This window comes from Schistocerca nitens, chromosome 8 (genome assembly GCF_023898315.1).
Source record: "Schistocerca nitens isolate TAMUIC-IGC-003100 chromosome 8, iqSchNite1.1, whole genome shotgun sequence".
NCBI lineage: Eukaryota > Metazoa > Arthropoda > Insecta > Orthoptera > Acrididae > Schistocerca > Schistocerca nitens.
Window position 1 is genome coordinate 398,772,730 of NC_064621.1, and position 72,089 is coordinate 398,844,818.

The window sequence follows — 72,089 nt, forward strand, 5'->3', positions numbered from 1 at the left end:
CATTCCTAGACCGGCAAGGGAACTTGCTGTTCCAACAGGACAATGCACGTCCGCATGTATCCCGTGCCACCCAACGTGCTCTAGAAGGTGTAAGTCAACTACCCTGGCCAGCAAGATCTCCGGATCTGTCCCCCATTGAGCATGTTTGAGACTGGATGAAGCGTCGTCTCACGCGGTCTGCATGTCCAGCACGAACGCTGGTCCAACTGAGGCGCCAGGTGGAAATGGCATGGCAAGCCGTTCCACAGGACTACATCCAGCATCTCTACGATCGTCTCCATGGGAGAATAGCAGCCTGCATTGCTGCGAAAGGTGGATATACACTGTACTAGTGCCGACATTGTGCATGCTCTGTTGCCTGTGTCTATGTGCCTGTGGTTCTGTCAGTGTGATCATGTGATGTATCTGACCCCAGGAATGTGTCAATAAAGTTTCCCCTTCCTGGGACAATGAATTCACAGTGTTCTTATTTCAATTTCCAGGAGTGTAGTTACAGTTCTTTCTGCATTTATGATAAGACTGTGTCTGGAGAACCATTCAGTTATGTGTAATGTGCGAACTTTGATTTCCTTCACCATTTCACCTGTCAATTTCGTCTGCAAATTTTGTACATGTCTGGGAAGGGTTTGCTGACTCTGTCATTTATTAACAGCAGGAACAAGATCGGACCTAGAGTGGAATCTTGGGGCACACTGTATTTAACATTTTGTTTCCCTGACTGGTACATATGTATGTCGTTTCCTTGCTGATATTTAAGTTCCTATATTTGTTGTCTGTTGTTCTGGTACGATTGTATCCACTTGTGTCCCAGTCCTCTGACACCTACATGTTCCAGTTTTGAGAGTAGTAGTTTATGGTTAATGACATCAAAAGCTTTGGCAGGGTCCAAAAATGTAACAGATTAATGTTGTTTATGGTCTACTGAGGTCAGGGCTTCATGTATAAAATCATGACAAGATTCCATTTTGATTAATCAGGCAGAGATTGTGAAACAAGATACAGATTTGTAAGGCTAACTAGGAGCACATATAGACTCAGATCACACTTCAGTAATGATGAAGACTAGTCTGAAGAAGTTTAAGAGAGTTACCCTGAACAATCAATGTGGAAAGAAGTGTTATGCTGATGCTGTGTGTTTGAATTTCTTTAAAGCTGTAGATACCATGATAATGAATTACAGTAGGCAAGTCAACTGAGGAGGAATGGGTATGTCTAAAAAGACAGTCGCAGAAATGGGACAAATACAGGTACAAGGAAAATAACTGTGATGAAACATTGGGTCACAGTAGAAATACAGTAGAAGCCCAATATAATAGAGTAGCTGAGGGACAATATTTACGACTATGTTATAGTGTGTATAACTACAACTTAATGATAATGAGCTGTGGAATGACAATCAATGCAAGTAAAGTTCGGAGGAGCTTATAATGCAATCTTATACTCTACTGTATATTGTACAGTACTTCAATTGAAATAAAACTAGAATAAAACATATAAAACATTGTCACATATAACAATTAGATAAACTACAAAAACTACAGGGGAATCTCCCTGCTCCCAGTGGCATACAAAATCCTGTCCAAAGCACTTCTAAACAGAATATAACCCCAGGCAAATCCACTACTTGGTGAATATGAGGCCAGATTCAGAAATGGGTGATCATGTGCAGAACAGGTCTGGAGCCTAAAGGCAATACTACAAATGAGAAAATGCAGGAATACAGTCATTATATTCATCGATTGCAGGAAAGCTTCTAACTAAATAGACTGTGAAACCCTCCTTAAACCCATGGAAGAATTCAGGATTGACTGAAGGACCTGGAAAATCATAGAACAGGCACTTACAAGAACAACTTACAAAGTGAAATTCATGGGTGAGATATCAGAACCCTTTGAAATTAGAATGGAAATATGGCAGGGGGACGGACTATCCCCAATTCTTTTCAATATGATTCTAGAAAAGATCATCAGAGAATAGCAATCTCATGTAAAAGGTGTCCAAATTGGTATCAGAAAAGAAAATCATACTAAAGTAAAATGCCTTGCTTTCGCGGTTGATATTGTGATCATCACAAACAACAGGACAGAAGCGTTTCAAGCAGTTGAAAAACTACAAGAAATTGCACAGAAAACTGGATTGCAAATTTTGTGCAAAGAAACCCAGTATATGGAAAGATGGCCAGAAAATGAGTCCCCCCCATAAACACAAAACATGGTAACATCACACAAGTCAGTCACTTTTAATAACTTGGCAAAACTATACAGTCATCAGGAGTAAACAGAAACGCCAATGAACAAAGGAGCAGCAAGCTGCAAAAGGCATATAAATTAACATGGACCTACTACAACAAGAAATGCATTTTGGCAGACACAAAATTGAGACATCACAAAACTGTGATTCTTCCAGAAAGAACATCCACAGGTGAAACAATGGTAATTGGCAGTCATTCCAAAATTAGGGAGATAGAAAAACAGGAACAAAAAATCCTTAGGAAGATTTATGGAGCAATCAACAAAAATGGCATTTGGGTGAAGAGACCTCAGAATGAACTCTATCAAAAGACCAACACAAGAAATCAGGAAACACCGAGCAAAGTTCTACACACAAATATACGAAATGGAGAAAACCAGATCAGCTAAGAAGCTACTCGACATCATAACGAAGAGTAAATGCAGCACCAAATGGCTGAAGGAGTCCAAAGGGAAATGCTACAGATGAACATAGAAAATCTCAAAAACTGCAACGAGTGCTGGAGTAAACTCATGAATGTGAAGCTCGGGCAAAGAACAACACAACAACCTGGTAAAAACTGGTCAGACAAATGGAAGAGAGAACATTCTGAGAGGATGAAGAGTTCCTGGAAGAGGAAGAGGGAAAACATCCAAAAAGAAAATCATGAATTAAAGTTCAATAGCTCTCCTAAAGGTAAATAATTGATTAAATAAATAATTAGATAAACTTCACTCAGAAAATAAAATACTGTACTGTAGTACCTTATATAAAATATACCACAAAATACTTCACTATTTACTATCTGCAAGTTGTTGTTCATTCATTTTTCATCAAGTGAGATGGCGCAGTGGTTAGCACACTGGACGTGCATTTGGCAGGATGACAATTCAAATCGACGTTTGGCCATCCTGATTTAGGTTTTCTGTGATTTCTCTGGACCATTCCAGGCAAATGTCTGGATGCTTCCTTTGAAAGGACATAGCTGATATCCTTCCACATCCTTGAAAAATTCCAAGTGAGTGCTCTGCCTCTAATGATCTCGATGTTGATGTGCCGTTAAACCCTAATCTTCGTTCTTTTTTCAGTTCATTTTTCTACTACTTTAAAGAAGCATGTTAGTCTTTTTGGTGGATAATTTCATGCATTATCCTTTTTGCTTTTTGTGTTGGTTGTTCGGGTGCAATAACTGCATTTCGTTTGGTCTACATTGTCCCCTTGATCCACGTAATCACTTAGGTTATATTCTCGAATTTTCAAGTGTACTGTGAACATCTCTTATTCTTTCTTCTTCTTCTTCTTCTTCTTCTTCTTCTTCTTCTTCTTATTATTATTATTATTAATCATCTTCATATTCATCTTTGACTGTTTTACCACTTTCATTTTGCACGGCATCAAAAATGTCTTTAGCATCTATGTTGTCTGAGATTGGTTCCTCACTTTTGATGACTACCTAACAGTTGAAGCCTCCAATGTTATTACTGCACTGCAGAACATCACTTACTGACTGGATGCCATTGCTGCTGAACTTGTGCCACACACTTTTTGTGACATACTGTGACAGATTTGTTCAGAGGAATTCGGAATGGTGCACTGATCAAGTTTCAAACCTGTCATGGTATCTTGCAGAGGGTCGATTTGTGCATCATGTTGTTGTGCCTTGGTAATCTCATAATTGACATGAGCTGAAAGTGTGTTCTCATGAGAGGTAGTTGCTCACAATGATGTTCACCACCTTGAGATTTGTATGTCAGTTGTAAAATGTGTGATGTATTCAAATTGTGATAAGCAGTATGGGGAGCAGTCTTTTGCTGGGTTATGTATAGAATTCAGCAGTGGCTGGTGGCCACTGTAAATAGTAAGTGGTTTGTCCTCAATGTCATTGCTACATCACTTTGTATAAAATGAGCAGTTCTCTACCATAAACTGACCACTTACAATGGGAGCCAGTTAGCTTCTGGGGGAGGAAATTTAATGGTTGTTGTTCACCTTTTACTGTCTGCTGAAGCACCAGTCTGATCACAGTATTGCTCATGTCAGAAGTGATTGACAAGGGAACTGTTTTAAGTGGAGGAGCTAACATCGTAACATGCAATAAAGTGAGTTTAATTTCATCGAATGCTCGTCACATTTGAAGGTTCAAGAAAGTTCATGCTTGCCACATGTATGTTTGACATCCAGTGCATTTGTCAGCAGTGCCTATATGGCTGCCACCTGGGATGACTGACATCTATAAAAATTGGTCATGCTGACAAATCTGTGCAATTCACGATGATTCCTAGTCGATGGAAGCTGACGAATGAGTTCAGTGTGCTGGGTTGTAGGGAAAGTCTCGTTAAGTTTAACAGAGTGGCCCAGAATTGTTACTTCAGATTTCATAAGTTGACATGTGGTATTGTTTATTATCATGTTAAAATGTTCAAGAGTCTTAATAGTGAGGATGAGATGTTAATCATGTTCTTGTGGAGAGGACGAAAAGACTGTAATATCGCCCAGGTAAGCATAACGGAAAGGAAACTTGAAAAAGGTATTATCAATGAAGCGTTGCTATGTTCGAGCTGTATTTTTCAAACTGCAAGTCATAAACAAAAATTCACAGAGTACGAACATTGTTATGATTGCTATTTGTCTATGCCCTCAGTAGCCACAGGAATTTGCAGGTAAGGTTTTCGACAAACTTGAAAACTAAACACAGAAGTGCCTGCTAAGATGTGAGTAAAATCTTGAATGTTCAGTACTGAATAGCTGCTGAGGACTGTGTGAGCACTGAGAGCCCAATAATCACCACATATTCTATATATTCTGTCTTTTGGGGACAAGACATATGGGTGCAGCCCAAGGACTGTCAGACTGGTGAACAATGCCAGTTTGCAGTAGTCGGGTGCGTCTGCCAGTGGATGTAGGACCAATTTTATGCACAGTTTCATGGTGAATACCTCTTTGTAGAAATGTCACATGAGTCCTGGGGACTGCACTACAAGAAAGATTCATCATACTGACCTGAGTGTTCGGTGGCTCATCCATTGCAATCAACCACAGCTGTGTGTGTGTGTGTGTGTGTGTGTGTGTGTGTGTGTGTTCAATGCTGCCACTGTGACTGTTGCAGTCTGTTCATGTTGGTTGTGCAGGAATGGTGATACTGCTCCTGTTTGAATTGCTGCAAATAGGAATGTGTGGCATCTCGCTCAGTTCCTAGAGAAAGAATTGTGGTATGCAATTTTTGATTTTCAATGTGCAATCAGTGTTTTTCCTTCCTCAGTTTCTCATAACATGTTTTGACCATCTGTATCCCTGATTCTAACATCTGACATTCACTGAGTAGTTGTATATAGTAGTCTTGTATGGAGCATGTTGAAGGTGCTTTCAGACTGGTGTCCTCTGAAGCTGGCTGTGCATACTGTGGAAGACGTGGGTCTACGGTGCATGTGACAGTTCTGTAAAGGTTGACTGGAGAGTATTTCGCAATGTGTAGTTGGATGGCTGGTGTAGGAAGCTCTATGGGTAGTATCTTCCTGGGGTGTGCTCGCTTCTGAGCTGGATCACGCAAAAAATATTGATTAGTTAAATGGTCTAGTACAAAGAGGGTGCAGCTGTGTTATTGTCATCGGTAAAACTGGTTTGGTCCATGCATTTCAGTTGTAGGTGACTTGAACTGCTGCAGCAATTTGGGCACCTGCTGTGGACTGCACTATGTGTTTGGGTGTTTAGGTAATTGCATGGTGTAGAACAGGTACAAGCTTCGTCGCTGAAGCAAGTGTGGAACCAACACAACCAGAATCATAGTGGTCCATTTCCCAGTGGAATGTTGTTTCTGACGGGGGGAGTATTTGTTGTGGCTGGCTGATAGTCACTGCCCTTGCATTTGAGGCTGGTGAAGTCACACTCAAAAGTGTACAGAACCACTTGGGTCATGTCAGCTGTCTGCGGCTGCGGCCAATTTTGTGCTTCAGGCATATACTGATGATGACCATTGTTGTCCAGTACACTTAAGTGTTGTTGCTGTTGACAAACAGCAATAGTCTGTCAGCAAAAATTAATTTGCACTCTATCATTTCACTTTCACACAAAATCATTGCCATTTGTGTCTGTAGCGGTGTGCTGTCCAGTGTTACAAAATAAAAACTTGGAAGTGTCTTGAAAGATGCAATGCCTCTGTAGTATGTATTTGATGATAGTAAACCATGTTGCTGACTGTTGGTTGGAAGGGCAACAGTTTAGGGTGAAATTTTGGCTACACATATACTCCACAAAACTCTATCGTAAAGGCTGTACTAAATGTGGTTGGAGGGCAACAGCAGATGAGCCCCTCGAACAGCATGTGATGCAGATAGTGAAATGACAGTTTTCTCACATAACCAAGTTGGCAAGGGTTTACAAGTAGATTTGGATGAATTGTGCCCAGTGTGAACGGCTAGTAAAATAAAATGATTCATAGCTGCATAATGCAGAAACAGTTTGCGGAACACTGTATTGTTGTTGGGAAGACAGATGAAACTCATTACTAATCTCATTGAGGGAATGAATAGTTGTTTGTGCACATGTGGATCAATGGTGCAATAAATAGCTTGATACAGGAGATCATCACTTTCACGTTTCACAAATAATCTCGAGTGATCTGGTTGATGGAAAACATACAAAGTTCACTTTCTCATTCCTGTTTTCTGCACAAGCAACAATCATGAGATGGCTCCATTATCATACGAATACAATCAGATGAAATACACTTATTAAGTTTTAGTAGTGGCTGCTGTTCATTGCAGCATCAGCACCAGAGATATTGTGGGTTGAGTACTTGCAATGAATCATAGGAGGAATAATACTGATATAAACATTTTATTACAACAAAGAAATGCAACTCGAATACATGTGCACTAGACAACTGTCCACAGCAAAAAAAAAAAAAAAAAAAAAAAAAAAAAAAAAAAAAAAAAAAAAAAAAATCAAACTCCTTGCAGGTCCTGAACCATTGACCAAAGAGTCTTATTATCTTGCTATGAATAGTGAGGTCCCCACATCTAGAATGCAGGCAGAATTCCATACAGATACATTCCAAGTCTGCTTTTGTGTCAGCAGGTTTGTTTCTGATTGCTCACTTATATGCCTCTTTTAACTGATGTAATAGGTTTAGATATAGAATATAGCACTGATAAACTTTTCTTTGTTTTAGCAGAGATATAGTAGTATGTTAATATGGGGTTACTTTTTACTGTCTCTATGGTGGAGCCTGTGTGCCTAGTACTGTGTTCTACTCTGACATTTGTTTTTGGTGTAATCATTATTTCTTCTGATTAATGTCTGTTTGTTGTTGCTGAAGTGAGTACTGTTGAGGAATTTCACAAATATTTTCAGTATTTATCTAATCTTTTCATTTGAGGGTTGTAGAACATTAATGAGTGTTTTCATGCTAACATTGTCTTCATATATTTGAAGTCGTCTTTTATTTCATCATTCCATCGTGGAACACGCTCATCGTGGAACACGCTCTTCGCAGAAATGAGTTTCAATGCAATGATTTGTTTTCTACTTCATTACCATGATGCATTTTGCTCTAGCTTTTGAAAGCAGTGAAATCCATTTGTAATCAGTCGCTTAAGCAAATTGAGAACAACTGATTTACTTGAAGTTCCCCATGTGCATTGTTAGTGAGAGAGTAATTTTTATTCCGAGAACCAATGGCTGAAGTTGACTTGTGATATGTTTAAACATGCTGAAATACACTTTTTTATGTAAATTTGGAGATGATACAGTGGCTAAGAAATATCATAGGATTTATTGTCACATGGGACAAAAGCACCATTGTCTTTGTGTGTGATCTGTTCTGGTTCTACACAGTTAGTATGTTTTTCCCATCTCTCCCTTGCTATTGCAAGAAAATATGGTGCCTGAAATCCTCTGTAATGCTACAAGATAAGCAAGCTAAGTTGAGCCATGGTAGGGAAAATAAATATCCTTCTGTACCTGTACATGCCCCCCCATGAACCATGGACCTTGCCGTTGGTGGGGAGGCTTGCGTGCCTCAGCGATACAGATGGCCGTACCGTAGGTGCAACCACAATGGAGGGGTATCTGTTGAGAGGCCAGACAAACATGTGGTTCCTGAAGAGGGGCAGCAGCCTTTTCAGTAGTTGCAGGGGCAACAGTCTGGATGATTGACTGATCTGGCCTTGTAACATTAACCAAAACGGCCTTGCTGTGCTGGTACTGCGAATGGCTGAAAGCAAGGGGAAACTACAGCCATAATTTTTCCCGAGGACATGCAGCTTTACTGTATGATTAAATGATGATGGCGTCCTCTTGGGTAAAATATTCCGGAGGTAAAATAGTCCCCCATTCGGATCTCCGGGAGGGGACTACTTAACAGGATGTCATTATCAAGAGAAAGAAAACTGGCGTTCTACAGATCAGAGCGTGGAATGTCAGATCCCTTAATCGGGCAGGTAGGTTAGAAAATTTAAAAAGGGAAATGGATAGGTTAAAGTTAGATATAGTGGGAATTAGTGAAGTTCGGTGGCAGGAGGAACAAGACTTTTGGTCAGGTGATTACAGGGTTATAAATACAAAATCAAATAGAGGTAATGCAGGAGTAGGTTTAATAATGAATAAAGAAATAGGAGTGCGGGTTAGCTACTACAAACAGCATAGTGAACGCATTATTGTGGCCAAGATAGACACAAATCCCATGCCTACTACAGTAGTACAAGTTTATATGCCAACTAGCTCTGCAGATGATGAAGAAATTGATGAAATGTATGACGAGATAAAAGAAATTATTCAGGTAGTGAAGGGAGACGAAAATTTAATAGTCATGGGTGACTGGAATTCGTCAGTAGGAAAAGGGAGAGAAGGAAACATAGTAGGTGAATATGGATTGGGGCTAAGAAATGAAAGAGGAAGCCGCCTGGTAGAATTTTGCACAGAGCACAACTTAATCATAGCTAACACTTGGTTCAAGAATAAAAAAGAAGGTTGTATACCTGGAAGAATCCTGGAGCTACTAAAAGGTATCAGATGGATTATATAATGGTAAGACAGAGATTTAGGAACAACGTTTTAAATTGTAAGACATTTCCAGGGGCAGATATGGATTCTGACCACAATCTCTCGGTTATGAACTGCAGATTGAAACTGAAGAAACTGCAAAAAGGTGGGAATTTAAGGAGATGGGACCTGGATAAACTGAAAGAACGAGAGGTTGTAGAGTGTTTCAGGGAGAGCATAAGGGAACAATTGACAGGAATGGGGGAAAGAAATACAGTAGAAGAAGAATGGGTAGCTCTGAGGGATGAAGTAGTGAAAGCAGCAGACGATCAAGTAGGTAAAAGGACGAGGGCTAATAGAAATCCTTGGGTAACAGAAGAAATATTGAATTTAATTGATGAAAGGAGAAAATATAAAAATGCAGTAAATGAAGCAGGCAAAAAGGAATACAAACGTCTCAAAAATGAGATCGACAGGAAGTGCAAAATGGCTAAGCAGGGATGGCTAGAGGACAAATGTAAGGATGTAGAGGCTTGTCTCACTAGGGGTTAGATAGATACTGCCTACAGGAAAATTAGAGAGACCTTTGGAGAACAGAGAACCACTTGTATGAATATCAAGAGCTCAGATGGCAACCCAGTTCTAAGCAAAGAAGGGAAGACAGAAAGGTGGAAGGAGTATATAGAGGGTTTATACAAGGGCGATGTACTTGAGGACAATATTATGGAAATGGAAGAGGATGTAGATGTAGATGAAGATGAAATGGGAGATATGATACAGCGTAAAGAGTTTGACAGAGCACTGAAAGACCTGAGTCGAAACAAGACCCCCGGAGTAGACAACATTCCATTAGAACTACTGACGGCCTTGGGAGAGCCAGTCCTGAGAAAACTCTACCATCTGGTGAGCAAGATGTATGAGACAGGTGAAATACCCTCAGACTTAAAGAAGAATATAATAATTCCAATCCCAAAGAAAGCAGGTGTTGACAGATGTGAAAATTACCGAACTATCAGTTTAATAAGTCACAGCTGCAAAATACTAACGCGAATTCATTACAGATGAATGGAAAAACTGGTAGAAGCGGACCTCGGGGAAGATCAGTTTGGATTCCGTAGAAATATTGGAACACGTGAGGCAATACTAACCTTACGACTTATCTTAGAAGAAAGATTAAGGAAAGGCAAACCTACGTTCCTAGTATTTGTAGACTCAGAGAAAGCTATTGACAATGTTGACTGGAATACTCTCAAATTCTAAAGTTGGCAGGGGTAAAGTACAGGGAGCGAAAGGCTATTTACAATTTGTACAGAAACCAGATAGCAGTTATAAGAGTCGAGGGACATGAAAGGGACGCAGTGGTTGGGAAGGGAGTGAGACAGGGTTGTAGCCTCTCCCCGATGTTATTCAATCTGTATACTGAGCAAGCAGTAAAGGAAACAAAAGAAAAATTTGGAGTAGGTATTAAAATCCATGGAGAAGAAGTAAAAATTTCGAGGTTCGCCGATGACATTGTAATTCTGTCAGAGACAGCAAAGGACTTGGAAGAGCAGTTGAACGGAATGGACAGTGTCTTGAAAGGAGGATCTAAGATGAACATCAACAAAAGCAAAACGAGGATAATGGAATGTAGTCTAATTAAGTCGGGTGATGCTGAGGGAATTAGATTAGGAAATGAGACACTTAAAGTAGTAAAGGAGTTTTGCTATTTAGGGAGTAAAATAACTGATGATGGTCGAAGTAGAGAGGATATAAAATGTAGACTGGCAATGGCAAGGAAATCGTTTCTGAAGAAGAGAAATTTGTTAACATCGAGTATAGATTTAAGTGTCAGGAAGTCATTTCTGAAAGTATTTGCATGGAGTGTAGCCATGTATGGAAGTGAAACATGGACGAAAACTAGTATGATCAAGAAGAGAATAGAAGCTTTTGAAATGTGGTGCTACAGAAGAATCCTGAAGATAAGGTGGGTAGATCACGTAACTAATGAGTAGGTATTGAATAGGATTGGGGAGAAGAGAAGTTTGTGGCACAACTTGACTAGAAGAAGGGATCGGTTGGTAGGACATGTTTTGAGGCATCAAGGGATCACAAATTTAGCATTGGAGGGCAGCGCGGAGGGTAATGAATACACTAAGCAGATTCAGAAGGATGTAGGTTGCAGTAAGTACTGGGAGATGAAGAAGCTTGCACAGGATAGAGTAGCATGGAGAGCTGCATCAAACCAGTCTCAGGACTGAAGACCACAGCAGTAGCAGCACCTGTACATGCCCTTATCACTCTTATATTAGTTTCAGGCTCCCTATGTAACTTACACCTATGATGGTGGTAGCAGAATAATAGCACAGCTTTCGTAGAATACAGATTTTTTAAATTTACGTAACAAGCTTTTGCAAGAACTACACCATCTGTCTTCCAAGGATTTTTATTTAAGTTCCCTGAGCATCTCTATTTTGCTTTTATTTATATTTTATTTATTTATTGTTCCGTGGGACCAAATTAAGGAGAAGTCTCCATGGTCATGGAACGAGTCATTACATGAAATTATAACACGATAGTAGAAACAGATAAAATGAAATATAAAAAACATATTCAGGCGACAATTCATAAGTTTAAATAAAGAAAATCAACAATGTAACACTAGAATTTGCTTAATTTTTTAGCTCTTCCAGGAGCTCCTCGACAGAATAGATGGAGTGAGCCATGAGGAAACTCTTCAGTTTAGACTGCTAAGATTTTTGAGTTCTTGTGGTAGCTTATTGAAAATGGATGCAGCAGAATAATGCAGTCCTTTCTGCACAAGAGTCAAGGAAGTGCATTCCACATGCAGATTTGATTTCTGCCTAGTATTAACTGAGTGAAAGCTGCTAACACTTGGGAATAGACTAATATTGCTAACAACAAACGACATTTAAGAAAATATATACTGTGAGGGCAATGTCAGAATTCCCAGGCTATTGAATAGGGGTCGACAAGAGGTTCTCGAACTTACACCACATATAGCTCGAACAGCCCATTTTTGAGCCAAAAATACCCTTTTTGAATCAGAAGTATTACCCCAAAAAATAATACCATACGACATAAGCGTATGAAAATATGCGAAGTGGACTACTTTTCGTGTTGAACTGTCACTTATTTCAGATACTGTTCTAATGGTAAATAAAGCTGCATTTAGTTTCTGAACAAGATCCTGGACATGGGCTTTCCACAACAGCTTACTATCTATCCAAACGCCTAGGAACTTGAACTGTTCCGTCTTGCTTATAATATGCCCATTCTGTCTGATCAAAACATTGGTTCTTGTTGAATTGTGAGTTAGAAACTGTAAAAACTAAGTCTTACTGTGATTTAGCATCAAATTATATTCCACAAGCCATGAACTTATTTCATGAACTACATTATTTGATACTGTTTCAATATCACACACAAGATCCTTCACTACCAAGCTGGTGTCATCAGCAAACAGAAATATTTTTGAATCACCTGTAATACTAGAAGGCATATCATTTATATAAATAAGAAACAGCAATGACCCCAGCACCGACCCTTGGGGAACGCCCCACTTAACAGTGCCCCATTGGGACTGAACATCACTACCACTCTCAGTATTGCGGAGAATTACCTTCTGCTTTCTCTTCTTAAAGTAAGAGGCGAACTAATTGTAAGCTACTCCCCTTACTCTATAATGGTCCAACTTCTGCAGTAATATTTTGTGATCAACACAGTCAAAAGCCTTCGTTAAATCAAAGAAAACACCTACAATTCGCAACCTTTTATTTAATCCATCCAAAACCTCTCAGAGAGAGGAGAATATAGCATTTTCAGTTGTTAAACCATTTCTAAAACCAAACTGTACATTTGACAGCAAATTATGTGAATTTAAATGCTCCAGTAACCTTGTATATACAACCTTCTCGATAACTTTAGCAAACACCAATGGCATAGAAATAGGCCTAAAATTGTCAACATTATCCCTGTCTCCCTTTTTATAAAGTGGCTTCACTACTGAGTACTTTAATCGGTCAGGGAACCGACCACTCCTAAAGGAAAAGTTACAGATACGGCTAAGTACTGGGCTAACATGTTGTTGTTGTTGTTGTTGTTGTTGTTGTTGTTGCTGTTGTCGTCTTCAGTCCTGAGACTGGTTTGATGCAGCTCCCCATGCTACTCTATCCTGTGCAAGCTGCTTCATCTCCCAGTACTTACTGCAACCTACATCCTTCTGAATCAGCTTAGTGTATTCATCTCTTGGTCTCCCTCTACGATTTTTACCCTCCACGCTGCCCTCCAATACTAAATTGGTGATTCCTCGATGTCTCAGAACATGTCCTACCAACCAGTCCCTTCTTCTTGTCAAGTTGTTCCACAAACTCCTCTTCTCCCCAATTCTATTCAATACCTCCTCATTAGTTATGTGATCTACCCATCTAATCTTCAGCATTCTTCTGTAGCACCACATTTCGAAAGCTTCTATTCTTTTCTTGTCCAAACTACTTATCGTCCACGTTTCACTTCCATACATGGCTACACTCCATGCAAATACGTTTTGTTGATGTTCATCTTATATCCTCCTTTCAAGACACTATCCATTCCGTTCAACTGCTCTTCCAAGTCCTTTGCTGTCTCTGACAGAATTACAATGTCATCGGCGAACCTCAACTTTTTTATTTCTTCTCCATGGACTTTAATACCTACTCCAAATTTTTATTTTGTTTCCTTTACTGCTTGCTCAATATACTGATTGAATAACATCGGGGAGAGGCTACAACCCTGTCTCACTCCTTTCCCAACCACTGCTTCCCTTTCATGCCCCTCGACTCTTATAACTGCCATCTGGTTTCTGTACAAATTGTAAATAGCCTTTTGCTCCCTGTATTTTACCCCTGCCACCTTCAGAATTTGAAAGAGAGTATTCCAGTCAACATTGTCAAAAGCTTTCTCTAAGTCTACAAATGCTAGAAATGTAGGTTTGCCTTTCCTTAATCTATTTTCTAAGATAAGTCATAGGGTCAGTATTCTGCTAGATACCCCGTCATATCCATGAGAGTTCTTGGTCTTTAGTGGTGTAATTATTAACCCAATCTCCCTCGTGTCAGTATCATGGAGGAGCATTTCAGGTAACAGTCTTAGAACACTTTTTTCTAAGAGCACTATATGATTCCCTGTTGGGACTAGGTTTCTATTTAGTTCACCTGCTATATTCAGAAAGTGATTATTAAATACTGTACATATATGCGACTTATCAGTAACACGAACATTCCCACTATGCACTGATTCTATATCCTCGACCAGCCACTTCCTTTACGACTGACCATATGGTTTTAATTTTATCCTGAGACGTAGCTATTCTATCTGCATACCACATACTTTTTGCATTTCTAATAACATTTTTAAGCACTGTACCAAGCTGTTACAAGCATATAGCACATCTCTGTATTCATTTGATGTCCGTTGTCATGCTTACTCAACGAGAACTCCAATACTTGATCAGCACTCTGTAACTTGTTGCCTTTTACAGATGTGCTGCACTTCCCCAACATAATTCCAAAAAACATAAATTACATGCCTGCTATAAGACTAATTTTTAGTGATTAAGCCATTTTGTATTGCTCCTTAGGATTACCTCTAAATACTCATACAATGTGGCATGCTCAAGATAATCACTACTAATCTCGTATTTGGATACTATCAGGTTTGTTCTTTTTTTATAAGCATTGTCTTGCATTCGTCCACATTTTAAAGAGAGCTGCCAGCCATTACATCAAGGGAAAATATTGTACAAGTCTTTCCGCAGTTCCTTATGAGTTATGGTTGTCCAACAAGGATCCTTTCCTGTACACAGCAGCATTATCTACATCTACATCTATATCTGCATCTACATGTACGTACATACTACACAAGCCACCATTAGACCTGTAGTTTCTGGTATTTTGTCTTCATGGTCCTTGCATGAAATGTACGTTGTTAGCAGTAGGGTTGCACTACAGTTAGCTTCAAATGCTAGTTCTCTAAATTTTCTCAATAGTGTTCCTCAAAAAGAACATCACCTTCCCTCCAGGGATTCCCATTTGAATTCGTGAAGCATCTCCATAACACTTACATGTTGTTCGAATCTACTGCTAAAAAAATCTAGCCTTCTTCTGAATTGCTTCAGTTTTCCTTTAATTGGACCTGGTGAAGGTCCCAAACATGTGAGCAGTGCTCAGGTCATACTAGCAGTGCTCAGGTCGCACCAGCATCCGTGGTCTCCTTTACAGGTGAACCACACTTTCTCAAAATACTCCCAATGAACAGAAGTTGAGCATTTGCCTTCCATACCAAAATAACCACATGCTTGTTCCAATTCATACTACTTTGCAGCTTTACAGGCAGATATTAAAATGACATGACTGTGTCAAATGGGACACTACTACTGCCATAGCTGAACATTACAGATTTGTTTTCCTGCTCATCTTCATTAACTTATATTTTTCTACATTTGGAACCACCTGCCATTCATAGACCAACAAGAAATTTCATCTAAGTCATCTTGTATCATCTTTGATGCTTTCCCATACAGCACATCATCATCATCAAACAACCTTAGATTGCTACTCACCTTGTCCAATGGATCATTTATGTATGTGGAAAATAATAGTGATCCTATCACAATTCCCTGTGCCACTCCTGATGATACTCTTGTCTCTGATGAACACTTGCTGTCAAGGACAACTTACTGGGTTCTATTTCTTAAGAAGTCTTCTAGCCACTCACATATCTGGGAACCTATTCTGTATGCTTAATTAGCAGTTTGCAGTGGGGGATCTTTTCAGTTGCTTTTTGGAAATCTAGGAATATGGAAACTTCCTGTTTCCCTGCGTTCATAGTTTGCAGCACACTAAGTGAGAAAAGGGCAAGCTGAGTTTCACATGAGTGATGCTTTCTAAAACTGTGCTGATTCATGGACATAAGCTGTTTGGTCTCTATCAAATTTATGATATTCAAACACAGAATACATTCTAGAATTCTAAAGCAAACTAATGTTAAGGATATTGGTTTGTAATTTTGTGGGTCATCTGTTCTTTTACCCTTCCTATATATACATTAATCACCTATACTTAATTCCAGTCATTTGGGCTTTGCATTGAGCAAGATAAATGCAAGTTAAGCAAGGGACCAATGCCATAGAGTGCCCTTTGTAAAATCAAATTGGGTTTCCACCTGTGCCTTGCAACTTATTTGTGTTAAACTCATTCAGTTGTTTCTCTACACCATTATCAGTGAACATCTCATAGCCCTGCTCATCCTGTCTGATAAATCATTGATGTTTATTGAGAGTGTAAGTGGTGCTACTATGATTGCTTGGGGCACACCAGATGTTACTTTTATTTCTTTTTCTATTGAACACTCACTCGCTAACGTAATACATTAGGTTCTATTAGTCAAATATTCATCAAGCTAGTAACATGTATGTGAAGATGATTGTATCTTGGTTGCTAATTGATGATGTGGTACAGTGTCTAACACATTTCTAGGAAGATGTCATTTACATATTTGCTTCCATCTATCATTTGCTTGATATCATGTATTAATAAAATGCAAGCTGTGTTCTACATGGGTGTTTTTTTTTCTTTTTCTTTTTTTTTTCTTTCAGAATCCTTGTGGATTACACAAGCCAACGAAAAAATTTTTTTTGGAAAACTTATTTTACTTTGATAGCTGATCTTTATAGATTTTTATGAGCTGAATCAAAATCTAGCCTTAGTTTTTTTGTATCACCAATAGTTTTTGAGCAATATGCTTTTTATTATATAGTATAAAAAAGCTATTCTATACTGTAAATGGGGAAATTAATGAAATGCTTTGTCACAACATAAGCATGGTTTGTATTTACAGTAAGCTACTTAAAACAATGATATGTGTTAATAGAGGTTTCAATTGTCAGCTGGAATTGGTTTGTATTTTCTTTCTCTTTTTCTTTGAAGCTTTTTCTATGACTGGTCACTTGCTGAACTTCTCGGTGAAGTGACCAACATGTTGGTGTTCCAGTGGCCTAGGTAGCGTTTTTCCATCACTTTAATTTCCTGGTGAAAATGCTCTCCTTGCTCCTCACTAACATCTCCCATATTGTCCGGGAAGTAATCAAGGAGACTGTTCAAAAAGTGAACTCTCAGGCTCATTGAACATTCCCAAGTTTTAAACATCTTTAACATTGTAGCTATAATAGAGACATATTCTGGGTCTTTCTCAGGTCCTAAGAACTTTGTAACGACTTGGTTGATTGATACCCATGCTTCTTTCTCATTTACTGCCCCATTCACTCAAGAAACATGGAAATTTGGAAAACCACCTTGATGACCAAGGAGCATGTATGTTACATTTAGATCGCCACATTTCATCTAACCATGAGCAGAATAGCCTATTTTATTTAGCACTATTTCTAGGTTTTCATTGATTTATTTCATATGTACAGAATGTCCAACAGGTATAGAAGCTTACATGTTACCATTACGTAATAAAACAGCCTTTAAACTAGTTTTGGATGAGTCTATAAACAGCCTCCAGTCTTCCTTTTTGTATTCAATACCAAACACTTTCATCACACCAAGAATGTTTGAGCAGTACACTAAATCACCTTGTTGTTGAAAAAGCTTGAAACATAGCTGCTCTCTCTTTCTATACATGTATATGCTAGTTCCAGCTGCCAATAAGTTCTTTTCTTTTAATATAGAGGCAAGCAGGTCAGCTTTTTTTCTGCCGTGACTTTGATGCCTGTGTCACATTCTAAATTCCCGGCGGGGTCAGGGATTTTCTCTGCCTCGTGATGGCTGGGTGTTGTGTGATGTCCTTAGGTTAGTTAGGTTTAAGTAGTTCTAAGTTCTAGGGGACTGATGACCATAGATGTTAAGTCCCATAGTGCTCAGAGCCATTTGAACCACATTCTAATCTGACATTAAGACGCCATGATCAGCTGCCTCTCACAGGAAACTAGACATCGCTCAGTGTAAATAATTTTGTTACTGTAACTACGATAATACGCAACACACGGTGGATGATTTTAAAAAAAGACATTTACATCATAAGGAAAGTAGAATATTTTGGCTGCATTGTGGAGAGTTTCCAAACTGGTGTCCGAAAGCTATTGACGACCACCACATTTAAACTCATTTATCACAATGACGGAATAGATGATGGCTCTGCATTCCATTTCGAGTGATTCCTCATTTTGCACTCACGTACGCAATCACTGTTTCGCTGCTAGCAACACCCAGAAGCTGTCACCCATCCACAAAATTCATTCCCCGGCTCAAACAAGACTTGTCAGTCAATCATTATGTGGTAACCAAGAGCGTACCATAAAATGAACTACTTCTGTAAAACGCTAGCTCTGCGTGATACGAGCTCAGTATAGCACCCACTGTTCACATCTGATTAGGGGTCAGAAATTATACGATTCCTCCATAAGGTCTATATAAAATGATCGTTAGCAGTGGTGGATACATCCCACGTGGAAAGAGATAAACATGTAGCAGCAGTGTCCTACATGTGAAAGTTACAAGTCATTCTGTCACTAATTCCGAAAGCACCAATTGTGTAAACGAGGATTGCAACGCCTCACAAGCTCCTATCGCTATCTTAGTTATGACGCTTAAGTCTCGATTTTACACCCAAGACGCGACAGGCGGGATCGTATAAATGAAAGTTCGTTTAGAGGACTGTGTCAAGTTTCATCACACATGAGATGGAAGTCCTCTGATGACTGACAGGTTCAAAGTTAACGATCGCAAGTAGACAACGCTTTAAACCACATACAGAACACGTGGCTGAACACGAGTAAAACGTGGGCTATGTCACGTGACTGATGCATCAGGACAGCGCACTGCAAAAAGAAATAATAATAATAATAATAATAATAATAATAATTGACCTCCATCAACTTCTCCTTCTCTAGAATCGATCAGGGAACCATTAAATCGTACCTCTTTACAGCTCTGTCTCAATCAATCAACCCATCCACTCTCGGTTATGCTTTAGTGCAGATGCAAGTAAGTGTAGAGGTGAATAGTTCTCGGTCCCCCTGAAAAGCACCAAATACAGTAGTCAACTCGCGCGCGTCACTGATACATCAATAGACATACAGTATAATACTGCCTCAATGGAAAAAATTGACTGCCCCCGCCCCCGTTTCCCTTCCCTTCGTTGTCAAGTGTTTTCCGGATTGCTTTTGTTGCCTCATATTTGCTCCCATATAAAATTGTTCAGCCCGAAACAGAAGATACGCAAGTACTTCCTCTATTTCCCCACATTTCGGTGTATACTTGGTCAATTTATACCTATTTCCTCGTCATTTTTCGCAATTCTATCGATTTTAGGTCAGATCTATCCTTGCGATCATGACATAACATCTCGTTCTGTGTTCTAAAATTGACTGTAAATGTAGCACAGCTGCCAACACCTAGCCCAAATGCACTAAGCAGGAGCTGTAATATAGCACTGCACTCGACTGTTTCCAGTCAAGTCTACATTTGGAGAGCGTTTGCTCTGCTTTCTGTATGATTGTGAATATGCACGCCTCGTGGACTGCCCCCAGGACCCGCAGTAGACCTGAGTTAGTGTTCAAATGTGGATCCGCCACACATTATATCTGGAGCGGTGTTGAGATGCGGATCCACAATATGCCGCGCATAGGATAGGGTTTGAAGGTGGATCCGCCACGTGCAATGTACGAAGCGGTGTTGGGATGTAGATCCAGAATATACCACATCCGAGTTAGTGTTTGGCTGTGGATCTACAGCGGACTATATATCCCGAGCTATGTTCGAAGGCGGATCCACCACACACCACATCTGCGATAGGGTTTGCGGGTGGACCAACACTGCGTTACATCTGGACACATATTCTATGTTCGAAGTTTGGTTCATCAGCGGAGGCGGCGGCTAGGTCCTGGGAGCCGTCCACGAGGCGTGCGTGTTCACAGACATACAGAAAGCAGAGCAAATGCTCTCCGAATATGGAGGTGACTGGATACAGTCGGTGCAGTGCTATATTACACCTCCCGATCAGTGCAAGGGCTAGTTGTTGGCAGCTGTGCTACATTTTACAAGGATAGATCTGACCTAAAATCGATAGAATTGCGAAAAATGACGAGGAAATAAGTATAAATTGACCAAATTTACACCGAAATGCGGCGAAACTGAGGAAGTACTTCCGTATCTTCTGTTTTAGGCTGAACAATTCGTATATAGGAGCAAGTATGAGGCAACAAGAGCAGTCTGGGAGAGGAGGACAGAGAACTATTCAACTCTACACTTATTTGCATTTGCGCTAAAGGATAACCGAGAGTGGATGGGTTGATTGATTGAGATAGAGCTGTAAAGAGGTATGATTTAATGGTTGACTGACTGATTCTAAGTGAGGAGAAGTTGAGGGAGGTCAATTATTATTATTTTGTTTTTCTTTTTTTTGCAGTGTGCTGTCCTGATGTATCAGTCACGTGACATAGCCCACGTTCTACTCGTGTACAGCCACGTGTTCTGTATGTGGTTTAAAGCGTTGTCTACTTGCGATCGTTAACCTTAAACATGTCAGTCATCAGAGGACTTCCATCTCATGTGTGATGAAACTTGGCACAGTCTTCTAAACGAACTTTCATTTATACGATCCCACCTGTCGCATCTTGGATGATAAATCGAGACTTAAGCGTCATAACTAAGTTAGCGATAGGAGCTTGTGAGGCGTTGCAATCCTCGTTTACACAATTGGTGCTTTCGGAATTAGTGACGGAATGATTTGTAACTTTCACATGTAGGACACTGCTGCTACGTGTTTATCTCTTTCCACGTAGGATGTATCCACCATTGCTAACGATCATTTTATATAGACGTTATGGAGGAATCGTATAATTTCTGACCCCTGATCAGATGTGAACAGTGGGTGCTATACATATGCGCAAAGCTATACTGAGCTCGTATCACGCAGAGCTAGCGTTTTACAGTAGTTCATTTTATGGTTGGATAAGGTAGTTCATAGTAGAGAAACCGGGAAGAAGGATGTATGCCGTGGGCTTGAAATCTATTTCTCACAATGCAAAATTAACAACCCTACATTCCATACAACTGATAGGTTGGAAACGTAGGCGATCTAACATTATTGGCCCATTTTAAGTGCAGAACGTTGTAGTCTTAGGTGTGTGTGTGTTTATGTTCTCTCTCTTACAAATACCTTCCAGGTACACATCCTAGACTCTAGAACAATAGTTTATAGTTTGGATGATTTACGTAAAAATGTGTCCAACTCCATCCATCTGGAAATACATCGTGTATAAAAATGAATCCTTTCTTGTTTTTCTTCTTAACTGTCTGCTATTAGATAATGGCACTTTGAAATCTGTCACTATACATAGATAAAGAGTGCTAAGCTCCTCGTCATGGTCCCATCTCAAGAAAACTGGTGCACTTGGACGGGTTAGGACTCGGAAAGCTCTATTCATTCACGAGACGTGGAATGTAGCGGTCTTCTTCTTCTGATCGGTTGCAGATTAATTCGGTAATGGTGATGCATGGCAGGTGGGTCAATGACAGTGTGAGGATGGTCTTTCACTCTCTAATTTTACCCTAAGACAGCGTGAATGCTATGTGAGTCCCATACGCAGACATGGATCGCAAATTACGTACTATGCTCGAGGTCTTAGAAATATGTAAGAGTGCTGTCTGGTATACTCTGATGATTTGTGTGTTCCAGAATTAACAGTGAATGGGTGTACTGAGCAGTGATCTATCCATGTTCGCAATTATACTCGCAAAATAGAGAAGGGTTGGTTTAGCTATGATAATAAAATTGGGGAAACATGCTGTCACATGATTGGCCAGTGTTGGAATTAGTGTAAAATTGCTAAAATTGTTTGAGCTATCCATTGCGTTGCTTAATATTACAGTGTCTGTCCATCCCATCCGTGCATTGGTACGCTCTTGGTTACCACATAATGATTGACTGACAAGTCTTGTTTGAGCCGGGGAATGAGTTTTGTGGATGGGTGACAGCTTCTGGGTGTTGCTAGCAGCGAAACAGTGATTGCGTACGTGAGTGCAAAATGAGGAATCACTCGAAATGGAACGCAGAGCCATAATCTATTCCGTCATTGTGACAGATGAGTTTAAATGTGGTGGTCGTCAATAGCTTTCGGACACCAGTTTGGAAACTCTCCACAACGCAGCCAAAATATTCTTCTACTTTCTTTATGGTGTAAATGTCTTTTTTTAAAATCATCCACCGTGTGTTGCGTATTATCGTAGTTACAGTAACAAAATTATTTACACTGTGCGATGTCTAGTTTCCTGTGAGAGGAAGTTGATCATGGCGCCTTAATGTCAGTTTAGAATGTGACCCAGGCATCGAAGTCGCAGCAGAAAAAAGGAAACGTTTGGTGTTGTACAAAAGCTTGTTAGATAACAGTGTTTGAAACAGCTAAACAGGACCAGAGAGAGCGTCTCATACGATCCTTCATGTAGGAATAGGTGAACAAAATTTAAAGTGGTCTCTGGGATGATTTATATTTAATACGATCGTGTTATACAGATAGCAGCAGTAACTGTAGCGGTTCGATATGAGTATCTGGGTACACCGTTAGGAATGTTTGGATGACTGCACGCTATGCTATTCTGGGGAAGTATTGTGAAATTTCTTTCTCTGCACTGGAGGCCCGCCGTAGCTATACGTAATTGCATCCGCATTGGTGCCTAGGTGACTTGTAAATAGGATGAGCTTTTATAGTTGGTAATTTTTCTATGTTGGAGGGGTAGAGGATAATGATGATATCATGTCTGGCTGATTGATTTGAATGGACGCGTGTGTGTAGTACTTGTATCCCATTTGGGGACGTAGGACATTGTATGCATTTCTGTCAAATGGTCAAAACACGCTCCTGTTGTAGTAACCCTGGTCGTTCTGTTTCTACATGGACTGCGGAATGTGTTGGTTGTGTGTTTCTCCGACTTCTGCTCAGTTCAGACTTAAACTGGAACAAACACTTGTGGAAAGCTGTAGAAATGGGTGCGACTGCAAGATGTGTAGGGTGTGACTAAAAGGAGGTTGTAATTTTACTGTAGCAGACAGGTTCGAGGAAGTTGACTCGTTTAGAGATATGAGAGTGCCTGAAATATGATTCATATGTGGGTGTGAGGCTATGCAAGTATGTGCTTGAATGGAAAGACCCCATTCCAAATGATGGACATAATTTCTAACGTAGAGCGTAACACTAGAGATCTGAGAAGCTAGTGTACATTTTTCTCCTTAGGGCCTCAATCGGGGCAAATCACCTGCTACTACTGTTTGAGATCCTTGTCAATCAGTCATCGCCTATAACTCAGTGGATATATTATGGAACCTCTGATATTGTCTCGAGACAGAAAGCGATGGAAATAGTATAGAATTATACGTTTGAGGGAGTCGCAAATACCTCTTACATACCACGTTCCTTAGCTGAATCACTTCCAAAGTTCATTTTCATTGATTTTATCATGTGGTTGCTTCATTGGCTGATAATACGTATTCGTACGATCACTGTCATGGTATTTGCGCAGAACACCACCTCATTCCGCTTGTGACAGTAACATGCAGTAGCTGTTGGGATAGAGTTTTTCTCTTTAACATCTGGTTGATTACGTGTATGACATGGTGGTAGGACTCGCAAGAAAAATGTAGGACACATGCTCACGAATCGTTGATTGTGGGTCAGTATTATTTCTTATCCAGGCAAACACTTATTCACGAAATATATAATTTTTTCGGGTGTTACACAGATATAAAAGATAACTGCACTGTTTCTGTAAAATGTGTATATATTGTATTGTAAAGTTAGTGTGGCTTGCATTGTTTAAAATGTGTATATATTGCATTGTAAAGTTAATATGCTTTGTTATGGCGTGACTAGAGAGGATGACTGTGTGTCCTAACATGAGGGACGTATACATTCAGCACATTGATAACGGCTAGGGTATGAAAGAGAGTTTTTATGTGGAAAATTATTTGCGCTGTAGATACTGAAGCACAGCTATCACGAGGAGACATTATGTGTACAATGATTGGTGTCAGACTGTAGCAGCAATGGTAATATTTAATTGTAGTTCCATTGGTAAATATATTCCGGGCTTCGAATATTCTTGTCAGTCTGGTATGTATTTGACAATGTGGAGACAATTTTGCAGGTTTAACTGTCAATGCAATTTAGCGACCTGTGTAAAATTACTGCTGGAAGTCCGAGAAGCCGGCCGAAGTGGCCGTGCGGTTCTAGGCACTGCAGTCTGGAACCGCGAGACCGCTACGGTCGCAGGTTCGAATCCTGCCTCGGGCATGGATGTGTGTGATGTCCTTAGGTTAGTTAGGTTTATCTAGTTCTAAGTTCTAGGGGACTAATGACCTCAGAAGTTGAGTCCCATAGTGCTCAGAGCCATTTTTTGAAGTCCGAGAAACAGTAGGTGGATGGTGCTTCGATACCGGCGGCATGAGTAGTTAGGCGTGTAAACTCGGTAAGAGCGAATGAAAATGCTAGATTGATTGTGGTGGGATATAGGAACGGTGAGAGCATTTGCGTATGTTGAGAGTAGGAAGGATATCGTGTTATGTCCGGGAGGAAGACTGGATTCGGCGATATTTTGGTAAACAGGTTCTGTTAGGGTAAGAATTTCCGTGCGTACAAGCTGAGGCATCAAGAACGTGAGCGTTAACTATTTCTGGGACACTATACAATTCCCTAGAGGTCGACTTTGCTCTTATTTTTTTACAAAGCGATGTGACATAAGAATAGGATTGGGAACATTGTTAGATGAGTTTGTAATTAAACGCATGCTGGCTTTGTTGCATCAGCCATGCTAGGTAGTTAAGTATGGTTAAATGCGTGTGTCATGTAACGCTAGGATCATTGAGCCTTGTGCTATTCTGTCATCCGTGGTAAGGGCAAGTGATGCATGGAGATGTCTCGCATATGAGACTGGCGTGGACACACGTTGGACTTCTGTGACGCTGGTGTAACAGAGACTGTATAGAATCAACTTTCACGTGCGTTTGGTGGCGACGGCTGGTGGGTGCGACGGAGGGCGCGTCCCTGGCTGGTCGCGCCTGGAGCTCTGTCTGGGTGAACATGTATCTGGATAGGAATTTCTCAGAAATGATGTATGAAAGGGATGTGGTCACCTCATGCATGCGGGACCCGAGTGGGAGCCTGTGCGTGGTTTGACAGCTAACGAACGCGTCACTTCGCGGTCCTGTGGACAGGGTGTGGTGGAGGGTGCTTGCACGCATTGATTGTATTATTTTTCAAGCAGGTCTGTAGGCTGTGCTATGCATTATTTGGACAATTTACGTGTGCTGAGTGTGGCTACACATCACTGTGCTGCATTATTTAGGGGGAGTCTGAAAGTCTGTACTTAAATTATTTGCGTAAATTAGGAGTTGTTTGCGTGTCAGCAGACTGTGTATTGTGACCCCAAGCATAACGTGGTGAGTGTTTTGCACCAGTGTGATAAATATATTCGATCTGCAAATAAAATGTTTCAGATTAAATAGAGTGCACTCCTTCTTTACTCTCCCCAGCAGTCCAGCGCAGGCTGAGTCGTTTTCCCACCATTTTCCCCTCACCATCTTGGTTTACATCACGAAACGGACGAGAGTGTCCTCTGTCGAATGTGAATGCTATATAGATGTAATTCTAGGTTGGTAGGATTAAAATAGGGTGTTTGTTAGATTTAATTTAGTTTCGTAAATGCTGAATCGCGCGAGGGAAGGCATTGGTGCATCTCTCCCTCTCTCAACGCTTAACCTACAGGTGGGGCGAGCGATGTTTTCGTCTTACGTAATGCAAGCGTGCTCTAGATGTGTCCTAGACCATGCGGATTGAATAACAGTACTCACATCATAGTTTAGTCAGAATATTTACAGAAGACTATGTCCTGCATGAGTACAAGGCCCAGGCTGTGGCGTCAGCGGTGCGAGAGAGAAAGCTGACGATCTTGAGTAATCACCTGACTTCGCAGAGCCGATAGGAACTAGGTCAACACCACGTGGTGGACACAATATATGCCGCCATCTTGAATAACGGTACATGCGTCATGATCTGACGTAAAGGTGGTGCTCTGTGGTGACGGCGATATGAACTAAACCACTTGTGCTCTGGAGCTCATGGCGGATACATGGCACTTCCGTCATCAAATGACGTCAATACAGCGTCCTCTGACGGCGAAGAAATGTACTAAGTCAGTTGGACTCTGGACTCAGTGGTGAACACACAAGGTGGTGGTGGTACTGCCTCTAATTGTTTAAATAAAGACTGGTGTATGATTTAGACAGTTGACGATTAGCAAGCTGAGTCTTTTAGAAGAATTATTATTTTGGCAACTTAGGAGTTGCTTGACTCTTTGGACGTAAATGTACTGCATTATTTAGGAATGGTTTGCATGTCTGTAGGCTGTGCAATGGGTTATTTTTTACTGTTTACAATTAGCAAGCAAGCGCGCGCGAAAGCGCGCGCGCGCTTGTGTGTGTGTGTATATATATATATATATATATATATATATATATATATATATATATATAGTCTTATACACGAGTTATGTAGGAGTGGTTTGCGGGTCTGTATGCTGTGGGACATGTCAGAGTGTGTGTTCTGTGATAAATATACTCCATCCCTAAATAAATTGCTCCAAAATAAATAAAGCACATTCCTTCCTTTATCCATCGGCCTAGTGCGGGCTGAGTCCTTTTCCCACCAACCCCTAGGATGAGGTGGCGGTCTGGTGACTTAGGTTAGTGGAGGTGAGCTTCGTTTGCAACAATTTTCTTAGGTTGGTAGCGAAACCCCAAGTGACCTTTGTTTACTGCCTAAATTCGAACTTGGCGCCAGTTCGTAGGAGGAAGTGGCGGTCGGGTGACTTAGGTTAGTGGAGGTAGCCCAATTGACCTATCTTCCCGCCAAAATCCGCCATCATGAGTGATGTCATGCACTGTTGCCAAGTCTACACGACACTATCTTGGATGACGTCATCGCCGCCATCTTGGATACATCTGGTAACAATGAAATGTGGGGCCGTAACTGCTTTTTCCCACTACTTATGGTTACAAAGAAGGGCAACAGTAGTGGTTAGGCCTACTAGTTTGTTCGATCCATGAGAATGTGTCACGAAGATGCTGAAAGAACTGAGTGGAAGACGCTTTAAGAGAGACGCAAATGATCCATGAAAACTTACTTAGAAAGTTTCTAGAACCAACTTCAAGTGATGAAACTAGAAAAACATTAAAATCTCCAACATATTGCTCCCACAGAAATTACAAAGACAAGATTAGACTGATTACAGTACAGCATGCATAGGGACATTTAAACCATCATTATTCTCGTGCTCCATACGTAAATGGAATAGAAAAAGCCTAATAACTAACACAGTTCTGCCGTGCAGTCCACAGTAGTTTGCAGAGTATTAATGTAGCTGTAGAACAGGAGCAGAACTATTGTAATAGTTAAATGAAAAAGGAAGATGGCGCCTGTTGGAATGTACAGTGTCACAACACTTGTAAAAAGACGAAGTTTATTCGTGAATCGTGAAAATCGTGTCAGATATGGGTCATAAAAAGAGTTGTGCATGAGGAGTGCGACTTCAGATTGCATGAATAGTGTGCAAAAGTATGCTTGTAATTTATTAGTGACAATGTTCAGAGGTCATGTCTAAGATTGTCTGGAAGACAAAAACATAAAACCAGTTTCCACTGTGAGTTCACAAAATAAATTACTGCAGTTCAGAAGTAGAATTATTGGTGCTGAAACACGAAAAGTGTGACTTAAAGTGCATAAAAAAAAGTATTTGTATGAGACGATGGCGATAACAATCTCTAAAACGGCTCCAGCGATGCATCAGATCACAAGATATTGTTACATCTGCTCAAGGAACTCCGAAAGGAGTTGTAAAATATAATATTTTAACTATAGTGGACAAATGAAGCATAAAGTGAAAGAGAAAACGAAGGGTTACAGTGATATAAAACTTGACGAAAGGAAATGAATTCTTTGTTGTATGTGATTCCCTGCTCAAAAAAGTGGTAAGAGTGAATTCCATAATAGATGCTGGTCCAGGATTCAGGGCGCACCGCTATCAGGGGACCTGGACGTCATGAGGGCCCAAAAAATACAACTTTCTATTTCATAAAATTCTGATTCTAAAGATACAGGGTGTTTCAAAAATGACCGGTATATTTGAAACGGCAATAAAAACTAAACGAGCAGCGATAGAAATACACCGTTTGTTGCAATATGCTTGGGACAACAGTACATTTTCAGGCAGACAAACTTTCGAAATTACAGTAGTTACAATTTTCAACAACAGATGGCGCTGCGGTCTGGGAAAAACTATAGTACGATATTTTCCACATATCCACCATGCGTAGCAATAATATGGCGTAGTCTCTGAATGAAATTACCCGAAACCTTTGACAACGTGTCTGGCGGTATGGCTTCACATGCAGATGAGATGTACTGCTTCAGCTGTTCAATTGTTTCTGGATTCTGGCGGTACACCTGGTCTTTCAAGTGTCCCCACAGAAAGAAGTCACAGGGGTTCATGTCTGGCGAATAGGGAGGCCAATCCACGCCGCCTCCTGTATGTTTCGGATAGCCCAAAGCAATCACACGATCATCGAAATATTCATTCAGGAAATTAAAGACGTCTGCCGTGCGATGTGGCCGGGCACCATCTTGCATAAACCACGAGGTGTTCGCAGTGTCGTCTAAGGAAGTTTGTACCGCCACAAATTCACGAAGAATGTCCAGATAGCGTGATGCAGTAATCGTTTCGGATCTGAAAAATGGGCCAATGATTCCTTTGGAAGACATGGCGGCCCAGACCAGTACTTTTTGAGGATGAAGGGACGATGGGACTGCAACATGGGGCTTTTCGGTTCCCCATATGCGCCAGTTCTGTTTATTGACGAAGCCGTCCAGGTAAAAATAAGCTTCGTCAGTAAACCAAATGCTGCCCACATGCATATCGCCGTCATCAATCCTGTGCACTATATCGTTAGCAAATGTCTCTCGTGCAGCAATGGTAGCGGCGCTGAGGGGTTGCCGCGTTTGAATTTTGTATGGATAGAGGTGTAAACTCTGGCGCATGAGACGATACATGGACGTTGGCGTCATTTGGACCGCAGCTGCAACACGGCGAACGGAAACCCGAGGCCGCTGTTGGATCACCTGCTGCACTAGCTGCGCGTTGCCCTCTGTGGTTGCCGTACGCGGTCGCCGTACCTTTCCAGCACGTTCATCCGTCACGTTCCCAGTCCGTTGAAATTTTTCAAACAGATCCTTTATTGTATCGCTTTTCGGTCCTTTGCTTACATTAAACCTCCGTTGAAAACTTCGTCTTGTTGCAACAACACTGTGTTCTAGGTGGTGGAATGCGAACACCAGAAAAATCCTCTGTTCTAAGGAATAAACCATGTTGTCTACAGCACACTTGCACGTTGTGAACAGCACACGCTTACAGCAGAAAGACGACGTACAGAATGGCGCACCCACAGACTGCGTTGTCTTCTATATCTTTCACATCACTTGCAGCGCCATCTGTTGTTGAAAATTGTAACTACTGTAATTTCGAAAGTTTGTCCGCCTGAAAATGTACTGTTGTCCCAAGCATATTGCAACAAACGGTGTACTTCTATCGCTGCTCGTTTAGTTTTTATTGCCGTTTCAAATATACCGGTCATTTTTGAAACACCCTGTATATGCTTTATGTATAGTACCTCATCATTTTCGTGTTTCAATGCACTTCTCAAGCAGATGTGGCGCTTGAATGCCTACTACTATACTCTACTAATAAAAAAATAAATAAATAAATAAAAAAATCGTGGCTACAATATTTCATTATTTAATTTTGGCGCCGGTATTTCCATAGCATCTCGTTTGTATAATAACCTTGAAGTACATATCGCCTGTATTATGAACAGGAATTTATTGCAATCGATCTTTCTGTGGATACAAATAGATAACTAGAGTTCACACATGTTTCTCGAATCTGTTCGTGTTGTTAACCTGTTGTGACTGCGTGTACCACATTACAGCGTAAAATACCAGAAATAAAGAACTTTAATTAGTCACAAATTTTACGGTAAACAACACAAGCATGTTGTTGGAAATAGTAAAAACGAAGAAATTATTATGCCACTATGAAGTAAGGTTAGGCCTAAATAGTTCGCCAAGCACTGCTTCAAAACACAAGCTGAAACATCTTACCGAAAACGAACGAGATGATGGTATGTAAATGATGAAAATAACGGTTACATTTTAATTCGTAAGCGCAAGTCATTGGGAAGGGAAGAAAAGCAACCCAGAAATTCTGTGCTGTGATGGATCTTCCACCACCTCCTGTTGTAGGGCAACAGAAACCAAAACATTGCATTGAAACAAGCGTTCAGTGCATAGTGCTGTGGAACGTGGAAAAAACCGCAAATTGGCGTTCATAAGAAGAAGAACAACACCAAAAATGCAACAGGAGCGTAATATGTAAGAAACTGTCCAGGCAAGCTGCCACTGATGATGCCTTGCAGAAAATAAAGGCGAAACGCGTATGGCACTAAAATTGTGTTTTATTCAGTTGCTGTCAGACGGTCCATAAGTAAAAAATTATCAATATACCGTAATTTCAGAATTACTTTTATTTGTTGCTAAATGCAAGTGCTCTAACACTGAAAAACCCAAGAAAAAAAGGCCTACCCAGCAAAATTGTATTGGAATGTCGAGTGTGCGAAGTAACTAAATGTACAGTCACCTATCCTGTAACATGCACAAAAAATAGTGAAATGAATATTTATCTTGCTTATGCCATGAAGTCATTGGGAAGGGAAGAAAAGCAACCCAGAAATTCTGTGCTGTGATGGATCTTCCACCACCTCCTGTCGAATTTGAGAGATATTGTAAACGTTTATATGATGCCCAAGAGAAGCCAGTAAAGCATCTATGCAGATGGCTGCAAGAGAAATTATAGATATTTGTCGGTCTACTGATAGTGTTGGTGCACTAGACGTTTCCTGGCAGAAAAGAGGCTGTACATTGCAGAATGGAGTTGTCACGGTTACCTCTGCTGGTAACAGGAAAGGTGTTAGACTATGAATGTCCGACAAAATACTGAAAATGTTGTGCCAATAAGGTAAATGAACACAAACGTTACAAAAAGTTTGAAGGTTTCAGCGGTGGTATGGAGACCAAGGAGCAGTCTTTATTTTTTGTAGTTCAATTGCTAGGCATGGTGTACAATACACTCACTACCTTGGTGATAGCGACTCTAAAGGCTTCAATAGTGTTGTGGCTGCTAAACCATGTAGTGAAACTGAAATTTAAAAGATGGAATTTGTAGAACATATACAGAAGAGAATGGGGGCAAGACTTATGAAACTCTGTAAGGACGCGAGGGGAAAAAAAACTCGGGTGGAAAAGCAATTGGTGGACAAGATAGACTCACCAAATCAGAAATAGAAAACCTCATAGAAGACAATGGTCTAGCCATCATGAAAAACAGTAGAAGTGTCAGAGAGGTCAGAAAAGCAATTTGGGCAACTCTGTTTCTCAGAATATCGACTGATGAGCATCCACAGCATGGCCTCTGCCCAAAAGGAAACACTTTATGGTGCAAGTATAATGAGTGTGAAGAAAATGGATAAAAACATACTCATGCACACCTCATGCCAGAAACCTTTATGGTCGAAATAAAAGCCAATGTACAGGCTGAATCACGTAAAACTTGCTCCGCAAATATTGAGGAAATGGAAAGTGCTGTTGATGTGCAGTTTTCATAGAATGGATTGCTAGTTAGGGGCTCATATTGTTAGCCAATACACGTATTGTATTGGTAAATCCTATCATCCACTCAAGATCTTCTGTTAGGAAAGTCGCACACTAACTGAGTAGCAGGTCGCAATGCAATCAAGGAACACACAAGCATACCCCAAGCTAACATAACAACATTGAACCTAGCAACCAAACAGGCTGGATGGCACAAACAAGTGTCAGTGCGGAAACTTTTCAAAATACGAATCCTCATAATGACTTGCACTAGAATCCTACAAAAAAAAAAAAAAAAAAAAAAAAAAAAAAAAAAAAAAAAAAAAAACACTGACATTCTGATTTACCCTACTTTTAACTTGTTAATGGCAATAGGCATTCTTTCATTTTAAAAAGTGTATTTTTACACAAAAAATACACTTTCTAATTATTATTACAATCTGTTGATTTATGAGCCCATGGCTACCAATCCATTTTGTGAAATCCGTGCATCAAAAGCACTTTCCATTTCAGCAACATTTGTGTTATAGTTTTTAGATGATTCGCTCTATATAGGGATCTTTCAGATTCTAAATTCCTGGAAAAATGTTTACAAGGCAAAACACAGAATCCGAATGAAAGCTTCAATAGTTGCATTTGGGAATGCTTGCCAAAGCTGTTGTTGTTGACATGTCAGATTTACAGATTAATGTGATGGATGCCATAATATGGTTTAATGATGGAGTAACAAACAGATTAAAAACCATGAGCAGGCGAAGTATCTAAACTGGGGATGACATGAAAAGTGGGCTGTTACAAGTGGACAGCCAACATGTTACTGAAGCTGAAAATGTTGCTGAAAGTATGACAAAGGAGGCCAGAGTAATAAAGAAAAGAAAGAAGACTAAAGAAGACGAAAAGGGCACTCAGACTCAAAAAGATTATGGAGCTGGAATTTTTTACGTGTTGAAGTTGAGAAGAAAATGATACGCAAATCTTTAGTTTCAGTTTCCCACAATGAACGTTTTTGCATACTTAGGTATCATTGTCTCATCCAGTATTAAACTTACAAAAACAAAATTTTGCATAGATTATAATGTAATGCTTGCCTATACAGTGAACCATATTATTCAACAATTATTAAGTATTTTAAGCTGGAGCATATTGTATTTTCTTAAACTATTAAGAGAAAAAAATTTACTTCTAAAACACTTTTTTTTTAAAAAAAAATACGCAAAACAACAAATTGGAAAGTATCCCTGGTTTACAGTTGCAACTAGTTGATGATTAAAGGAATAAAATTTGTTTTGACCTTTCATTCTAAATAGTGTGGAAGTACAATGTCATTAAAAAAATTACACACAATTCAACATGTAAGATAAAATTTGATATTCACTCCACAATGTATTCCACAGTTTTCAAATTTTTTCATACAGAGGTCGAGGTATACTAATTATTTGGTTAGAGTTTCATTCCAGCATTTATTGGAATGAAATTTTAAAATACTAGTAAAAACTGTATGCCATGGTGTCAAGATCCTCTTAAGATATCCATCAACATATTAAATCCACAGGATTATTTATCAGACATGTCTAGTAAGAATTTCATAGGAATCTTCATCCCCATAGGTATGGATTCTCTTAGAAGCAGCATAGAAGAGGAAAGTATTAGCAGAAGCAAAAAAAAAAAAAAAAAAAAAAAAAAAAAAAAAAAAAAAAATTGATAATTGAGCAGCCTCTACAAAACACCAAGATTGTATTGAGTAACATTGTCTACAGAAGAATGTTTAGTGATACATAGCTGTATAGAGGATAAATCCTGATACAAATGCAAACTGTTACAATCTAGAAGCTGTGGTTATCAATCTTATTTTCTTAAGAAAAAAATGCTTGGGTAAAAATAGTTTACATTTAAGTAGGCTAAGATACAAAATTCTTAGTACTGCTATTTCACAACACCTAATCAGGGCCACCCAGTCCTCATTTGCTTTGTGTCTGATTGTTGCCAATTGGAGAAGTTACTTTCACCCGCTTATTTTTGGGAAGTGATTTCAAAATGACGTGTTTTCCATAATACTCGACGCCAAAATGGAACTCGACAGCATTTGACCAATGAAGATATTTGGAGACGCCGTATTTGTTATGTCAGTAAGCTGTTACAGGCAACAGCGCACTGCAAACTTTTCACTCTTGGTATGATTTGATACATCCTAAGATGGAATACAGTATTGTAGAAAGTGTTCACTGTGGTGTCGTAATTAGAGATGTGGAGTTATGGAGCCAAAAGAAGTAGATTCATGTCCTGCTACATTCAAATATTAGTTATACATCTTCACGTTTGTAAAAGATAATGTGACTTAATTATTAATGTAATAAAACTATTTTTTGCAATATTCGATGTTATTTACACATTCAGCTGAATTTTCCAGTGAATAGCTAATGTCAGTTAAGTCAACTTTCACCTCTTAAAACTCCACGCTCCGTAGCGTAGAATTCCCAATGTTGTCTAGTCATATGAATGGTTAGATAAAATCGCAAAGACTTTTAAAATAACGGCTAACAGAAATGTACAGTTTGAAATAAGTTCAGTTTTATGAATAGGCGATTGCATCGAAACCAGGACGTACAACATGCACTTTTCTGTCGTCAGACACTTGTTGAACGTGAGATGGGAAATTATTTTCAGGTAACTTGATTGGTTAACGAAATCTCACGGGAAACATACAAGTATATGGAATAGGTTCCCAGGTATGTGAGTGGCTTGAAGATTTCTTAAATAATGAAACGCAGTATGTTGTCGTCGACGGCGATGTTCATCAGAGACAGGGGCATCGTCAGGAATGCCCCAGGAAAGTTTGATAGGAGCACTGTTATTTCTATTTTCATAAACGATCAGATGGACAGGGTAAGCAGTAGTGTGTTATTGTTTTCTGATGATGCTATGGTGTATTGGAAGGTGTCGCCGTTGAGTGAGTGTAGGAGAATACAAGATGACTCAGAGAAAATTTCTAGTTTGTGTGTTCTGTGATAAATATACTCCAGCCATAAATAAATTGCTCCAAAATAAATAAAGCACATTCCTTCCTCTATCCATCGGCCTAGTGCAGTCTGAGTCCTTTTCCCACCAACCCCTAAAAGAACGTAAGTTAATGCAGATGAGTAGGAAAAACGAAACCCATGTTCGAGTACAGCATTGGTAGTATGCTACTTGACACAGTCACGTCATTAAATATCTAGGCATAACGTTGCAAAACAATGTGAAATGGAATGAGGATTTAAGGGTTGTAGTAGGAAGGCGAATGGTCGACTTTGGTTTATTGGGGGAATTTTAGGAAAGTGTGGTGCGTCTGTAGAGCAGACTAGTGTGATCCAGTGTTGAGTACTGTTCATGTGTTTGGGATCCGCAGCAGGTCGAATTAAAGGAAGACGTCGAAGCAATTCAGAAGTGGGATGCAAGATTTGTTACCGGTTGGTTCGACCAACACGCAAGTATGGCAGAGATGCCTTGGGAACTTAAATGGGAATAAGTGGAGGGAAGGCGTCGTTTTTTTCGAGGAGCACTATCGAGAAAATTTGGAGAACCGGCGTTTGAAGCTGACTGCAGAACGACTCTACTGTCGCGAAAGTACTTTCGCGTCAAGGACTATGAAGATGAGATGAGGGCTCGTATTGAGGCATACAGATAGTCTGTTTTCCCTCGCTCTGTTTGCGAGTGGAACAGGAAAGGAAATGACTGTTAGTGGTGCAGGGTACCATCCGTCATGCATCATACAGCCATTTGTGAAGTATATATGTAGATGTAGACGTAGATGTAGATGTCTTAATATCGCAGTGTCTTACAGACATCTTGCTAACTTGTGATGTGTAGCAAACTCCCGTGACCATCGTCAGCACTTTAGTGAGAAATTCAAAAATCAAATAAACAAATACTTTTTTTTATAAATGCTATGTATTTTTATAAAAGAAATTTTCATAACAACTGTACAGCTACAAATTTCTTTAAGATACAATCTGCCAGTTTTAAAACTGAAATAGTGATTTTTGCATGGAGGTGAACTCCAGTTTCTTGTTCATTGTTTTAAAAATACGATTGCTCATAGCGATGATAATAAGCAATGTCGAATAGCTTAATGCTTTCAGCTGCTTTCGTTTTTTTTTATTTCATCGTCGCATTAAATCATACAAATGTGCAGTAAAATATTATGCAATTTAGTAATAAAAATTACATGCCGTGTTATATTTTAAAATGCTATTTTGGGGTTAATTATTTCAGCATTTACCCCTGTAGGGCACGTGTCACAAGTTCGGTTTAAAGGGCTAAAGCAGCTAGAAGACACCACGTGTAGAGAACGAAGACACCAGCAGGAGACGGTGTTTAGAAGCAGAAGAGAGCCGTATGTTACGTCAAAAGCACAGTGTTTATCGTGCAACTTTTTGCTACAGTTGGTACAGTGTTAAGGGTATAGTAATGTAAGATGTAAATACCAAGGCTGCAGCTTTCATTTCGTTTTATCAGAACAGTGAGAAATGCAGATTTTAAAGAGGAGTGGGGCAAAACGAGTAGAGACCCAGGTAGTGGGAGCACCTTGCCCGTCGCCACGCAGCCAAAAGTACTCGTGAAATCCATTCTGTGGAATTCCCTGTCACTTTCTGCACTTCCGAAGGAAAAAAAATTATGTAAATAAAGCAAAGCAGCATCAGTTTATGAATATAATGTATCAAATAAGATTTGATACATTATGTGAAGATGTATAAACAATGTTTGAATGTAGCAGGAGATGAACCTACTTCTTTTGGCTCCATAAATATGAAAGTTAAAAAAAGAAAATGTTTCTGTATTAGCACAATCACTACAACGTTCTTTTTGCAATCACAAGTGGACGAAGGAAGGTCTTAGCAAGCATTCACGTAGTGAGAAACAGATGGAAAGAAATGGAAATGAATACACGTCAGAGAAGCACCACTATTTTCGTTCCCTAGAGTTGCCGACAGTAACTGATCCAGGAGATTTTACCCTCGAGTCTCGATGCAAGTTCTCGAGAACACCAAGAACACGTGAAAATCGAAAGCTTCGCAACTCTCGGGTTGCCCAACACTTAAGTAATGCGGCACATCATTGATGCTACAAGAAAAAATTGAGAAAGAGGAAACAGTATTTGGATCCGGGGTTCGGGGGTCATAGGGGCCATAACCACTGCTCCCAAAATACATGTATAAATACGAAATCGCTACACTGGAACCCAATACCACTTGCAAGCTGCCTATCTAACGGTTCCAGGGATTACAAATTTTGATTTTCAATATTTTGCGGAGTTATTGCCCTGATTTAAAAATTTAAAATACTGTCATAATCTACTCATTAACAGATATAATTACGGTTGGAAACTCTGTGTTTGTCTTGAGGCAGCGTGACTGATGAAGCGCAAATCCCTGGGCTTATTCATCTAGTATTGTTGCAGTAACCCGACAGCAATGTTGTTTTAATTTATTACGTCTTTACAACTAACTCTATACGCAGCTCAGTTTGCAGACAACACCCACAAATACCTCTGAATATATTGGCAAAATTATATGGTTGTACGAGACATAGTTAAGCAGATATGACGCCATAAACATTTACGTAAGCGAAAACGTAGCTTTAGCTTAAAATGGAGCGCAAGTCATCCATCCAGTGTTTCGTAATGAGAACACTTTAGCGACTTCCAACAAACTCGAAGTATAATTTGAAACCTCACCTAAATTTTTTATTGCTTACATGCTTAAAGTCAAATATTTAACACGTTAACTCATTTATAAAGTAGTTAGGCGTTTGAAGTACGCGAGGCGCGTGGTCACTTGACGCGACAGCAGTGCACCTAGCGCATAAAGTCAAAACTATAGTGTCCGTAACGTGAATGTTTATGAAGTAACGCGCCGATATGAATCTCATCCCTTGCCCGACACGCCACGCCAACAAATTACCCCTCAATACATGCGTTTTGAGAGTACCTTCATTTTATGTTTACCCCACCTTCCGATGTTTCCATTTATTCGCGCGTCGTGAATATTGTTTCCTTACTTACGGTGTTTTACTGTAGATGCCTTAAAAGCTTCTGTTGCAAAATTTTGTGATGTCATCAATAAAGAAACAATGTTCTTGACAGGCAAATAAGTGTAAATACTCTCTAAGATAAAAAAGAAGTGCCACAAAGGAATTATCCGAATGGAGGAGAAATGGGTAGATGTCATGTATCTGTACAGTGAAACAAACGATTACAATTTATGAAAAATTGGTTGGTTTATTCGAGAGAAAGAGCTACATAAATTGAGCAAGTCAATAACGCGTTGGTCCACCTCTGGCCTTTATGCAAGCAATTATCCGGCTGGGGTTGATCGGCAGAATTGTTGGATGTCCTCCTGCGGGATATCGTGCCAAATTCTGTCCAATTTAGGTGTTAGATGGCCAACATCAAGAGCTGACCGGAGGGCCCTGTCCATAATGCTCCAAACATTCTCAATTGGGGAGAGATCCGGCGACCTTGTTGGTCAAGAAAGGGTTTGGCAAGCACGAAGACGAGCAGTAGAAATTCTCTGCATTGCGGGCGGGCGTTATCTTACTAAAATTTATTAATGGTCATTGTGGTTACTGAAGCACCAGTTGCACGTCGGATCGACGATAATGACGAATCCGGGGATCTGCCTTTGTCAGCTCGGTCCTCAAATTCTGTCGTCTTCTAGGTCAACCTCTTTCTTCTTGACGCTGTGTTCGGCTATGGGTCACCCATTCCTGCCGACATTGTTGAATAGTGGCATCGCTTCAATTCAAATTTCGAGCAATTCGCTGAGTCTTTCAACCAGTTTCTTTGAGCTGAACTACGCGTCCTCTCTCAGATGCGACATCTGCGTATATTGTTCACGCATCTGTCTGCAGGGCATAGTTCAACTGAGTACACGAAATTAAATTCGAAAAGATTTTGTGCCCTGGTATCGACTTGTACCCTTTACCGTCCTTGGCAGCTGCGTGGTGAAATTGCACTGCGGCGTCATACATTCATCCATCGGCTGCCAAGTTCATAACTGCATTTTGCGTCGATGCCCATGTGAATATCAGTTTGTCACCAATTTGCCAAACGTTTTCGTGGTACCCCATTTTTTTTTTTGTATTAGAGTGTGTCTAAACGCGGGATGCAAGACACCTTGAAATATCATCATGGAAAGGTAGACCAATATTCAAGGAAGGTAGTAGGAGTAATCAACTAATTTACAGACCCATATCGTTAACGTCGATATGCAGCAGGATTTTGTAACATATATTATGTTCGAACATTATGAATTACCTCGAAGAAAACGGTATATTGACACACTGTCAACATGGGTTTAGGAAACATCGTTCCTATGAAACACAACTAGCTCTTTATTCACATGATGTGTTGAGTGCTATTGACAAGGGATTTCAGATCCATTCCGTATTTCTGGATTTCCGGAAGGCTTTTGACACTGTACCACACAAGCGGCTCGTAGTGAAATTGCGTGCTTATGGAATATCGTCTCAGTTATGTGACTGGATTTGTGATTTCCTGTCATAGTAACTGACGGAAAATCATCGAGTAAAACAGCAGTGATTTCTGGCGTTCCCCAATGTAGTGTTATAGGCCCTTTGTTGTTCCTTATCTATTTAAACGATTTTGGAGACAATCTGAGCAGCCGTCTTCGGTTGTTTGCAGATGACGCTGTCGTTTAGCGACTACTAAAGTCAACAGAAGATCAAAACAAACTGCAAAACGATTTAGAAAAGATATCTGAATGGTGCGAAAAGTGGCAGTTGACCCTAAATAACGAAAAGTGTGAGGTCATCCACATGAGTGCTAAAAGGAACTCGTTAAACTTCGGTTACACGATAAATCAGACTAATCTAAAAGCCGTAAATTCAACTAAATACCGAGGTATTGCAATTACGAACAAATTTAATTTGATGGAACACACAGAAAATGTTGTGGGGAAGGCTAACCAAAGACTGCGTTTTATTGGCAGGACACTTAGAAAATGTAACAGACCTACTAAGGAGACTGCCTACACTACGCTTGTCCGTCCTCTTTCAGAATACTGCTGCGCGGTGTGGGATCTGGGGCTGATGGACTACATCGAAAAAGTTCAAAGAAAGGCAGCACGATTTGTATTATCGCGAAATATGGGAGAGAGTGCCACAGAAATGATACAGGATTTGGGCTGGATATCATTAAAAGAAAGGCGTTTTTCGTTGCGACGGAATCTTCTCACGAAATTCCAATCACCAACTTTCTCCTCCGAATGCGAAAATATTTTGTTGACACCGACCTACATAGGGAGGAACGATCACCACGATGAAATAAGGGAAATCGGAGCTCGTACGGAAAGATATAGGCGTTCATTCTTTCCGGGCGCTATACGAGATTGGAATAATAGAGAATTGTGAAGGTGGTTCGATGAACCCTCTGCCAGGCACTTTGAATGTGATTTTCAGAGTATCCATGTAGATGTAGACCCGTATAAAAGGAACTGGTTGCGGCTAATTCATTGTAAATTACTTTCAGTTTCAACAGCTGCGGTGTTCTATGTCCACTGCGGGCAAGAAGTATTTACTTTTGTTTATACCAGATAGAAAAAAAACAAAATATGGCATTGAGGTAGACAGTCCCAGTTGACAAGCAATTAGGAGTAACTTAGCGATTTTGATCGGAAGGAGATCCGTCGGGTGTCGTTCATGTCCAAATGGCACTGCGCCTACGCAGAGTGAGTAATGCTTTCACTGATCTCCATCATGAGGTGCAAACTCGAGGCAAGCCGAGCGCTGGTGGAAATATCAGAAAATGCGTTGTGGACGGAGTACAATGCAAGTGCTTCGGTCTCTCTCTCTCGCTCTCTCTCGAACGCGCGCGCGCTTTATTTATCCTTCCCACGAATTTCTTCCGTGGGCTGGGTACGTCCCGCGGGCCGCCAGTCGGCTACCCGCGGTTTAAAGAATCGGAGGTTTATTGATTTCAGTAGAAGCGTAAGGAGTGTCCATAAATTACCTTTATAAGTTAAGACTTCAATACCTTTAAAACTGTCCTAGGTACCTACAAATGGTTTTCAACATGTGTTAAAATAACTCGTGAAGTTTTGTTACCTCATTCATACAAATCCATGTGTGCACCCTGAATGGCACGGATAAAGTCTAGTCGGAATTTGATTTCTCCCCACGTGCGATTCAAGTCTCAACGGTGGGATGTTCAGATACATTGCGAATACGTGCCTTCAAATTCTGTGGGTCCGTAACTTTGGTTCGCTACACCAGATCCTTTACAAAACCCCACAGGAAGAAATCTAGTGGTGTGAGGTCAGCGGATTGCGGCGTCCATCAATTGGTCCATCTAGTCCAATCCGCCATCCGGAATCTTTTCAACTAGAAATTGACGGACGTTTAGGGACCAATGGGTTGGTGCCCCATCCTTCTGGAATATGACGTCAGGTTTCAGGTGTTCCAATTGTGGCATACAGACTCTTGCAACATGTCCAGGTAAACTCCACCGTTGGACGGCAGACTTGATAGAGAGAATGGAGCAATGGTGCACCAGTCCGCACCAGACATTAACCTTGGGACTGTCTCTTTCCATTTCATATGTAACCACATATACGAACGTTGTGACGGTACAGGTTACCGAAAAAATGAAACGTTGCCTCACCGGAGAAACAAATATTTTCCAAAAAGTCATTGTTTGTGTCACTTTTGCCTAACATATTCACTGCAAACTTTTCGCGCAGGGGTTTCTTCATAGGCTTTAATGCCAGAAGCAACTGTACCTTGTAGGGATATAGCCGTAACCTCTTATGCAAGACATTGTGCACTGTTGATCGTCTTATTTTCAACTCTCTGGCTTCCGTACGCCCCCTTTATGTCGAAATCCTTGCAGACGCCTACCTTTTCCACGTTTCCGTCTGAAGCAAATGGGCCACCCGCCCCATTTTTACATAGAACATTATCTATTTCCATAATTGATGCATGCCAAGCCCGAATAATTGATTGGGAAGGTGGTTGCCTTCCATACCGTGTTCGAAAATTTCGTTGCACTCGGATATCGGATGTCGTGTGTACGAATCAGGTCACACACCGAGCTTTCTCTTGTGGCGATCACATTTTATTAGGTTTTCAAGTTCAATTTTCTGCCAAAATTGCGTCGATTGGAAGGTAAAAAAGATTTAAGAGTTATCACATATTAAACACCATTTGTTAAAATCTGGTATAGTTTTAAATTTATAAAAATGTTAAACTGTAAAGATAGTTTATGGTTTATGGACACCCTGTATATCAAATTCTAAATTTCACATCTAACCTTTGGAGAATAAAGTAGCATGGGAACGAAAAAAAAAATGTTTCAAATGGCTCTGAGAACTATCGGACTTAACTTCTGAGGTCATCAGTCCCCTAGAACTTACAACTACTTAAACCTAACAAATCTAAGGACATCACACACATCCATGCCCGAGGCAGGATTCGAACCTGCGACCGTAGCGCTCGCGCGGCTCCAGACTGTAGCGCCTAGAACCTCTCGGCTATCACGGCCGGCGGGAACGAAAAGCTACTCAAATGGTGAGGCATGTTACAATTTACAAGCTATGTTTAACACGGGATACTTTCCAGTTGCTTGTATGAGGGCCTGCTCACGTGGCTCGCAACATGACCGGTAACATTCTAGTTAGGTAAAGGCCGACATTCCCAGGCTGACCGTAACTGCTACCAACAACAAATCCGACGGTTCGTAATTCCATGAGAGTAGCCGACAAACGCACAGGTAGATGAGTAAGGGATGATAGAAAGAGCCAGACCTCGCATTTTTTTTTTTTAAAGCTCTGACTTCCCATACGTACGTGGGGAACAATGTTTCCTTCATCTAGATTCTACACGCTCGCAGAGCTACAGTTTTCACACCTGTGTTCACACTTGTAGTGCTAAGTGAAGTACTGATAATGATGAGGGACAATTAGATTTTGCGTTGTGAGAATTATGACGTTATCAAAGTTGAGAGAGTCTGTTACTTTTATAGTTCTTAAATTAACTGCATGAGACATGTTGGTCTCAAATTTTGGGAAGAATGATTTTCAAATGCTATACTTATCTGATTCGTAATTTCTTGGATGTCATCCAAAGCGATGTAAACCTTACTAAAAACTGAAGCAAACAAATTATTGTTATTACAATTTAAAACATTTTACATATATTATTGTTGTCATTATTTTCTTTAAGTGTGAACATTTTAGGTTAGGCTTTACTATGTCTGTTATTGACACTGAATGAAACAAGTTTACTGTTACCAGTCACTGTGCATCTGTATCCACAATATGTTTCGAAGGCTTAAACCTCCATCATCAGGTGGACTTGCATATGTTAATACGACATGTGTGCATTGTGTTACGGCCTTAGAGTAACCTGCGGCACTCTCTAATGGAGAAACAGAAACACTGTTTCAGAGCATTGTTTTGAGGAGGTTTTTAAGTGAAACCTAAATGTATAAAAGAACGTGAAAATAAAACAACTAAAACAGACTACCTCCATGGTCAAAGGCTCTCTCTCCGTTCTAATACATCGTAAGTAAACTGTCGTACTTCGTAAAGAAAGAGGATGTCTGGGAACTAATAACTGCAAAGAACACATAACAAAACAGAAGCATTATCTCGAGGTACAAAGAATGAACAATAACGTACCAAACTCAAAAAACTCAGTAGATCGACCTAAATAAAAACAACAGCCTGTCAGCCTGATATTACATATAGGCCCTATCTGTTTATATTACGAGGGTTGAATGAAAAGTAATGCCTCCACCTTCGTTAATTGGGTTTGGATGGAAATAATTTAATAAATCAAAGGCAGAAATAATCCTTAGAATGTGATATTTAATTACCAATATTCACTTTTCCACATAATCACCAGTCAATTGGATACATTTCTGCCAATGATGAACAAGTTTTCTGAAGTTGTCACGGAAGAAGTCGACACTCTGTTTCCGCAACCACAGCCTCACAGTTCTCTCAACGTCTTCATCAGAAGCACAATGATGTCCCCACAGATCGTCTTTCATCATCGGGAACAGATGGAAGTCAGACGGTGCTAAAACTGGTCTGTATGGAGGATGCCTTACGGTGGTGAGATTCAGTCTCTGAAGTTCTGCTGTGGTGGTACTTGAAGTGTGTGTACCCATCGTGCACAGATCATCCGACAGCCAAGCAAAGCAATAATGTGACCCACACGTTCTTATGAAATGCCGATTGTGCTTACAGTTTCTTTCTAAGTTATACGACGATCGTCCTGAATCAATCTGTCAACATTTTGCTTGTGAAACTCGGTGGTTGCTGTCGCAGGACGTCCAACTCTTTGTTTGTCACGCAGGTCAGATGTTCCCACCTCAGCATCTTTAATCTTAATCGCCCAACGACCCACAGTACTCACATCAATACAATCATGATAAACTGCTTTCAGTCTCTGATGAATCTCCTTTGGGTTGACACCTTATGTTGCCAAGAGTTAAATCACTGCACGTTGCTTAAATCGCACTGACCGACCGTCTGCGCAGGGTTCCATAATTTACACAACCGTTCAATGCTAAGGCTTCCTGCTAACTGAAGCTGTAGAGAAGAGGCTACGGAACAAGCCAGTTCCTGCCGCATACCAATGCTGCCAACTGTTGAAGAGTTACTAAGGCGGAGGCATTACTTTTCAGTCAACCCTCGTATTAAGGGTATATCTATCTGCATTTCTTTAACTCGGTATCACTGTGTTGCTTCAGCATTTAGTTAGTTATAACACGTAGCAAATGTAAGTTCAACAAATCCACAGCTCTAGCCTATCCAAAGCTTAGTCCTCTTTCTGGCAACCCTTTCATCCCATGTCTCTGAATCCCAGCCAAAATTGTTATTTTTGCGTAATTTTATCACTGTTGGGAACATAATTACTGTATTTAAGGTTTGTAGCATGTGACCTGGTTGTATAAACGAGTATGAAATTTGAGCTATATAAACCTGACAGAAAACGATTTGTATACCATCTGAAATATTTGTTCTAAGACATGTATTCGTCATCTCAACCAGAGATCTCCACAATCCTTTTAAACTTATTCTGAAATAATAGTGTTGTTTTTCTATACATTTTTTTTACTTCAATATAATGTTTCTATTTTGCTAGATGTTCTTTGCAACTAGTAGCTTCCTGGCACCATCTCACCAAAGTGGCAGCCACTTGAAAGACTTGAACCAGGCCAGTGTGCCATACGAGGTTATTATTTATTTATTTTTGTTTACAAAATGTGACAGTTTACATGCGATGAATTACGACGAAGAAAGGAGCCTGTGGCCACTGCAGGTATTCTATTTTAGTTATTTTATTTTCACTTTCAGTTATACGTTCAGTTTTTAATCGAAAACCTCCCCAAAACCATGTTCGGAAGTAGTGGTTTTGTTTCTCCAGTAGATAGTGCTATAGATTACTTCATAGCCGTAACAAAACACACACAAGTCGTACTAACATATGTAAATCCACCTGATGATGGTTTAAACCTTCGAAACGCGTTATGGACATAAATAAGCAGGGTTTGGTACAAGTAAACTTGTTGTTTCATTCGATTCTTTTCTTGAATTTGTAGTTTCTTGGATGTTACCCTAAAACGATGGAGGCTGTACTAAACGCCAAAGTAAACAAATTATTATTTTAAAACGTTTTATAAATTTATTGTTATTATTGTAAAAATCGAAGGCCTCTATCACAGTGTAAAAGTATGAGTGATCACAAATAGTATTTGCCGAAGGGGAGAGACGATAGAGGGAGTAATAAACTGTGACACCCTCCCATGCCCCCTCACCCTCCTTCTCACAATCGATCCCAGGATCCGCGCGTGTTCTGTATTTACGGCATCGTGTTTTTATTCTTGTATTCGAGAAGGCATAGTGTGAAAACAGTTCAGAAGGGAGGTATGGGCGTTGCTACGCTTCGGCACCATTAACCAAATTGCCAGACTGTTAGTCAGAGGATGGTGAGTCAGCAGTCACAGACGCCACAGCGCACGCAAAACGTGTTGCAAGGCTCGCTTGCTAGGTCCGTGGGCATTCTGTTAGTAAAAAGGTGTATAGGCCTTTAAATTAAGTATCGATTTAAACTACATTTTATAAGAAGCGCATAAAAACGGTTCTGGCTACTGCAGGAGACTACAACTCATCCCGAGCGCGTGTACTCATACAAAAAATTGCAAAGATTTTCTTTAAAAATCGACGCTTACGTGAAAAACAGCTCGCGATACCCTACAGACGAACGGGCGGATTCAATACTTCTAGATTTCCAATCCGGGTTCGACACTGTTTTATGCTGCGTACTGATTACACATATACGGACGTAGAGAGCATACGCAATTGCTCTGAAGAATTTTTGACTGCTAGAGCCCTGTACGTTACTGAAAACGGGGCATGCCCTTCAGGAGCAGAGGCAAATACAGGTGTGCCACAAGGAAGCGTGATATGATCGCTATTGTTACCAATTTACGGGGTATCTTGCGTAACTTGGACTCCATTAATGTTTCTAGGCAACGAAATAAGATATTCGGTACACAATAGTGCAAACAGGAAAGTATAGTCTGGTGTGAGAGTAAAATTGTAACCTTGCGTGCCAAGATTAAAACAACTACAGGTGTTTAAAATCTTAGCGTGTCCTTTTGTCAAAGGCATCGAAGCAAAGAGGGCAGAAAGACTACAGGTCGCGGGAAGGAAAGTACAATGCTTCTAACATCATCGGGTAAACTTTTCTGAAAAATACTCACTAGACGAGTTTCTCCGCACCCCATCACCCAGGAAGATGAGCGCTTCTTCGAGCAGATGAGCTAGGGACTTAGAAATACACTGCCGGAAAAATATTAGTACACCTGGAAAGACAACACTGATTTTGATCCGATGACGGCATATGCCACGTGGAGGCTACCGGATGTTCTGATAATGGTTTCAATGTCGCCCGCCAACAGATAGCGTAGAGGCATAGCTACCAGAGCGCCGTCTGTGTCTAACTTTTAATAGGGAGTGCTCACAGCCAGAAGGCTCAGCGTGGTGCAAACGTGTGAAGCAAGCAGGTAACCGTGCCGTGGAGAAGCACTCGTGCTTCCTACAGCCAGCTGAGCGAGTTTGAAAGCGGTCAAATTGTGGCCTTTTGAGTGGCGGGATGGTCCTTTCGGAAAATTGCCACAGAAGTTGGACGTGATGCGTCAGTTATGCAACGATGCTAGTATGAGTGGTCACGTGAACATTCTCACACCCATAGACAAAGTTCTGAATGCCCACACAGACCAGACGCCCGCCAGGATCGTCCTATTGTAGGGACACTTGTGACAGATCGTACAGCTACGACAGCGCAGATAAGAGGGCTTGTGAGCCCAGACGTGTCAACACGAACTGTTGTGAACCGGTTATTAGCAATGGAACTACGGACACGCACACCTCTGGCCTGTCCTATACTCACGTCACAACATCGACGTGCAGCGCTCGACTGATGCCGTCAGAGAATCACCACGCCGTGGTCTTCCACGAAATCTTTTGACAATGGAGAGATCATCATGACACTTTTTCATCTGAAGGCCACATGTCGCCGGCCGCTGTGGCCGAGCGGTTCTAGGCACTTCAGACCGGAACCGCGCTGCTACTATGGTCGCAGGTTCGAATCCTGCCTCGGGCATGGATGTGTGTGATGTTCTTAGGTTAGTTAGGTTTAAGTAGTTCTAAGTCTAGTGGGCTGATGACCTCAGATGTTAAGTCCCATAGTGCTTAGAGCCATTTGAACCATTTTGAACCAGGACACATGTCCTGTGGATACACGTTGTTTGTCTTTATTGCAAGAGTTTTCATGGCCTTCTGCGTCCTCATGCACCGGTCATTGCTGTATCTTCTGTATTTTGGGGGCAATTCAATCTTCACCCCTCCCCAACCCATTCCGAAGGGCAAGATGTTGGTTTGAAACGCTGCCCACTGCTACGTGCTATTTGACAAGGCCGTTGGCAGAAAGGGGGGGGGGGGGGTCTTTGGCCATATTGACGATAACTTTTACTCGACATTGAAGCGTAGCTGGTTTGAAAACCAAGCACATTCGTTTACTAGGCATAGACACTACCCCAGGCCACCGGCCCTATCTTTTTTATATATATTTTCAAAATATACACTTTTGTTTTCCTTTCTGATGATTAAGTTTCTCTCCATATTTGTATTTACGTGTACACTGCATGTTACTTGTCTGTGGCCACTTGCAGTTTGAAAGTCGTTTAAGGCCATCACATCCTGCGAAGTTTGATAAAATTCAGTCCTTTCATTGTTATTTCTATTTGCTTCTTATAGTGTCGATTTTTTTCTTCTGGAAGAATACATTAAGTAGTAGCATGTTTTTCCATTTGGGCAATTCTACTAACGAATAGTATCTGTTATTTCTGTCATAACCGAAGGATGCCACTGAAGAATATCCCATTTTCATCTTGTCAAATTTTTTGTCATTTATCAGCTTCCGTAACTCCTCCTGGAAGTCTTCTGCATTCACATTAGAATATGATCATGTTGATGAATAACATGAATGAGTTCCACGAATATATTTTGTCTATTTTTCAAAGTAAATCTTGCTCTTCTTTGAGATTCCTGCAATATCTCTAAGGTTAGTTTTAATTTTCTGGTTTACAGTAAGGGCTCCTGCTGAATTTCCTCGTGGCTCAGTTCCTGTTTGGTGCACCACATGACTTGATATTAAATCTATTTGATCTAATTTTTTTCGCCCATTTATTAAAAACACACTTCATCCCAATTGACCTTACTTCACTCCTCTTACAACTCCACTAACTTACATTCGGGTTCTAAGGTTGTGCAGTTTATTATTCATAAATAAAAAGTGAAACACTTGTGTCTCTTAGGTCAATGTTGTTACTTATTTAGCTAAACTTCGTATCGCAAAGTACGTAGGCAAATGGCCTGAAGCCATTGCCTGAGTCCCCTCAGGTCGCTGTCCACATATTCTATGACAAGGGCCGAAATTCTCGAAACTGTCAAGCAGCAGTAGGGCCTCTGGCACGTATGTTACACAGCGATATTAAAATGTTTATTGCGTGGTTGATTAAACTTTTGGTTTCCATTTGAACGACTGAAGTTGGTCTACATCTTGTAAACAACTTTGGAAGAGAAGTTTTCATTCACACTTGTTGAGTAATATATGAAAGAAAGGAATACTTGGTTCCAAAGGTTAAGTTATTTTAAAAATACAAAAAATATAGACATGTTTTTCAAGATAAAGTCAATGGTTTACAGGCTGAAGTTAGTAGTGATATCGTTACTGATCTCTTGAGAATGGTTTTCTATGGTGCTTATTTATTTACTTGTTTATTTATAAAAGTTATGAATTTATTGATGAAGGTCGTTATAGAAAGAAAACTATAGCCAATTGTTCTGCTATAAATTTCTTATTTCTTTCCACAATTAGTGCTGAAAGGGAAAAAGAAAAGAGAAATACCATTAAATAAAACACACACACACACACATAAATGTCATCTGCATCGGACAGGAAATATAAGACGCGTTTTCTTTGAACTTTTATCTATATGGCTCTAAAGAAAATTGTTATGCCAATTTTTAATGGCTTAAACGTGTAGTTTTATTCCATCTCAAAGTGCATTCAACCGAATTTTGCTTTCTTCGTATGCAAAATCTAACATTATCCCCTTATTACGAAAACGATTCTATTTCAAGAGGTTAGCTTAGAAATTTCCATGTATTACGCTAGTTGAAAGCTGAAAGTTACATTGGTTTTATGGATGACATTTTTCAATATGATCTGTTTATTGTCGTAACACTGTTTCAGTATAAGCGCTAGTTTTAGCAAACGCCGTAGAACGTAAAGGCCTATTTTGTGTACAAACCATACGTAACAGGTAAAAGAGATTTTATTTCTGATAATAACATAAAGAAATATTTTAAAGTTTTTTAGGAGTCGTCTGAAAATCAAATTCTTTCTTTCTAACTGATACATTTTCTTTCAGTTCTTTATAAATAGCTAACCAAATAACGGACAATGTTGCAAAACGAGTATATCCGGTGCTTGTAATTAGTATACACAAGAATAACTGTAAATATTACATTTGAAACTTTGATTTTACGGAATTTTAAAACGATTACCATCTCATTACAATTGGGAATTTCCTGAAAATTATGTTAATTGTAATGTACAGTATGCAGTGCTAACACAATAAGCCGCTCAGTTGTTAAAATCATTGGCCGATTTCAGCTTTAAATGGCAATAATTGTGACTGTTAGTTTCACTTGGCATTGTACGTAATGACAGAAACTCACTTTATCCGTAACGTGACACGAACTTTGGTTTCATATTTCGGCACAATAGGCTTGCGCAGCCTATATTCGAAGAGTAATCGGTTTCTATACGTTTCCACGTTGCTACTTTGTTTCTTCACAGTTTTTTATTTTCTTTTGTATCAATTCTTTTCCTCGTTCGTAGTGTTCTCATGCTCATCTTGTAACCGGCTGCAAAGGCGAACGAGCAGTAACGTGAAACACATACCGTACGGGTGGAATCCAAGACGAGGGCGCCTCTGCGCGACCTTGAAGCGCATGGAGAAAGGTCAATGAGGCATGTCACCAGCAATAACGGCCACCGGCTATAAAAAGAACTTAAATGGACCACCACCCTCGGCGTCCGCACACGGGTCTCGCCGATGGCAACCACAGTGTCCAGCCGTTTTGCCTCGGAACGTTTGGCTTTTTGTTTGCTTTTCTGCCCATCTCAGTAGCCCATCTCCACTGGTCAAACTAATTCCACCTCCGGCGCTTTCAAGATGGAGCCGACCTCCCGGATTCCTCTAGGAGAAAAGTTACACATGTATATTTCCACTATTTGATTTGAATTAATCACGGAGACAAAACAACAGTGGTTCAAATGGTTCAAATGGCTCTGAGCACTATGGGACTTAACATCTCTGGTCATCAGTCCCCTAGAACTTAGAACTACTTAAACCTAACTAACCTAAGGACATCACACACATCCATGCCCGAGGCAGGATTCGAACCTGCGACCTTAGCAGTCGCGCGGTTCCGGACTGAGCGCCTAGAACCGCGAGACCACCGCGGCCGGCAAACAACAGTGGTCCTAGCCCAATGTTGCCCACACCGAAACTAAGTTTATTGTGCAGTAGTTCCCACTGCCATTCTAGAAAACTCTTGAAGAATAATAGGAGTCGCTTTTCTAGGTCTCCGTCAGGTACATTTTCTTCAGGAATTAGTAACTCAAATATTTTGCCAAAGTTGAAAATTTCACTTTTATTTACTTGATGACTGCTTTGGCTGTTTTACCGATGTGTTGATTAATTCAAATTCAAATTGCTGCCCTGCAATTATTTCAGAATGCTGGAAGTTCGCAAATAATTTGTGTCTTTTGGCCTCCAGTGCTTCGCATTGGAAGATTAAACGTGATGCTGTTTTATTCCCTGTACCTCACAGTCTGCACTTAGCGGCTTATTTCTCTATACTCATCGTTCATAGGTGTTTGTCTTGTAGTTTCTACAGTCATTAGACCTACCAGGAGTTACTGCCTGTTATTTAGTCCCAGGGTTGTAGAGCTACTCTTTAAACATAGCTTCTGGATGATTAGTTTGCCATATTTTTGTTTTTGGGCTTTAGTTCAATGTTCCACGTGCTACATTCTGATCCAGCTACGTATTTTACATTGTATTATCACCTTAGTGACGGTTAGGAAAGGTTCCGCTACAAGAAATAACGTCATCGCTTCTGTCTTGGGCAGCCTATCAAATTTTTCGTCACCACTATTTCCTGAACGACCTCTGACTAGGGACCCACAGCAGGGTTTACCTTCTTCTAGCCACACAAAGGTTTAATGATCTTCTACAACGTTCTTTGATCTCGTTACAGGGGCTATGTAAATGAGTCAGGAGCTACTATCCTTGTAACACCTCCACAGATTCTCCTCCTCACACACTCTGATAGCGAATATCTCTGCCTGGAATACTGCCCTCTCTATAGACTACACCCCGTGTACCACAGTCCCAGCACCTTCGTCCAATTTCGATCCGTCAGTAAGCCACCTGAGCTATATCGTGGTTCTTTCATCGACTCCTCCCTACTCCGTGTGGTTGTATAGAAAATTACTGGAGTAGCTAGAAGTTACCGTATAGTCAGCCAGCACTTAGCCGTCCATTCCTGTATGTACCATACTCATAACATTAGTGTGAGATACTGGATACCCTAAAAAGATCTACTCTTTTGCCTGTATTCGTTTGCTGCTGCTCCCACTGTAACTCAGAGATGTAATGGGGGCTTTTCGAACATGGTCTGCAACCCAGCAGTGGGAATGCTGCTAACACCTCCCGTTATCCTCGGGGAAGATCAGTTTGGATTCCGTAGAAATATTGGAACACGTGAGGCAATACTGACCCTACGACTTATCATAGAAGAAAGATTAAGGAAAGGCAAACCTACGTTCCTAGTATTTGTAGACTTAGAGAAAGCTATTGACAATGTTGACTGGAATACTCTCTTTCAAATTCTAAAGTTGGCAGGAGTAAAGTACAGGGAGCGAAAGGCTATTTACAATTTGTACAGAAACCAGAAGGCAGTTTTAAGAGTCGAGGGGCACGAAAGGGAAGCAGTGGTTGGGAAGGGAGTGAGACAGGGTTGTAGCATCTCCCCGATGTTATTCAATCTGTATACTGAGCAAGCAGTAAAGGAAACAAAAGAAAAATTCGGAGTAGGTGTTAAAGTCCATGGAGAAGAAGTAAAAATTTCGAGGTTCGCCGATGACATTGTAATTCCGTCAGAGACAGCAAAGGACTTGGAAGAGCAGTTGAACGGAATGGGCAGTGTCTTGAAAGGAGGATATAAGATGAACATCAACAAAAGCAAAACGAGGATAATGGAATGTAGTCGAATGAAATCAGGGGATGTTGAGGGAATTAGATTAGGAAAGAGAAACTTACAGTAGTAAATGTGTTTTGCTATTTGGGGAGCAAATTAACTCATGATGGTCGAAGTAGAGAGCATATAAAATGTGTGCTTGCAATGGCAAGGAAAGCGTTTCTGAAGAAGAGAAATTTATTAACATGAAGTATAGAATTAAGTGTCAGGAAGTCGTTTCTGAAACTATTTGTGTGGAGTGTAGGCATGTATGGAAATGAAACGTGGACGATAAATAGTTTGGACAAGAAGAGAATAGAAGCTTTCGAAATGTGGTGCTACAGAAGAATGCTGAAGATTAGATGGGTAGATCACATAACTAATGAGGAGGTACTGAATAGAAATGGGGAGAAGAGGAGTTTGTGGCACAACTTGACAAGAAGAAGGGATCGGTTGTTAGGACGTGTTCTGAGGCATCAAGGGATCACCAATTTAGTATTGGAGGGCTGCGTGGAAGGTAAAAATCGTAGAGGGAGACCAAGAGATGAATACACTAAGCAGATTCAGAAGGATGTAGGTTGCAGTAGTTACTCAGAGATGAAGAAGCTTGCGCAGGGTAGAGTAGCATGGAGAGCTGCATCAAACTAGTCTCTGGACTGAAGACCACAACAACAACATGGCTAGGCAGCCATAAGTTATCGTAGGTCTTATTACGGCGGTATATTTCACGCTCCCCGGAGTTAGATCCCAGTTTTTACGACAGGCCGTCCTAATGCACAGTGGGACCTTTCGCCTGGTAATATTTCCACTACAGTAAAAGATGGCAACAGTGTTCGTTATTATCATTAGCTGTAGTCTAACTGGACTGACACCCTTGTCCGCTATCCACTTCTAAGCAACACATAGTGTTTAAAGTTCGCAAATAGAACAGCTTCCATAGTACACTGAGGTGACAAAAGTCATGGGATAACTTCTAATATCCTGCTGGACCTCCTTTTGCCTAGTGTAGTGCGGCACCTCGACGTGGCATGGACTCAAGTCGTTGGACATACCCTGCAGAAATACTGAGCCATACTGCCTCTATAGCCGACCATAACTGCGAAAGTGTTGCCGGTGCAGGATTTTGTACACGAACTGACCTCTTGATTATGTCCCATAAATGTTTACTGGGATTTATGCCGGGCGATGTGGGTGACCAAATCATTCGAGGCTCATCTGACCAGGCCACTGTATTCCTGTCGTCTAGGGTCCAACCTATATGGTTACAAGCCCACGAGAGAGCGCTGCAGGCGATATCTTGCGGTTAGCAAAGGCACTACCGTCGGTCGTCTGCTCAAATGGTTCAAATGGCTCTCAGCACTATGGGACTTAACATCTGAGGTCATCAGTCCCCTAGAACTTAGAACTACTTAAACCTAACTAACCTAAGGACATCACACACATCCGTACCCGAGGCAGGATTCGAACCTGCCGCCGTAGCGGTCTTGCGGTTCCAGACTGAAGCGCCTAGAACCGCTCGGCCACAACTGCCGGCGGTCGTCTGCTGTCATAGCCCATTAACGCCTAATTTTGCCGCACTGTCGTAATGAAGATGTTCGTCGCTCGCCCCACATTGATTTCTGTAGTTATTTTACGCAGTATTGCTTGTCTGTTAGTACCGACAACTATACGCAAATGTTGCTGCCCTCGGTCGTTAAGTGAAGGCCGTCGGCCACTGCGTTGTCCGTAGTGAGAGGTAATGGTTGAAATTTGGTATTCTCGGCACACTTTTGACGCTGTAGGCCTCGGAATATTGAATTCCTTATCGATTTCCGAAACGGAAGGTCCTATGCGTCTAGTTCCAACTACGACTCTGCGGTCAAAGTCTGTCAGTTATTCCAGTCGCCTACAATCACGACGGAAACCTTTTACATTAATCGCCGGAGTACAAGTGACAAGTACATCAAGGCGCTGCCATTTTCTGCCATGTGTACGCGATACTAAAGCCATCAGTGAACGTGCATGTTGCTATTCAATGACTTTGTCACCTCAGTGTATGTAGTGTGTACCGTAAAAATAAGTTAATATGACTCCATTTGGTAAGATATGAAGTGAAATCGTTGCATGCACTTACGTATATTCCAGTGGACGGCGTTTCGTGCCACCTCGGTCTGTGACTGTTTACGCGAACCCAAAGCAGACAGACTGTATGGTAGTAAAGTCATGGCTGTGGAAAATGGTCTCGTTTGATCTGGAAAATATTGGCTGGACAACAGCCACGTTCAGGGTAGAACTAACCGTTTTTTCTCTTGTGTTGGCTTTCAATTGCTCTTTTTCAGTAACTAGTTCTATGAGTAAACGGACAGGATTGCAAAGGGGAGCCCATTGTCACCTATCGTTCCAATCTTTTTTATGCAAGATTTCAAGGTATATGCCCAAGAGTCAACGGCGTCGAAAGCTTCCGGCTGTTTTACATGCGTAAACAACAGTTTTATTATTTGGCTGCACGACAAGTATTTGCTGACCTTTTTAAAACATCTGAGCCCCGTCCACCCAAATATTCACTTCATTTTTGTTACGACCAAACGAAACTACAATCGTCCAGCCATAACTGTGGGTTCTTCGATCGCTCTAGACGTCACGCTGGAACTACAACATATGAAATATTGATTTACTTTATTACGAGGGACTTACAGTAAGTAGTGCAACACATTTTTGGTCTGAAAGCAGGTTGGTTTTATTCAGGATTCCAATACACCATATTATTTCGCACTCTTTTGGCTACAAAACCCTATTTTTCAACAAAATCTCCGTTCAGTGCGACACCCTTACGAGACCACACTGTGATGGCCTGTATGTCCGCATCGCATGGTAGCACTCTACAGGTCGACGTCGGACCCAGTGTATTGCTGCTTCAATAACACCCCCCCCCCCCCCCCCCCATCATCCACGTACTGCCATCCCTTATTGTGTCTAACAGGTGGAAGTCGGAAGGTGCGAGATCCGGACAGTAGTGTGGATGAGGAAGAAGAGTTCAGTGAAGTTTTGTGAAATCCTCTCGCGTGCACAGACTAACGTGAGATCTCGCGTTGTCTTGCAGAAGGTGAAGTTCGTTTGCATTTCTGTAGCAACGAACACGCTGAAGTCGTTTCTTCTGTTTCCTGAGGCTAGTGCAGCACACTGCCGAGTTGATCGTTGCATCACGAGGGAGAACATTATGCAGAATAACCTCTTCAGAGTTACAGAAGACCGTCGCCATGACTTTACCAGCTGGAAGCGGTGTAGCGCCACTCCTTGGATTGCCATTTTGTTTGCAGTTTGAAGCGATGAACAAATGTTTCATCGCCTGTAACAATGTTCGAGAAAAATTGTCACGCTCAGCCTCATAACGTGCAAGCAATTCCGCAGATGGTCCTTCGTTGTCCTCTGCGGTCTTTTGTTACGCGGTGAGTAACCCAGCGGCACACACCTTTGAGTCTCCAAATGGTGGACGATTGTGTCAGCACTACCAACAGAGGCGTCCAATTGTGCATCGAGGCGTTTGATTGTGATCTGTCGATCACCTTCTATGACAGTGGCCACACGCATAAATTATCTGGGAGTAGGTATTAGGAGTGATTTAAAATGGAATGACCATATAAAATTAATCGTCGGTAAAGCAGATGACAGACTGAAATTCATTGGAAGAATCCTAAGGAAATGCAGTCCGAAAACAAAGGAAGTAGGTTACAGTACACTTGTTCGCCAACTGCTTGAATACTGCTCGCTGGTGTGGGATCCGTACCAGATAGGGTTGATAGAAGAGATAGAGAAGATCCAACGGAGAGCAGCGCGCCTCGTTACAGGATCATTTAGTAATCGCGAAAGCGTTACGGAGATGATAGATACACTCCAGTGGAAGACTCTGCAAGAGAGACGCTCAGCAGCTCGGTACGGGCTTTTGTTGAAGTTTCGAGAACATACCTTCACCGAGGAGTCGAGTAGTATATTGCTCCTTCCTACATATATCTCACGAAGAGACCATGAGGATAAAATCAGAGAGATTTGAGCCCACACAGAGGCATACCGACATTCTTTCTTTCCAAGAACAATACGAGACTGGAATAGAAGGGAGAACCGATAGAGGTACTCAAGGTACCCTTCGCCACATACCGCCAGGGGGCTTACGGAGTATGGATGTAGATGTAGATGTAGATGCAGGAGTCACTGCTGTGTGCGGCCTGCTGGCACGTGAGAGATCAGCCACGACTGCGCGACCTTGTTGCGACGATGACAGATGCCTCGCCCAGAGACTCACTGTGCTTTTGTTCACTGCCAGGCCTCTGTAGACATTCTGCAAGCGCTATGAATATCTACGATGCTCCGGTTTTCCTCCAAAAGAAACTCAATGAAAGCTCTATGCTTGGAACACACCTCCGCTACAGACGCTATTTTGAAGGCTATGTAAAGCGCCACCACGTATCGGAACTTCATGAAACTATAGTGGCTGAAATGAGAATAATTCATGATGTCTCACAACAGATTCCGCATTTTTTCAACCGAAACTGGCCGGGAAAAAAATATGTTGCATTACTTATTGAACGGCCCTTGTACATGAATGATAAAATGATTTACTTAACTTGATGCAGTCCTTGGCCACAGGAGTGCTTGATAATTTATGACTACCACTAACTATTAAAGCGTCACGTGATGCACTAATTAACAGACTGTTCTCTTGAAGTACAAAGTTCAACATTTACAAAAGTACATGTCCATCTGAGATTTGACTAACACTGGTCCTACTCGATGATACTGACTGCTTCAACTGATGTCACGAACTAGGTTGACTACTTCCATGCTTGACTCTATCTCGACCTCCATGCGAGGATGCTGCTGCGCTAAGGGACCGGGTCTGTCTTCTTCAGCCTCTCCCATTCGTCGTTGCGGATTGCAGCGAGACATTGCTAATGTCAGTAGTATCGATGTCCACTGCCGACTTTGGTGTTGTGCCGTGATGTTTAGACGATACCACAAAAATGCACGTGGAAAATAACAGCTATCTTCTTTTCCTTGATATGTTGGTCAGGAGGAACGAAGGATGCCGTTTATAGGAAGCAAACTGATTTATATTTTCAGACTGATAGCTGTTACTATCAAGTTCAGCGTGAAGGGGTATTTTCACTTAGATTCATAGGGCCCATACCATCTCAGAAGAATTTTCAGCTAAGTTAGCACGCCTTGTGGTTACTTTTCACCAGATTGGGTGCAGTGAGAGACAGATGAGATATACACTTTGCTATCCGCTGACTGTGAATCAGGTGAGTAACGAAAATAATGAGGTGGGACAGAAGTCTATAACTTTTTGCCTTATGCAGATAGTATTTCCAACAGGATTGCTCGTCTTCTGAAGAAACAGACTGTGAAATGGGTTTTTCGACCACCATCTAATATTAGACCCTTTTTAGAAATTGTAAAGAGTTATCTAGGTTTGCACGAGACAAGTGTCAAAGATATGTCTGCAGGTATTGCACGTCTACAGTAGACGATGAGAACTGTGGAGCATAAACGTCACGACAGGTCTGCTATTGTAGAACGTTGCCTTGGTATCGGACATTGTGTGACATACAACAATTGGTGCTAGCGTGTACTTTCACTTACTGAGGTTGTGTTATTAAGGAAGCCATGATATTGTCCAAAGATCGTGGCGCCACACTAAAGTCGACAATATGCGTCGATACCACAGACATTAGCGATGCCTCGCAGTGGTCCGCAGCGGCGAATGGGAAGCTCTCCTGGAGACACGCCCTCTGTCTCAGCACTGCAGCGCCATAGCGCGGAGGTCGATATAGTGCTGAGCATGGACTTGCTCTGCCCCAGTCCGTGACCTCCCATGACGCAGTCAGCCTCGTCTACACTGCTGGCCATTAAAATTGCTACACCAAGAAGAAATGCATATGATAAACGGGTATTCATTGGACAACTATATTATATTAGAAGTGACATGTGATTACATTTTCACGCAATGTGGGCGCATAGATCCTGAGCAATCAGTACCCAGAACTACCACCTCTGGCCGTAATAACGGCCTTGATACGCCTGGGAATTGAGTCAAACAAAGCTTGGATGGCGTATGCAGGTACAGCTGCCCATGCAGCTTCAACACGATAGCACAGTTCATCAAGAGTAGTGACTGGCGTATTGTGACGAGTCAGTTGCTCGGCCACCATTGACCAGACGTTTTCAGTTGGTGAGAGATCTGGAGAATGTGCTGGCCAGGGCAGCAGTCGAACATTTTCTGTATCCAGAAAGGCCCTTACAGGACCTGCAACATGCGGTCGTGCATTATCCTGCTGAAATGTAGGGTTTCGCAGGGATCGAATGAAGGGTAGAGCGCCGGCCGAAGTGGCCGTGCGGTTAAAGGCACTGCAGTCTGGAACCGCAAGACCGCTACGGTCGCAGGTTCGAATCCTGCCTCGGGCATGGATGTTTGTGATGTCCTTAGGTTAGTTAGGTTTAAGTAGTTCTACGTTCTAGGGGTCTGATGACCTCAGATGTTAAGTCCCATAGTGCTCAGAGCCATTTGATCCATTTGAACCGTTGCACATCACACAATCACCCTCTGAGGGTGAAGAGACTTCTCGATCGCGAAATGAGGAATTTCAGTCCCCCAAATGCGCCAAATTTGCATAATGACGAATCCATCCAAATGAAAGTGGGCTTCGCCGCTAAACTGCTGCATATCACGCCCCGCGGCGAACCGTGCAGTTTGAACGTCCTAACGCAAACCGTTCAGAAATTATAACGATTTTGTTTCATATAGTTCTATAATTGTCACCCTGTATGTCCACGTAGTTTTCGCTTTTGTAGTCGTTTCAAGTGTCCACCAAGAAAATCAATAAGCACGTCTTACACGGTCCAGTCACATTAATGTGACCAAGTGCGAAAGCCTGAATAATCACCTTTTGCAACAGAAACGTGCAGGAAGAGAGTCAGTGAGGTACTTACTGGAAGGCACCGACAGGGATGTGGAGCCATGGCTAGTACCGTGGTCAACTGCTCTAGGTTTCTCGGTAGAGGATTAATGGGGCAAACAGCCCGATCGAGGTGGTCCCATAGCTTCTCGATTGGGTTGAAGTGGGGGTAGGGCGTCAAACGGGCCGACGTGGAACAGGAGAGTCACCACAGGACATTTTAATTTCCACTGTCTGTACTTTTACAAATAAATTTATAAACCTTTGTCAGCATGACCAGAAAGGATTCAGAACTCACAATCATACCATTGGAAGTTCAAAAACACGACAAAATAAATTTTTTTACATGTGAAATTTCATCATTTTTTCACCTACTGTTGGCTGCATTTGTTACTGTAGGTACACTTTTCTTCGTAAGTAAGAGAGATTCTTCGATGACTTTTGCACTGCTTATTAAACACAAACTCCTTAATGCAAAACTCTAGAATTTTCCAAATCTATTAAAAACTGTGGTAAAAATTGAGATAATTAACTATAAAATTTAAGTTTTCCTTAACATGAAGTTTAAAATGTAACAGCTCATTCATTTTTCCATAAATTACGTAAATTCTGGAGTTTCATACACCTGTAAGTATGGTTCGTATACTGTGCAAAATTCACCCAAGAACCTCTCTTACTTATGGAGGAAAGTGTATCTCTAGCAAGAAATTCAGCCAATAGTACGTGGAAAAAAAGGATGAATTTTACATTTAAAAACTTCCACTGCTATGAGTGTGAATCCTGAATCCTTCCTGGTCATGCTGACAAAGTTTTATGAATTTATTTGCAAAACTATAGACAGTGGAAATTAAAATGTCCTGTGGTGCCTCTCCTGCTCCAAGTCGGGGCCGCTTGACGTCCTACCCACCTTAAATCCCGGAAGTTCGGTGGGGAAGGAAGTACGGTAAACCTGCACTGGTGATCTTTGAACCACGCAAGTACACTGTAAGAAGTGTGACACATTGTATTGTCCCGCTTGTAGACGCCATCATGCTGAGAAAAAAACAAGCTGGATGTAGGTGTGGATGGTCCCCAAGGACAGATGTATACTTGCGCTGATCCGCTGTGCCTTTTAGAACGACGAGATCTCCCAGAGAATGTCGTAAGAACATTTCCCAGACCGTAATGTTCTCTACTCTGGCCTGGACCCTTACGATGATCGTTGCAGGACCACACACACCAACAGCCATCTGTCCGACGGAGCGTAAAACGTGGTTCATATAAAAAGCCCACCTGTCCCCACTCAGTGGACATCCAGTTGCGGTAATGACGCGCGAATTCCAGCCTTGGTCGCCGACGAACAGCAGTCAGTATGGGCGCATTGACCAGACGCTGATGCAGAGGCCCATACGCAGCAGCGTTCGCTGAATGGGCGTTGAGGAGACACCGTTGGTAGCTCCTTGGTTCACCGTTGTTGTTAGCTACTCAACAGTTGCACATCTATTCGCCCATGGACATCACCGCAGCCGTCATTCACTCCTGACATCTGTGGCCCATAGTACACCACTTGCCTCTGCATCGGTTTTGGATTGCGCCATTTTGCCATGCACAGTATTCTTGATCCGCGCCAGCACGCGAAAAGTTTACAAACTTAGCCGTTTCGGAAATGCTTCCACCCTTGGCCGGAAATCCAATGACAGTGCCTTTTCGGATGTCAGATAAGTCGCCCCGTTTCCTCATTACGACAACGATTGCACTATTTTCAGGTTCCCCGGGCACACTTTATGTACTCTCCACTGTTAGTGCTGCTACCTGCCGTCCGTGAGTGGTTATTGCACGTTGATATCGAACGTAGGCGGTGGTTAGACAGTGCAAATGCCGGCCGGTGTGGCCGAGCGGTTCTAGGCGCTTCAGTCTGGAACCACGCGACCGCTATGGACGCAGGTTCGAATCCTGCCTCGGGAATGGATGTCTGTGATGTCCTTAGGTTAGTTAGGTTTAAGTAGTTCTAAGTTCTAGACGACTGATAACCTCAGATGTTAAGTCCCATGGTGCTCAGAGCCATTTGACCCATTTTGAACAGTGCAAATAACAAGACGTACTGAAACTTTCTGGCAGATTAAAACTGTGTGCCCGACCGAGACTCAAACTCGGGACCTTTGCCTTTCGCGGGCAAGTGCTCTACCATCTGAGCTGCCGAAGCACGACTCACGCCCGGTCCTCACAGATTTACTTCTGCCAGTATCTCGTCTCCTACCTTCCAAACTTTACAGACGCTCTCCTGCGAACCTTGATACAAGACGTACTCTCTGTATCTGTCTAAGTTAAATGCTGAACATTTCAGCGTGAGGCGCGCTGATAATAGCACTTACATATTTTGGTGCCAAAACGAACATCAGTAATCAAGATAAACACTTGAAAGTGGCTGTATAAGCTAAAACTGATTGTGTTACCAAGAAGTGGACCTCACCGACTGTGTCTCTTCGATTTGAGGAACAGTGACTAGACATCAGTTTCCTAAAGCAGTACGAAGCGTTTCTGAAACGAACTCGAAAAACTTGGCCTTTGAAGCACTGTTAAGTACAAGCCTTTCAAGCTTTTTAATATAGTCCCTGGTAGCCCAAGCGTAGCGTCCAAACCTTGTAACCCTGACGCTGCTGGTTCGGTTCTTGCTTGTAGAAACTTCTTTTTTTACTTTTTAAAAACTTGTATGTGTATTATTAAATGTAAATGTTAATTAACAGATATTGGATCATAATTAAAAAAATGTAATAAGAATGTAAAAATAATCCTTATAAAATGTCAATTTATAGCCATATCAGTCATATTTACAATATACGTATGAGATGCAATATATGTATTGTAAATACGACTATAATTTGGCATATCGTTAAGGATGTTGACACTATACTGACAAAGTGTCCTATCTACTCTCTTGATTTTGGCAGCACACGTTTGTATCCTCATCTGAAAATGACCGTTTAAGCGGTTGAAACTAGTAATCACTGTTTTCTATATTGCGATCTTGGCCAAATAAAGGTTTTAATAAAAACTACAACATTCAAGTTTACAGTCTGTTGTCTCCATTCTGGCTATGTCAGATAATTATAAAAATATTTTTATTTTTGTTACTCATCGTTCGAAAAGAAACTAAAATTTTCAAAATGCTTTGTTATTAAATGAAAAGGTTCTATATATATCAGTAATACTGTTCAATCTCTATAAATGATAAAGTGTTTCATTTTGTATACAGTTTTTTAAAAGAAATGTCACTATTCCTATAGGAGGTAGTATTGGTCAAAACTAACAGAAAAGTTCCGATGTTGGTAAGTCTGGGAACCAATACTTGCTCAGATGAGGACCAATCTGTCCTCTCATTCCCATTTACCCCTTAACGTAGGAGGAGGCATATAAGCCGTGCTGCTTGGCCTTCAGCCCTTCTTCGCAGTGAATCACGCACGCTTTCAGATATACCTGCACTCATACGCACTGCGTCATTTTCTTTGGTCACACACTGCTGTAACGTCTGCACACTGGCGATCGTTTGGTCAACACTAAACAGTGCCTTTAAATGTCCCCGTAGCCAGAAATCCATAGGATTCGGGTCCGGTGAACGGGGAGGCCTTGTTGCCGGACGTCCTCGACCAATCCATCAACCGTGAAACGTCGCTGTGAGAAACTGTCGCACATTCCGTGGAAAATGGGGTGGTGCTCCGGCGTGCATAAATTACAACCTCACTCTTTCTGCATCGCGCAGAGGGCGGTGCTACAGAGCACCTCTTAACATGTTTGCTGAAATGTATACTTATGAATCCTGGGTCATACTACACATTATTCGTCACTAGTAAAACGGCCCGTATCTCGACGGACATTGGTTTCTGCACATGTGACAACAGGAACTTTTCCTCTAGTTGTCACTAATACTACCCCCTGTAAGAATACGTGATACTTGTTCTTAACACTCTGTATAAAGCTTGGCATTGTTGTATGAACTTTTGACTTCTTACTAATATATTTTCATCCTATTAGTAATAAAAATAAATGTTGAAGGGGCCATCGTATGGCAAGAGGTGGGAATAGGTAATGCACTCAATAATGCGTTGGCGTACTGACGTACAAACATTTGAACACGATACGTTCAGCGTTATTGTGACACTATACTCCTTCCTCAAACGCGTCATTCCAAGGGTGCATTCGGCCCTGACTTCATTTTTATGGACGGCAGTTTGTGACCGCATCGAACTGCGCAGGTTGAGGAGCGCTTGGTATCAGAGAATATTCGGTGAATGGTGTGACATGTCCGTTCCCCCATCTTAAGGGTACCACATCGTGGTTCAGGTCGAAAAAAATCGATTTTCGGTTTTCATCATATTTCGATAGATTAAGATTTTATTTAAGTACTCTGAAAAGGATTTTTCTGAAAAAAAAATTGTTCGAGCATTTAAAGAGCATTTTCATACCACGTGTGTTTATGTGCCACGCCCACTTTTCTGTCAGCCACTTTTCTGCATTTATTTTAGATCTTCATATCCCCTACCTTGCACGTTAGCAGTGGAAGAAAATGATGGATGTTCGGATATTGCAGTTGCACTTGGTGGAAGTTGGCAGAAAAGAGGACATACTTCTCTGAATGGAGTAGTGACTGCCACGAGTGTAGACACCGGTAAAGTGTTAGATGTGGAGATGATGTCTAAATATTGCAAATGTTGTAAAGACAATGAACATAAAGAACACAACTGTTCGGCTAATTTTAGAGGAACAAATGGTGGTATGGAAGTTCATGCAGTACAACAAATATTTCCGTAGAAACAAGAGGCGTACGGTACACCAAATATTTGGGCGATGGTGACAGTAAGGCATACAACAATGTGATGACGTCTGAGTCATATGGAGATGCCATTATTAGCAAAATAGAATGTGTAGGCCATGTTCAAAAACCTTAACTGTTGATATGAGAGGAAAAAAATTAGAAGTTTTCCAGTTGTTGACCGGACAGAGTCGATTAACTAAAACTGAAATAGAAAACTTGCAGGTATACTATGGGCAGGCAATTAGGAGAAATAAAGAAAATCTCGAGGTAATGAAGAGAGATGTTTGGGCCATATTCTTCCATTAGTCCTCTACTGCTGATTAGCCATGTCATGGATTGTGTCCATCAGGAGAAAATTTGTGGTGCAAATACAATAGGGCTCAGGCAAATGGAGAATCTTATTCTCACCAGCATTCTCTTCCTGCTGCTGTAATTACAGCAATTAAACCTATTTTCAGAGACTTGGCTCTTCCTGACCTTCTAAAGAAAGGTCTGCATGAGCAGACGCAGAACCCAAATCAATGTTTTAACAGCATAATTTGGAACCGCCTTCCTAAAACTGTATTTGTAGACATGCATACAATGAAACTAGGAGTTCACGATGCTGTTATTACATTCAGTTATGGTAGTATTGGAAAGTGTTGGGTACTGAAAAATCTGGGAATTAATCCTGGTAAAATATGATCACTGGGCTGCAACATTGAAATAAAAGGAGGATAGCCGATGCAGACAGGTCTGCATCTAATGTGGCCAAGAAAGCAAGACAAACATCTAGGAAGGTGAAAAAGAAGCTGGAAGACCTGCTAGAGGCCAAAGAAGGGCCATCATATGCAGCAGGACAGTTTTAATTAACTGTAAGTAACAAATTTCAGAATTGTTTTCTTTAAAGTCAATTTTCCGCAAACTAAAATTTTAAGTGCATATGTCCCATTATATCAGAAACTATCATAGATAAATGAATGAAATTTTCGGAGACTCTGCATAACATAAAAAGCCACCTCTGATACTACATTCATTAATATTCCCGCCTAGGAGGTTCACCAAAAAATATTTTCTGCAGAAAAAACTTAATTTTTTTAAATAAATTTCTAAAAGTATTTCTTAAAAACTATAAAATGGATAAAGTAGATTTTAGTACAGTTTACTCTATTAGCGTCATGTAACATACAGTAAAAATATTAAGGCCCTGCATCATATAGTTTTTTCAGAAATGGGTCAATTACTTGCCTAAATTAACATGGGATAGATAGGCAGGGTGTGGTCCCCTTAAACCTCATCGAGCGCGTATGGGATGCTTTAGGGTGACGTGCCGCAGCACGTTTACATGCACCAACGACCATTCAGCAATCCTCAACCGCGCTGGTGGAAGAATGGAACGCTCTACCACAAGAACTCTTTATCACCCTCGTGGTCAGCACGGAAGCACGTTGCTGAGCATGTACTGCCGTCCGTGGTGATCACATACCATATGAAGGAGCATTTCCTGCAGTACTTAATGTCCACGGGACCATCGCGGATGCGATGACTTCACTGTAATTACTGTCTTTGAATAAAAGTGTCATTTTTGCTCGTCTCACTGCGTATTTCTTTTAGTTACAACAGGTACTTATCCTGTAGAAGTTATTTCTGAGTATGGTCCAAATCTCATCGACCTATGTTACTTGGAAGTGGCACATCATGCGAAAGTTACTTCTGTCATTAAGTTCTGAACACTATCGTTGTTTGATACTCGTTTGTTCTGTGTGTGCCTGCGTCACTGTGTGTGTTGATGCCTGCTCTGCGAAAAGAGGTACATTTAGTGGAAGGAATTGCACTTTTTTTAAGTGTCTGTGCTGAGAGATTAATTTATTTTGTCTGTTTATCTTCTGCGTTTGTCTATGTTATTGTTATAGAGGATAACAAGATCAATGAGTTGTTGCTTATTTTAATTTGGTCATTTATTACTTTCTTGTTCATTGCACGGCCTCTTCGCGAAACTTTTCCTGCAGTGTTACCAGTTTTCTGTCGCAGTTGCTCATTTTAATAATTTTCATATCCTGTTCCATGTTAGATGGTTCATGCCAATGCTTTATTATATGTTCAGCAAAAGTAGGTTGGCTGTTTTCGTACTTCCAGCTTCTTACCTTTTCTTTGGATTTGGTTTTGAAATTTCTGTCTGACTTAATGCAGCTGCAAACTGAAAGATTCAGCTGAAGAGTCCCATACTAATAATTAATGCCCACGCCTCTTCCGATTATAAGGCGGCGCATAGCACAGTAGTTTTTTATGTTCATGATGTAGGACCCTAGGCTGAAGCTTTTGCACTGAGGTGACAGAAGCCATGGGATACCTTCTAATATCGTGGCGGGTCTTCTTTTGGCTGGCGAAGTGCTACAACTCGACGTGGCGTGGACTCAACAACTCACTAGAAGTCCCCTGCAGAAATATTGAGCCATACTGCCTCTATAGCCGTCCATAGTTGCGGAAGTGTTACCGGCGCAGGATTTTGTGCACCAACGGACCTCACGATTACGTTCCATAAATGTTAGATGGGATTCGTGTCGGGCGATTTAGATGGCTAAATAATTCGCTCGAGCTGTCCATAATGTTCTTCAAACCAGTAGCGAACAACTGTGGTCCTGTGACATGAGCATTGTCATACATAAAAATTCCATCATTGTTGGGAATACGAAGTCCATGAACGGCTGCAAATGGTCTCCAAGAAGCCGAAAATAGCGATTTCCCGTCAATGTTCGGTTGAGCTGCACCAGAGGACCCAGTCAGTTCCATGTAAACACAACCCACACCATCATGGAACCACCACCAGCTTGCACAGTGCCTAGGTTTTTATTTATTTATTTACGCGTCAAGTTACGTAGGACCAAATTGAGGAGCAAATCTCCAAGGTCATGAAAAGTGTCAGTACATGAAATTACAACATAAAAGTAAAAAAAAGTATAAAAATAAAAACGTTTATCAACCCAAAAAAATTCTATCCATAAGTTTAAGTAAACGTAATCAACAATACAACAAGAATCAGCTTAATTTTTCAAAGAACTCCTCGACAGAATAGAAGGAGTGAGCCATGAGGAAACTCTTCAGTTTCGATTTGAAAGCGCGTGGATTACTGCTAATATGTTTGAATTCGAGTGGTAGCTTATTGAAAATGGATGCAGCAGTATACTTCACAAGAGATAATGAAATCCGATCCAAATGCAGGTTTGATTTCTTCCGAGTATTAACTGAGTAAAAGCTGCTTATTCTTAGGAATAAGCTAATATTGTTAACAAGAAATGACAGTAAGGAATATATATATTGAGAGGCCAATGTCAAAATACCGAGACTCGTGAACAGGGATCGACAAGAGGTTCTTGAACCCACACCACTTATTGCTCGAACCGCCCGTTTCTGAGCCAAAAATATCGTTTTAGAATGGGAAGAGCTACCCAAAAATATAATACCATACGACATAAGCGAATGAAAATAAGCAAAGTAGACTAATTTTCGTGTCGAACGATCACTCACTTGAGATATCGCTCGTATAGTAAAAATGGCAGCATTAAGGCTTTGAACAAGATCCTGAACGTGGGCTTTCCACAACAGTTTGCTATGTATATGAAAACGTACAAATCTGAACTGTTCAGTTTTATTAATCACATGCCCATTCTGTGAAATTAAAACGTCGGTTTTGTTGAAATTTTCTACAAGCCAAGAACTTAGGTCATGAACTGCACTATTTGAAACCGAGCCAGTCTTGCCCACAACAGCCGGCCTTGGTGGCCGAGAGGTTCTAGGCACTACAGTCTGGAACCGCGCGACCGCTACGGTCGCAGGTTCGAATCCTGCCTCGGGCATGGATCTGTGTGATGTCCTTAGGTTAGTAAGGTTTAAGTAGTTCTAAGTTCTGGGGGACTGATGACCTTAGAGGTTAAGTCCCATAGTGCTCGGAGCCATTTGCACCATTTTGCGCACAACATCCTTTACTACCAAGCTAGTGTCATCAGCAAACAGCAATATTATAGAGTTACCCGTAATACTAGAGGGCATATCATTTATATAAATAAGGAACAAGAGTGGCCCCAACACTGATCCCCACTTGACCGTACCCCACTGAGACCCCACATCGCAGCCATTCTCAACATTGTGAACAATGATCCTCTGCTGTCTGTTGCTAAAGTAAGAGTTGAACCATTTGTGAGCTACTCCCCATATTCTGTAATGGTCCAACTTCTGGATCAATATTTTGTGGTCAAAACAATAAAATGCCTTAGGCCCAAAAAAAAAAAAAAGCCTAGCTTTCGAAACTTTTTGTTTAACCCATCCAGTACCTCACAGAGAAAAGTGAATGTAGCATTTTCAGTTGTTAAACGACTTCTAAAGCCGAACTGTACATTTGATAGCAACTCGCGTGATATAAAATGACCAATTATAGTTACATAGACAGCCTTTTCAATAACTTTAGCAAACACTGATAGCATAGAAATAGGTCTAAATTGTCTACACTATCCCTTTCTCCCTTTTTATAAAGCGGCTTTACTACTGAGCACTTTAATCGTTCAGGACACTGACCATTCTTAAAGGAAAAATTACAAATATGGCTAAATACAGGGCCAACATGTGCAGCACAGTACTTTGATATTCTGCTAGGCACTCCATCATATCCATGAGAGTCCTTAGTCTTCAGTGATTTAATTATTGACTCAATCTCCCCATTGTCTGTATCACAGAGGAGTATTTCAGACATCACTCTCGGAAAAGCACTTGCCAAGAAAGTTATATGATACCCTGTAGAAACTAAATTTTTATTTAATTCACCAGCAATGCTCAGAAAATGATTGTTAAATACTGTACATATATCTGATTTATCAGCAACAGAAATATTTTTACTATGAACAAACTTTATATCGTCGACCTTGTGCTACTGACCAGACACTTCCTTCACATCTGACCATATGGTTTTAATTTTATCCTGTGAATTAACTATTCTATTTGCATACCACATACTTTTTGCCTTCCTAATAACATTTTTAAGCACCTTACAACACTGTTTGTAATGGGCTACTGTCGCTTGATTGTGACTACTTCTAACATTTTGATATAATTCCCGCTTTCTTCTACATGATATCCTTATCCCACTAGTCAGCCACCCGGGCTGCCTATTGCTGCTAGTACCTCCTTTAGAACGTTCTAATGGAAAGCAGCTCTCAAAGAGCATGAGAAGTGTGTTAAGGGTAGCATTATATTTGCCATCTATGTTATCGGCACTATAAACATCCTACCACTCTTGTTCCTTGACAATGTTTAAAAAACTCTCTATTGCTGTTGGATTAACTTTCCTACATAGTTTGTAATTACAAGTATATGTGGCATTTGTTTGAGTACAAAAGCCTTTTAGTGTTAAAATTTGTGCATCATGGTCTGAAAGAATTACCCGTCTAGTAATGAAAAATGAATAAAAGTATTGTCTATGGCTGTGCTACTGTTCCCCTGTACCCTAGTTGGAAAAAACACAATCTGCATCGGATCGTATGAATTTAGGAGATCTACCAACATCCTTTTTCTTGCACCATTGTATACAAAATTAACATTGAAGTCAGCACATATGCCCAGTTTCTGGTTGTTCCTATAAAGTGAATCAAGAACCCTCTCTAGCTTGAGCAGAAATGCTCTGAAGTCAGAGTTAGGGGATCTATAAACAGCAAGAATTAGAAGTTTACTTTCACTGAATTCAACAGCCCCTGCACAGCATCCAAATATCTGTTCAGTGCAGTGCCGTGATACGACTATGGACTCAAATGGAGTACTGTTTTCCATGTACATGGCCACTCCCCAACCCCACAAGGAGCCCCATGAAAAACAGCCAGAAAATCTGTGTCCTGGTAAAGAAGCCCCTGAATTGTCAAATCATTTAAGTGGTGGTCCGATATACCAATAATTTCAGAATCAATATCTATAAGCAGTTCCACCAACTTTATCTCTAATACCTCTTATATTTTGATGAAATATGCTAATTCCTTCTCTACTTGGAAACATGAGTCCTCTGAAGGTGAACCCTTAGTTAGAGGGACTTCCTTTAAGCAGGTATACCTAACAGCTGACTTCAAACTAAAAAAGGTGCAGCTCTAACACCAACTGCTACCGGAATTTTTCCATAAGTGATCTTACCACCACTGTCACCTATAAGCTTTGCCAGGCTCCCATTCCCATACCTACTGAGGTGCAGGCCATGCCTAGTGAAACCTGATCTACTGATAGACCCAACTGCCACCGGTGAAATGTGGTTCAAATGGCTCTGAGCACTATGGGACTCAACTGCTGTGGTCATAAGTCCCCTAGAACTTAGAACTACTTAAACCTAACTAACCTAAGGACAGCACACAACACCCAGCCATCACGAGGCAGGGAAAATCCCTGACCCCGCCGGGAATCGAACCCGGGAACCCGGGCGTGGGAAGCGAGAACGCTACCGCTCGACCACGAGATGCGGGCTCAGGTGAAATGTGACCCATGCCATCAGCGCCCTCTCCAGCCCCATGTTAGTGCGCCTAACAGCCGCGTCAAGATGAGGCCGATCATAACGCTGAAACAGTTACACGAAATGCACATTAGTGCCACCAGTTTGAGTAGCTATCTTTAGCAGGTCACCGCCTACATCATTTTCCCCGTCCCTATCAAGACTGTTCCCTGCTCCACCCACTATCACTACCTGATCCCCCGTCGTAAAATTCTTACATAACTCCCCTAAGCTGTCAGTCACCTGAGCCAACCCTGCACTGGGCTTCACAATGCTGGTGGCCTGGTACTCACCCCCCAACACTCCCTGCAACTGCTAGCCCACACCTTTATCGGCGAACTACCCAGCAGCAGAACCTTCTTCTTTGTGTTAGACTTTGCAACTGACCTAGGTCTCCTAACTGCTGAGGACTGCTGCATGTTCCCTACATCTACAGCTACAAGAGACTCCTCTCCACTCAACTCCGACGTTTGGGCAAATCTATTGCATACACGCAAAGTATAACTGAATACCTCCTCCTCCTAGCTGCCTTCTTGCCAACTGCTAGTTCCCATTCGCCAACACCTCTCACCCTCAGCAACCTATCTAGTTCCTCTTTTGCTCCTTGTGACTGCACCTGAAGGGCACGGATCTTACGCTCCTGCTCCTCTATCAACTTATTTCTACTACAGATTCTTCATTGCCAGGAGAGGATCTCACTAGAATGCCCACCGGCTTCCCCACTGCATTCCCCCCTATCAAAATACTTTGAACAAATCTCACACAGTGGCGTGACGTCACGTGTGCTAGCCAGCTGTTGAAATTGCTCCTCAATATTTTATAAAAAAAATGGCTCTGAGCACTATGGGACTCAACTGCTGTGGTCATAAGTCCCCTAGAACTTAGAACTACTTAAACCTAACTAACCTAAGGACAGCACACAACACCCAGCCATCACGAGGCAGAGAAAATCCCTGACCCCGCCGGGAATCGAACCCGGGAACCCGGGCGTGGGAAG